The sequence below is a fragment of the Lytechinus variegatus genome, chromosome 2 (genome assembly GCF_018143015.1).
Source record: "Lytechinus variegatus isolate NC3 chromosome 2, Lvar_3.0, whole genome shotgun sequence".
Taxonomy (NCBI): domain Eukaryota; kingdom Metazoa; phylum Echinodermata; class Echinoidea; order Temnopleuroida; family Toxopneustidae; genus Lytechinus; species Lytechinus variegatus.
The window spans coordinates 46142913-46215001 of NC_054741.1; the positions used below are offsets into that span (position 1 = coordinate 46142913).

Sequence of the window (72089 nt, forward strand, 5' to 3'; positions counted from 1 at the left end):
AGGCACAATTAAAATTTGTAACGTACAAATGTCCTTAAAACAGAAGTGTGCCCCCCTCCCCTTATTGAAAGTGAAGACCCTTTTTTGTATATTTTTTTCGCTTGTCAAATTTTTCCTCGGGAAAATGTGCCCCCCCTTGGAATATCCTGGATCCGCCCCTGCTGGGAGTGTTCTAATAACAAACGCTCAAGACATTCTAATTCTACGTTACACGTTTCCATGGATATAATGTCTTACGTAAGAAACGACGGTGTGGGAGTAGAGTTTTTAGCTATTTATAATCATGGAGAAAAAAAGGTTTCCATTATGAAATAAGTATGTTGAATATATCGCCCTCATTTTTCTCTATTATTCAAGTCAGCATTTTCCTGGGGTGGACTTGACCTTTAACTAAAGATATATATTTTCATATTACATATATTTTACTTGTTACCAAAATATCACGTTGTAGATCGAAACTTTAACACAACATAATTGTGTTTAATGATAAATTATCTTATAGCTTATCTGATATAGAATCCAATCGAAATGGAAAAGAAAAATCTTTGGATTTGCCAAAGGCAATACATGCATTTAATAGAACTAAATTTATTGTTGATCCGATACCGTATCCATTAAAATTTGACTATTGTGTTTGTGAAATGTGTAATGGGTTGAAGCTGCACATCTTACATCCTTATGGTTTGGTAAGTATTTATAGTTGAAAAATCGGTTTAAAAAATATCAGGAATTGAACAATGCATTCTATAGTCAGTGGTCACAGTATGATCGCTGGTCACCGTTCAACGTCGGAAAATGTTCCCTGGTTGAATTCATAATGAAGGGGGTAGCCACTCTACAAAATGTCAAGCGGTCTGCTTTAGGGGACAGCCATTAAAGTATAGACCCAGAGATTGCTAATTAACTATGAAACGTTTTTTTTTACTACTATCGGGGACCGGGAATGGGGGAGGGTGGCGCACTGTAAAACATGAAGCTTCAGTCAAACCAATGAAACTGATTTTAAACCGACCTTTGTTATGCCTTTTAAAATGACGTGATAGCTTTGATCGGTCTGGAGTCTGTTTTGTTGGTGCATTAGCTTGCACGTCACCACGTTATTGATATAACTTAATTAAATGATATTTCAATAATTGTATTGATGCAAAATTACTTCTAGACAGTAACCTGGTAATAACATTCATGATTATGAGGGTGTATTGTTATTTAAAGGAAAATGAAACCTTTGGAACAAGTAGGCTTGTGTCGAAACAGAAAAATCAAAGAATAAGTACAAAGAAAGTTTGATAAAATCGGACAAATAATGAGAAAGTTATGAGCATTTGAATATTGCAATCACTAATGCTATGGAGATCCTCCCATTGGCAACGCGACAAGGATGTTGTGATGTCGCATGTGAACAACTTTCCCTTTGATGGACTATAAAATACCCTCAAAAAGTCTCTTTTTGCTTTTTCTTATGGTGATACAAACTCTTTATCCATGATGTATTCTTTAAATATTTGTATTACATGCCCTCTTTTAGAAAGAACACACGATCTACTGATAGATGTGATAGAAGAGGCAATTAATTGAAATATATACTAAGGTAAAGGGGAGAGTTGTTCACAAGTGACATCACACATCTTTGTCGCATTGCCAATTTGAGGACCTTTATAGCATTAGTGATCGCAATATTCAAATGATCATAACTTTCTCATTATTTGTCTGATTTTTCTCAAACTCTTGTTGATCTGTTTCTTTGATTTTTCTGTTTTCACACAAGCTATCTTGTTCCAAAGGTTTCATTCTCCTTTAATGATTAATAATTTATGGGAGCGTATTGGAATATAAAAATCCAAAGATGATTTCGCGATCATCCCAGATTATATTATTATCGTTCCTATAAACAGGGAGAAGGGAGCCATCAGGGAGTGAAAGAGGGAGAGAAACAGGGGGGGGGTGACTAGAGAGAGGGAAATTACCCCCACCCCCTCAAAAAAGGGGGAAAGAAGTGGTGATATCTCTCAGCAAGACTGAGCTACCACGACAGTTTTCCGTGCGATCGGAACTAAAATGAGTAAACTCGTTGCGCACAGTATATTATCTACAAAAGTTAACAACTCCGAACAACTCGTAACTAATGGTTGAAATGTAAGCATGCAATCGAAAGTTTTCTCCAATATTTGTCTCTAAAAAAGAAAAAAAGCCCCTTTAATTCCTTTTTTTGTACAGACATTTCTGGGATTATGATGAAATGTACTGAAAATGTCGGTATCAATTGGGTTAAGAAAAAAAAGCTTTAAATGCCGTTCTTTGTCTTTGTTATTTTTTCATAAGGAAACCGGTGACAAAACTATTCCAATCATTACCAATGAAATGAAATTTATTGCTTTAATCATACAGTAAAAGTAATTACAACATGTTTATGAATTTTTGCTTGAGAAGCAATTTCGGAATGAAATCTGCAAGTTTTTATATATACAAAAATTATTTCTAGCACGGACATGGCTGGATAGTTCAGGATTTGTCTGTAGTTTTCTTTTATATGCAAACAGTGCTCAAATGACACTTAAAAGAAATTTGAAAACATTAGCTAGAGAGGGCGCTATGGTGAAAAAAATAAATTTAGAAATTTTAACACAAAGAATAAATAAATGTAAAAAATAATCAAATGACCATTTTATTTTGAAAAATTGGAATGCAAGGTGCTACATAAGGATAGTTAACATCATTTACCTTTATCGAGTCTTTTAGACGGGCTTTAAGTTATCGCTTTGAGTCTGCCATCTTTCTCTTTTTTCTATCCCCAATCGATCTCCTGAAAACTCGGGGAAGTTAAGACCGGAGCGGAAGCTCCAGTAACTATCACAAGTAAAGAGCTACGAAGAAGTAGAATACCAAAATGCAAGTTGATGCATTTTCACTGCCTTTCAGCGGAATATTTTTTAATAAACACTTTCAATCTTGAGCCGCGAAAATGGGCTTTGTTACGCATCTCAACGGCCACAACTCCATGATGTCATCGTATGTAAAAGGAGCTTAGTGGCCCGATTCATAAAGAGTTACAACTGTTGTAACTTCGCCATTGTGACAAGTACCATGGTAACCTTGATCATGTTGATTGTGATTGACTGCTCAGCCCTGTTGCCACGGTACTTGCCATAATGGCAAAGTTACATCATTATTTTGTAACTCTTTATGAAACGGGCCCCAGATTACATGCGTGTGGATGTAAAAGAGTTTTCCTGCTTTGGTTAAATAGCAGTCATGTTTATAAGATGAAAGCCCCAAATATCACAAAGATATGTCTAATCTGTACGATTCCGTCTATTCAACTACTTAGTATTTGTAACAAATTTTTGTTTCAGTGCAAGTCATTAATACCTTGGTCACATATGCTCTATGGCGGCCGTAGATACATGAATTCGAGAGATTTCTGCGGCGGCCACAGAAAATCTACGGTGGCCGCAGGGTCGACGTACAGCGGATTCCTACTTTTTACAGGCCGTAGGGGTGGCCGTAGAATTTTAACTCGGAGTTATAACATTTTTTCTTTTCTACGCTCGCCGTAGAAATTAGACTAGCCGTAGGCATGGCGTAGAACGGTCTACGGCGGCCGTACGTTGAGCGTACGGTGGCCGTGCGGCTGCCCTCGTGTTTTTCTTCCCTCCTTTCCCCTTCTCCTATTGTGTTATCTGCTCGGAAGCCACCAGGCGCGTATTCAGAATTTTGCACCTCGGGGGCCCGCCCTATAATTTTGGCCCATATCGTCGGCCTTATGCCAAAAGGGCCTTAACTGCTTTTGGCCATTCCGAGATAATGGCGTTTAAAGGTTTTGGCCTCTCTAATAATCAAAAGTTTGTGGTCGTTTTTTTGCTTTTGAAGCCAATTTCGATAAACGTGTTAAGTTATTAAGTTTTACATGATATGTGTTAAATTTATTATAAATATTCAGAACCCCTAAAATCGGGTTAAGGCCCTTTTGGCATAAGGCCGACGATATGCATGTGTACTTTTCGGAAAAAAAAATGATGACCCCTCCTCGTCAGGCAAACAGGTGCCTTAAATGCATGTTGAATTATCTTATTTCATAATCACATGAAAAGGACAACTGCAGACAACTTTTTTAATTATGACTTAATAAAAAGCAAACTATCCCTGAATATGATATACTGTACCACTTAAAAAAAAAAAGGTGACCAGGAAGCACAGATATTGCCCTTTCACTAGCGGCTAACTTGGGTAAAATATGATGTTATTATCATTATTATTATTACTATCATGGGGAGTTAAATGCTGATTTTTGTTGTTGTTTCCTAGGGTGTAGTTCTTACTTAAGACTAACGTGTTTATTAACATCTTAACTTTATTCATACAAACAAGTGAACATGGTTAAGGGAGATTTATTTCATAAGTCGAAATAAATAATGCGAACGCGATTTTAGATAGCTTGTGTATAGACCTGAAATAGAATATTCTGAGAAGTTTTGTAAGCATGAGCAGATGGCTATCTATCTATCTGTCAGGGCGAGCTGATGATTGTCTATATTCCAAAATGACCCAAAGTTTGGAAATTCTAAGCATTATTGGTAATCATGATCAGGATGGGCACTTCAAAATTATTCGATTATATTCCGTTCCAAAACTAGACATTCTACGCAATTGAGGTAATCATTAGGTAATCATTAACAGGATGCATCTAACTAATCATTCGATGCGAGCGCGAATCACCACAAAGGTCGAATTTGCCCCCCCCCCCTTCCTAGGTCGAACATTACTGATCGTATGATATTCAGATCAGTATCAAACATTAATTTGGCGACCCCCCTTCCTAAGTCGAACATCAATTTGGCGCACCAGCACTTTTATTACTCCTTCCCCTTTTCTCTTCTCTCCTTTTCCCTTCTTCTTGTTTCCTTCTCTCTTTCTTTTCTCTTTCTTTTCTTTCCCCCTCCTTTTTATCTCCCTTTTCTTTCCCTTTCTTTCCTCCCTCTTTATGGCGCCCCCTTTTCGCCTACCCGGGGGCCCGGGCCCCGAACCCCCCTCCCTCCCGCCCAGAATACGCGCATGGGCATGGTGCGACACTTTGAAAACTTTCTGAAATGAAATGTCTAATGTAAAATATCATGATGGTATTTCTCCCTGTATAGTCCCCCCTGCGGCCGTCTTGAGGGCGCCTTGCGGCCACCTTGCGTCTGCCGTAGTATTTGTCAAAAACCTACGGCCAGCGCAGGGTCGCCCTAGGGCGACCGTACGTCATGATTTCAAGGACATACGTCAGCCGCAGATTTCTTTTCTCCATAAATTAAAAAATACGCCGTGCGGCGACCGTAACATATGTGACCGCTAGAGTAAGTGGCCGTGGAAATTCTGAGGCGACCGTAGAATTGCTACTCGCCGTAGAATTGCTACTCGCCGTAGAAATTTTAGAATCTACGGCGGCCGTAGCAAATGTGACCATGGTATAAATAACATATCTGGGAAACATGAAAATAATCGATCTTTGTCATGCAAACGCATGTTATCACGAATCATTCCACATAAAATGGCGTCATAGAATCCTATCCGCTGAGTAGCCCAATGAAGCCAATTTTCAATTCTCAATTTTGCTTTTCTAACGCAAATACTCAGCTATATAAAGCTAATAAAATACATGAATGTGGCACAGTTATATTTTGTTTCCATCAGCAAAATTATGTTTGATTAGTTATTCTTTCGCCTACAATAACGTATTAGAGAGTTCAAAGTAACAGATTGATGTAAATAGTGAGTGATTGCCTTGTGGGGTAACATGTAACCGGTAGAAAATCGGGGACTTTGGTGTCGATTACCGTCATTAGATTGAGGAACAAATTCATCAGGTGATCGCTGGTCTTGTTTCAAGACGTAAAACATACCAGGCTAAGGTTTATCGTTAGCGAATTGATTGTGAGGGTACTGAAGTGCCTGTCATTTGTCGTCCTTTCCGGGATGCCTACAAAAATCGTCTAAATATTTTACTACAATATCCTGTGACACTGGGTTAGTAAATTATTTATTGATACATATAAACTGATTTTCTTTTCTAAGATATTCAGTACACCACTGGATTATACCAGTTTGATCATGATTTACGTACAGGCGCAAAGTAATTTCAACCACAAGTTTTGAGTCATTTGGACTCTGTTTATGATATTTAAGAAACTGATACCAATATTGTAATCTGGTGAGCGTTTCATCATAATTTTCATCCAACAAGTTGTCAGCTCTGACATCTTTCCATGATTTTGATTGGCTGAGAGGCCCTGTTCCTATGGTAACTGTCGGATAAAACGTCCGACAAGTCCTTTCATGAAACGCCCCCAGGGCGGGGGACTGATGGCTCTCTTTTCTATCGACTACGCAACCGCGTTCAGAAAAGGCGACGATAAATTTTCATTTTTCTATCACATGACGTCAACGATGTGTTTTTCGACGAGGTGTCTTTTCAGCACCATTTTCCGGCAAACGCCACTTGGGGTAATCCCTTTCTCCCGGGTCTCCATATTTAAGAGAGCAAAGTATTGTTGTACAGATTACGTCATTTAGAAGTGCAAATTTGCTGTAAAATCTTTTCGTTGGTCAGGTGGTTGTTATTGAAGTGTTCCAGTTTGTGCACTATTCAGGTTTCGATGAAGAGGAATATTATGTATCAAAGAGGGCATTTTACTTTATTATGTAACAAATATAATGATTGGAATGCCGTTGGGATTAACTGTTTAAGAGTACAATGGCTCAGTTTGTAGAGTGGTCTAGCAATCCGAGTTCGAAACCTAGTCCGTGTGATGATGCCATTTGGTTAGGCCTTTATCCGCATTTCTAGCCGCGTGCAAAGAGGAAATGACACTACCAAATTTCTCACATCAATCCCATATTTATTTATATTTCACGATGATGGCGAAAGTAACTACACAGATAGCCTAAACAAAACATGAGATGCGATCATACTTTTCTTATTTTTTTTGTAAAAAGTAGCACACTTTTTTGAATTAACAATAAGACGTCGATTATCTTTTTTGATATCTAGAATCGGATGCTAAAGATGGCTTCCTCGAAACAACTATCAGAGAGTCTAGAATGTCCCATCTGTCATGACCTACTCTGCAATCCTAAACTTCTACCATGTTCACATTCTTTTTGCACAAGTTGTTTGACCGAACTTCACTCTTTTCAGCAAGCTGATTCCGGGTTAACTTGTCCAGTGTGTCGCCAAGATGCAAATGTTCCTGGAAATGATGTGTGTAACTTTCCGACAAACCTAATAGTCAAGTCCCTTATCGAAGATTTCAAAAGAAGATCAGATGCTAAGGCTGAACGTATCAAAGAGAGTGGAGCAACCACCATTCAAACTTGCACGGTTTGCGATGGTGATAATCAAGACATTGCAACATACTATTGCCAGAACTGTTCGGAGTTTCTTTGCGAAGACTGCTTGCAACACCACAATAGATACAAGCGGAATGCATGCCACGAGACTGTGAAAGCAAAGGACATCGAAATGGGAGTTGTCAAAAGGAAATCAACGTGCCCTGAACACCCACAGGAGCTACAGCAATTCGTGTGTACTACGTGTCTGGTTCGGATCTGTTGCAGATGTCGGGAGGTCGAACACAGGGAAGATGGACATGAAGTCATCGAGATGAATGGGTATGAAGAAAGACAACAAAAGAAAATGGAATGTCTTTTACTGAAAATAGAACAAACATCTGTTGATGTTCAGAATGGCTTATCTACTGTGAATGAGATGCTTCGAACAGTGAAAAAAGTTGCGTCTCAACGACGAACAGAAATTAGAGATGCTTACGACATTGTAGTAGAAATGTTCCGAAAGAAGAGAAATGAATTATTCGAAAAATGCAATAAGCATGACAACGCATTACGTCTGGAGTTGGAAGATATCATTGAGCGATATTATGACTTCCTAGAGACTCTAACTAACAAGTTCACGCTTGTAAACGAGGGGGCAAGAAGTCTACACCGACCAGATCAATCACTGGCTGAGCATACAACACGAGTCAATGAGCTTGAAAAGGGTCTCAAAGCAGATACACTCTCCCCACTTCTTGCTCAGGCATCAAAGGTAGTCCTCCGGGCAGAGTCGCTGGTTTTTCGTCCGGCTGATCATACCGTTGATCTTGGTACTGTTCAGGTCATGGATCAGCAACAAGGAATTGGAGGATCCTGTTTGTGAAGCGACCTGCGTTGCTCCAACAATTCAGGACACTCCCGAAAAGAAAGACCTGGAAGATCTTCTTTCATCACATTCTTCTACAGCTCAATTCATGATACCCGACAGAGATGATGACATTGGCATGATTGGTGACTTGTTTATTCGTGATTGTTATACCCGCATATATAACTGAACAACTGAAACGAGAAAACGTGTTTTCAGTTGACACGTCTGACCTTTCTGATACCATATCTGACACATCAGATATATCGTCGTGTCCGGAGAGTAACAGAAGTTCACAGCGTTCTTTTTTTGCAAATCTGAAGGCTCGATTACCACGATCTAGAAAAAAGACCAATCTTAAGTCCACAGTTCTCAGTAATTGATTTTTTTAATATTTTCGCTAAATTCCGAGGCGTTGTACAACACAAATAGCGAATATTCTTATTCGTGCGATGGTGCAAGATTTCGCATTCGGTGAAAGAAAGAGACACTCTATTCAACGAGGCGATAGCCGAGTTGAATAGAGTGTCTCTTTCTTCCACCTCATGCAAAATCTTGCACCATCGCACTCATGCCTATTCGCTATTTGTAGTATTATAAGTGTTGGTGTTAAAAAGGCATCATCTAGACTGCTGCCACTGGCCAATGGCGAGATGCTATATGCATGGATGTGAATGGATAGTCTTTGCGTATGGCCGCGGAATGAGAGTGCTTACATGTGTTCTTATTGCATATGTGTTGCCAATTTGAGCATATCTGCATTTGGAAAACTAGACATGGCTATGACACTTGGTTCCAATTTGGTTTCAACTGTCGAACTTGTTTACCTCGGATATCAGTTGAGACATTGTTTTCGCAAACTTAGTAAATAAAATAAAAATATATTAAGAAAAACGTTAATAATTGCTTCGGAGTAAAATATACATTTTTATAAAGATTAAATGAATGAATAAAGGTGAAAGTAGTCGACAGCATTATTTCTCGGATATGCATGTACCACAACGGTTATAAACATTACATATAAATGCATAAAATCAACGAATTCTCTTATTAACATCTGTTTTTGGTAAATTAACAATTTGTTTTCCGTTTATCTGTATAAATTCATATCATCTTGATATCAGTAGGTATTTTATTTTTCGAGACGTCATCATGGTCACTGCTGCTGTTTCATGAAGGATGTATCGGATCTTTGTTTAATCATCATGTATACTGTATAGGTAATTATAAAGTTCATAAAAATATGTATGATAACAGCTTAACATTCGGTATTCTTTTTTTATATCATAATTCATGTGAAATTTAAAAATGGAATGCATTTAAAGTCGTATCCATCGAACAGTAGGCCTGTATGTGTGTATGTTGCGAGAGGGATGCTCATAAGTTTATGAGTGTTGTGTGTTCGTGCATATCAGGTCCGAAGCCATGATGTTCTATGAGGGAGGTTCCGAATAAAAAAAAAGAGTTAACCCTTTGTAGTTCACGATTAGTTCCTTTACCTCCCGGGGCTGATCCAGCTTTCCCCAATGCGGGGGGTGGGGGATTTTCCTTACATTTTCCCCGATAAAAAACGAGTCGTGTATCTCAAGAAACAAATCAATGCAAGTGTGAAGATCGAATTGATCATTAACGACTGTTTAACATTATGAAGTGGGCAATTTCTTGTTACTTAAGGCGCTGTCACACCTTGGCGTTTTAGACAGCGTATGCCCGACGTATGAGGAATTTGGCAAATACGCTGGCGTACGTCGAATACGTTACGGGTAAGTTTTGCATACGTTAAGAGTACGCTAAAACATGCTGGTATACGTCGTCATACGGCGAGGTCGTCGAAAATTTTTTTGTGCAAGCACAAAATTTTTCGACGTATGCCAGCGTATGGCTCATACGTCCCGCATACGCGGGCCATAAGTTGTAGGCAAGTTACGCGATCGTTGATACACGTTGACACACGTTACTCGTAAGTTACTCATAAGTCGATGTACGTCGAGATAATGTCCAGCGTACCCTAAAACTTACTTCTAACCTATGAGTAACGTGCTTTGAACGTATGTGTAACTTAACTCCAACGTATATTGACGTATGAAGACGTGCTCCGGACGACCACAAAACTTACTGAACGTGTTTATAACTTACAGCTACCGTATAATGGCGTATTGACAACGTTTATCATGTTTATAGGAATTGGTATATAAAGGTGGGGTTCACAGGAGTTTTCTTCGGCATGGCGGTGGTGTTGATAGGTGATGTATCGTGCAGTTATGATTTGAATAGTCGAGCGGCAGCCTTTTTATATGCTACGACACGTGTTCGTCAGCAATACGCTGCCGCGCGCTATGCGTAAGTTAGGCTATCGTAGGGCATAAGTTGTGTACGCCAGCAATACGCTAAGCATTCGTTGGAATACGTTACTTATAAGTTAACGAAGCGTTCGATATAAGTTACTAATACGTTATGTATACGTCCAACTCGTCATGAATACGCTAAGTATACTATGAGAATAGCCAGAAAATAATCTCGACGTTGGTCAATAGTTTGCCAGGAGAGTTGATTTATCAATGCATTCCTGCTCGCAATTTGATAGTCATAAATTCCAGATACACTATCTAGCAGCTCTGTTTTGCTATCTATTTAGGGGCAATTTGTAGGCTGCTGGACAGTTGCCCCAAACAAATTGCACAGGGTTGAATTATGCATTTATACATGATATTTAGTACATGTGAACTCAGGAATTTACTCAACTTGCCTAAAGAGTAGATATTATAGGCAATCAATTTACATAATTCTCTTAGATATACCTTCCACTTCAGGTTTTCATCTATCACAATGCCTAAATACCTTATAGACTTTACCTGTTCAATCAGATCATTAGGCCCTATTAATGAAATGTATCGAATGATCTTAATTTAATTAGTAAAGGTGACTCGGGCTTGCAATGACCTAATAACGTCTTCGTCATATTGCAGTTTTAATTTCTCTGGCAGTCTTGTATATGAAATGTAAATAAACGTTACCTTACATTTTCTGGCAAACTAGACAAATCATTTTGAGACATGAAACATCTTACGTGGCTTAAAGCTGCCAATCCTTTATACATGCCCAAAATGAACCCCCCCCTAAAAAAATCACTCATGCCAAGGTCACATAATACATCATGAATATTATAAGACTACAACATGCGGAGATATACAGCCTTCACAGGAGTATTGAAAATAAATAATGGAAAAACAAATATAAAGAGAAAAGGGATAACGGCCTGGAATCATTTGCGGGAAGCCCATTAGCGTACCTACGGGGGGGGGGGGGCAGATTGCCCCCCTGACGAGTCACAACCCATGCAAGGGATGTATCCCCCCTGACGAGCCACAAGTGGCCCGCTCCTTTGAACTTGAAGACCCCTTTTTTTTGCTTGTTAATTTTTTTTGCAGACGAATTTGCCCCCCCCCCTTGGAAAATTCTATAGGTACGCCATTGGGAAGCCTCTTCAATTTCAAGGTTGGCTTGTCCTATCGTCTTCAATTGTAAATAATCCTACGATTTATAACACGTTCTGATCAGTCTTAATTTGAATCTTTGATATTCCAAACCATGTTCATTTTGTACAATATGTTATTTACCAAAATGCAGGACATGATCACTAGTGTCATGTTTCAGGCCCTACGCTATTTTAGTTACAAGCGACTTTAATTAAACGACCCTTGGTCTTGTCTAAATGATTTTCTAAAATAATTATGTATGACAGAGGTACCTCACACAATGAACGAAAATTGGGAAACTCTATCAGATTATCATGATTTTGTAATTGAAAGGATTTAAGTAAGCAATACTATTTTGTGAGATTCTAACACGCATTTTAACACAAGCATTTCAATCGGCGCTTACCAATGTTAAAGAAAAGGTCATGAAATCCTGTTATTTTCTTTATAATTATGATTGTTTGTTATACGATGCTTTTTAGTTAGGTTTTATTTAACTTTTTATAATTCACCGTATTCCAAAATTCAATTTCGCATCTATACTTATCTACGTTTTAATTGAGAAGAAAAAATAAATCATGTATCAACCAAACGTGATTACTGCATTCTAAAACTGGTAGCATAAGCTCCCGATTCCACATTAGAAAAGAAAACGTTAGTGCACAAAATAATGCTGTGTGACGGTCAAAAACATCATTCACTCATACAGTCCCCTAAAATATATAGACAGACATTTCATTGTTATCACTGATAGATAGTAATCGCGTCTTCGAAGTAACAAAATTTTGAAATATATAAGATATGAGTAACATGCAACGAAGTGACAAATACGCAAGTATACATGCATTTTCATATATTTGCATGTAGGATAAAAGAGCACTGTCGATTAAACGCCTTGCTCACGGGCGTAGGTGAAGTGGGGATCGAACCCCAGCCATTCAAATGTGTATTCAGGCGCCTTAAATCGCTCATCCACGGTGCCACCTCCACAATAAAGCAGACATGGCCGTGAATGATGGAAGCAAAGATATTACTAAATATGGTCTAAATCAATATGTTTCTCTTTATCTAACTACTAAGCTTTTTCTAATGACATTTTCTGCGCAAATCATTAACAAATATCTGGAATTCCCCCCCCCCCCCGATAATCAAACTTTTCTGGGTGCAAAGGTACGTAATCACCGAGTCCTCCACAAGAAAATGGCGTCATGCAGAAATCTTTAAGGTGAGCAGTCCGATAAAGCAAATTTGCAATGTTCTCAATTTAGTTGTTCTAACGGAAATACACAGCTAGTAAGCTGTTAAAATGAATGAAACTGGTATAGTTGTATTTTGAACATGACTAATTATTATATTCGTACACTTACAATAAGATATTAGAGAGTTCAAAGTAACAGATTAATGTAAATAGTGAGTGATTGCCACGTGAGGAAACATGTAGCCGGTAGAATTCGGGGATTTTTGTGTCGACTACAGTCAATAGATTTAGGAACACTAGGGCAATTACTGTTCCTGTTCTTTCAAATGGTTAAAATATTACAGGACAAGGGGAACTGAATGTTCGGGTGGTATCGTCGTCCTTTCCGGGATGCCTACAAATTCGTCTTCAATATCCTCTACAATATTCTCTAACACTGTGTGAGTAAAATTAACATTTATTTGATTCATATAAACTGATTTTCTATGCTAAGATATTAAGATTCAACCGGGGATGTGTGTAATTCTTTCAGTGCACGACTATATATGCCTAAATTAGTCTGGACATGATGCATATGCATGTGCATAACAATTATACAGGCATATAACCGCAAGTCTCGAGTCGTTTGGGCCCTGATGTTAAAAAAAATTCTACCAATAATGTAATTGGGGAAGGGGATATGGGTCGCTCTCTTTTCTATCGACGTACAGTATACTCAACCGCATTCAGAAAAGGCGATAGGATTTTTCATTTTCCAGCACATGGAGTCATCGATGTCTTTTTGGACAACGAAATTTTTTTTTTTAATGCCGTTGATCGGCAAACATCCCTTAATATGGTAGGTTAGGCCTTCTATACTACTTCATAAAAAGTGGATTTTGTTTTATTCTGTCTTGGTTAGGTATCGTTAATTGGGGGGAAAAATAAGATGAAACGTTTTACTTCATTTTCTCGAGGTTGTGTATTTCTAAAGTTTCAATGAAAAAGATACCAAGGGATATTGTATATCAAAGAGCAAATGTTACTTTATTATGTAACAAATAATGTACCGAAATTGGAATGCAAGTAGATTATTTTTATCTGGGAGGTTTAGTTGGTAGAGAGGTGGTCTAATAATAATCCGGGTTCGAAAGCCAGTCCGTGTGCTGAGGCCCTTGGGTAAGTCATTTGTCCGCATTACTAGCAGCATGCACAGAGAAATGACACTGCCAAAGTTCTCACATCTATCCCATATTTATTTTAATTTCATGATGTTAGCTACATGCATAGCCAACACAAACATGTGGTATAGATGCGATCATAATTTCAATAAAAATTTTCTGAAAGTAGCACATTTTTAGTTTTATTTTTAATTAACAATGAGACGTCGATTATCTCTTTTGATATCTAGAATCGGATGAAAAAGATGGCTTCCTCGAAACAACTATCAGAGAGTCTAGAATGCCCCATCTGCCATGATCTACTTTCCAATCCTAAACTTCTGCCATGTTCACATTCTTTTTGCACAAGTTGTTTGACCGAACTTCACTCTTTTCAGCCAGCTGATTCCGCGTTAACTTGTCCAGTGTGTCGCCAAGATGCAAATGTTCCTGGAAATGATGTGAGTAACTTTCCAACAAATCTTATTGTCAAGTCCCTCGTCGAAGATTTCAAAAGAAGGTCTGATGCTAAGGCCGAGCGCATAAAAGGGGATGGAGAAATCGCCATTCAAACTTGTACGGTTTGTGACGGTGATGATCAAGACATTGCAACATACTATTGCCAGAACTGTTCAGAGTTCATTTGCGAAGACTGCTTGCAACACCACAATAGATACAAGCGGAATGCATGCCATGAGACTGTGAAAGTAATAGATATTATGGCGGGAGTTGTCAAAAAGAAATTCACATGCCCTGAACATCCACAGGAACTGCAGCAGTTCGTGTGTACCACATGTCTGGTTCGAATCTGCTGCAGGTGCCGGGAGGTCGAACACAAGGAAGATCGACATGAAGTCATCGCGATTGCCATGTACGAAGAGAATCAACATGAGAAAATGGCAATTATGTTGGCGAAAATTGATGAAAGAGGTGTTGATATCAATAATTACTTGTCTGTATTGCAGGAGACGGGTCAAAATGTAAAAAGTATGATTTCTCTACGACAGCACGAAATTGAAATTGCTTACGACACTGCAGAAGAACAATTGCGAAGGAGAAGAGATGAATTGCTCAATGAATGCAGTAACGATGGCAACAAATTCTATCAGGAATTGCAAGAAAAAGAAGAATGCATTAATACATTTCTAGTAGCTGTATCTGATAGGGCCTCGCTTGTGAACGATGGCCTGGGAAAACTTTATCAACCAGATCTATCACTCACTGATCATGCAGCACGATGGGGTGATCTTGAAAGTTTTCTCACGAATGAAGGCGTTTCCTCACTTCTCGCTCAGTCATCAAACATACGACAGCGTGCAGAATCTTTGACCTCCCGTATGGCGGCTCCTGCCATTGATCTTAACATTGGTACTGTTCTCGTCAAGGACTATCGGCTGGAAGGAGAACCAAAGAGTAATAATGCGATGGCAATAGCTCCGAGGAAAGGGGATACTATCTTTAAGAAGGAAGCCTTTGATGACCTTGTTTCACATCCTTCTACGTCGACCAACATAACCTCCCAAGCAAAGCCCCCTTCCGACAGTCAAGCTCCTTATGAAAGTCCATTCGATCGTCTTGATCTTGAACTGGCTGAGCAAACAACACGACTCAATGAGCTTGAAAGGAGTCTCAAAGCAGAAACACTCTCCCCACTTCTTGCTCAGGCATCAAACGTAGTCCGCCGAGCAGAGTCGCTGGTTTTTCGTCCGACTCGTCCGGCTGATCATACCGTTGATCTTGGTACTGTTCAGGTCATGGATCAGCAACGAATTGAAGGATCCTGTTTGTGAAGCGACCTGCGTTGCTCCAAAAATTCAGGACACTCCCGAAAAGAAAGACCTTTCATCACATTCTTCTATAGCTCAATTCATGATACCCGACAGAGATGATGACATTGGCATGATTGGTGACTTGTTTATTCGTGATTGTTATACCCGCATATATAACTGAACAACTGAAACGAGAAAACGTGTTTTCAGTTGACACGTCTGACCTTTCTGATACCATATCTGACACATCAGATATATCGTCGTGTCCGGAGAGTAACAGAAGTTCACAGCGTTCTTTTTTTGCAAATCTGAAGGCTCGATTACCACGATCTAGAAAAAAGACCAATCTTAAGTCCACAGTTCTCAGTAATTGATTTTTTTTAATATTTTCGCTAAATTCCGAGGCGTTGTACAACACAAATAGCGAATATTCTTATTCGTGCGATGGTGCAAGATTTCGCATTCGGTGAAAGAAAGAGACACTCTATTCAACGAGGCGATAGCCGAGTTGAATAGAGTGTCTCTTTCTTCCACCTCATGCAAAATCTTGCACCATCGCACTCATGCCTATTCGCTATTTGTAGTATTATAAGTGTTGGTGTTAAAAAGGCATCATCTAGACTGCTGCCACTGGCCAATGGCGAGATGCTATATGCATGGATGTGAATGGATAGTCTTTGCGTATGGCCGCGGAATGAGAGTGCTTACATGTGTTCTTATTGCATATGTGTTGCCAATTTGAGCATATCTGCATTTGGAAAACTAGACATGGCTATGACACTTGGTTCCAATTTGGTTTCAACTGTCGAACTTGTTTACCTCGGATATCAGTTGAGACATTGTTTTCGCAAACTTAGTAAATAAAATAAAAATATATTAAGAAAAACGTTAATAATTGCTTCGGAGTAAAATATACATTTTTATAAAGATTAAATGAATGAATAAAGGTGAAAGTAGTCGACAGCATTATTTCTCGGATATGCATGTACCACAACGGTTATAAACATTACATATAAATGCATAAAATCAACGAATTCTCTTATTAACATCTGTTTTTGGTAAATTAACAATTTGTTTTCCGTTTATCTGTATAAATTCATATCATCTTGATATCAGTAGGTATTTTATTTTTCGAGACGTCATCATGGTCACTGCTGCTGTTTCATGAAGGATGTATCGGATCTTTGTTTAATCATCATGTATACTGTATAGGTAATTATAAAGTTCATAAAAATATGTATGATAACAGCTTAACATTCGGTATTCTTTTTTTATATCATAATTCATGTGAAATTTAAAAATGGAATGCATTTAAAGTCGTATCCATCGAACAGTAGGCCTGTATGTGTGTATGTTGCGAGAGGGATGCTCATAAGTTTATGAGTGTTGTGTGTTCGTGCATATCAGGTCCGAAGCCATGATGTTCTATGAGGGAGGTTCCGAATAAAAAAAAAGAGTTAACCCTTTGTAGTTCACGATTAGTTCCTTTACCTCCCGGGGCTGATCCAGCTTTCCCCAATGCGGGGGGTGGGGGATTTTCCTTACATTTTCCCCGATAAAAAACGAGTCGTGTATCTCAAGAAACAAATCAATGCAAGTGTGAAGATCGAATTGATCATTAACGACTGTTTAACATTATGAAGTGGGCAATTTCTTGTTACTTAAGGCGCTGTCACACCTTGGCGTTTTAGACAGCGTATGCCCGACGTATGAGGAATTTGGCAAATACGCTGGCGTACGTCGAATACGTTACGGGTAAGTTTTGCATACGTTAAGAGTACGCTAAAACATGCTGGTATACGTCGTCATACGGCGAGGTCGTCGAAAATTTTTTTGTGCAAGCACAAAATTTTTCGACGTATGCCAGCGTATGGCTCATACGTCCCGCATACGCGGGCCATAAGTTGTAGGCAAGTTACGCGATCGTTGATACACGTTGACACACGTTACTCGTAAGTTACTCATAAGTCGATGTACGTCGAGATAATGTCCAGCGTACCCTAAAACTTACTTCTAACCTATGAGTAACGTGCTTTGAACGTATGTGTAACTTAACTCCAACGTATATTGACGTATGAAGACGTGCTCCGGACGACCACAAAACTTACTGAACGTGTTTATAACTTACAGCTACCGTATAATGGCGTATTGACAACGTTTATCATGTTTATAGGAATTGGTATATAAAGGTGGGGTTCACAGGAGTTTTCTTCGGCATGGCGGTGGTGTTGATAGGTGATGTATCGTGCAGTTATGATTTGAATAGTCGAGCGGCAGCCTTTTTATATGCTACGACACGTGTTCGTCAGCAATACGCTGCCGTGCGCTATGCGTAAGTTAGGCTATCGTAGGGCATAAGTTGTGTACGCCAGCAATACGCTAAGCATTCGTTGGAATACGTTACTTATAAGTTAACGAAGCGTTCGATATAAGTTACTAATACGTTATGTATACGTCCAACTCGTCATGAATACGCTAAGTATACTATGAGAATAGCCAGAAAATAATCTCGACGTTGGTCAATAGTTTGCCAGGAGAGTTGATTTATCAATGCATTCCTGCTCGCAATTTGATAGTCATAAATTCCAGATACACTATCTAGCAGCTCTGTTTTGCTATCTATTTAGGGGCAATTTGTAGGCTGCTGGACAGTTGCCCCAAACAAATTGCACAGGGTTGAATTATGCATTTATACATGATATTTAGTACATGTGAACTCAGGAATTTACTCAACTTGCCTAAAGAGTAGATATTATAGGCAATCAATTTACATAATTCTCTTAGATATACCTTCCACTTCAGGTTTTCATCTATCACAATGCCTAAATACCTTATAGACTTTACCTGTTCAATCAGATCATTAGGCCCTATTAATGAAATGTATCGAATGATCTTAATTTAATTAGTAAAGGTGACTCGGGCTTGCAATGACCTAATAACGTCTTCGTCATATTGCAGTTTTAATTTCTCTGGCAGTCTTGTATATGAAATGTAAATAAACGTTACCTTACATTTTCTGGCAAACTAGACAAATCATTTTGAGACATGAAACATCTTACGTGGCTTAAAGCTGCCAATCCTTTATACATGCCCAAAATGAACCCCCCCCCTAAAAAAAATCACTCATGCCAAGGTCACATAATACATCATGAATATTATAAGACTACAACATGCGGAGATATACAGCCTTCACAGGAGTATTGAAAATAAATAATGGAAAAACAAATATAAAGAGAAAAGGGATAACGGCCTGGAATCATTTGCGGGAAGCCCATTAGCGTACCTACGGGGGGGGGGCAGATTGCCCCCCCTGACGAGTCACAACCCATGCAAGGGATGTATCCCCCCTGACGAGCCACAAGTGGCCCGCTCCTTTGAACTTGAAGACCCCTGTTTTTTGCTTGTTAATTTTTTTTGCAGACGAATTTGCCCCCCCCCCTTGGAAAATTCTATAGGTACGCCATTGGGAAGCCTCTTCAATTTCAAGGTTGGCTTGTCCTATCGTCTTCAATTGTAAATAATCCTACGATTTATAACACGTTCTGATCAGTCTTAATTTGAATCTTTGATATTCCAAACCATGTTCATTTTGTACAATATGTTATTTACCAAAATGCAGGACATGATCACTAGTGTCATGTTTCAGGCCCTACGCTATTTTAGTTACAAGCGACTTTAATTAAACGACCCTTGGTCTTGTCTAAATGATTTTCTAAAATAATTATGTATGACAGAGGTACCTCACACAATGAACGAAAATTGGGTAACTCTATCAGATTATCATGATTTTGTAATTGAAAGGATTAAGTAAGCAATACTATTTTGTTAGATTCTAACACGCATTTTAACACAAGCATTTCAATCGGCGCTTACCCAATGGTAAAGAAAAGGTCATGAAATCCTGTTATTTTCTTTATAATTATGATTGTTTGTTATACGATGTTGTTTAGTTAGGTTTTATTCAACTTTTTATAATTCACTGTATTCCAAAATTCAATTTCGCATCTATTCTTATTTTAGTGTTAATTGAGAAGAAAAAATAAATCATGTATCAACCAAACGTGACTGCATTCTAAAACTGGTAGCATAAGCTCCCGATTCCACATTAGAAAAGAAAACGTTAGTGCACAAAATAATGCTGTGTGACGGTCAAAAACATCATTCACTCATACAGTCCCCTAAAATATATAGACAGACATTTCATTGTTATCACTGATAGATAGTAATCGCGTCTTCGAAGTAACAAAATTTTGAAATATATAAGATATGAGTAACATGCAACGAAGTGACAACGAAAGTATACATGCATTTTCATATATTTGCATGTAGGATAAAAGAGCACTGTCGATTAAACGCCTTGCTCACGGGCGTAGGTGAAGTGGGGATCGAACCCCAGCCATTCAAATGTGTATTCAGGCGCCTTAAATCGCTCATCCACGGTGCCACCTCCACAATAAAGCAGACATGGCCGTGAATGATGGAAGCAAAGATATTACTAAATATGGTCTAAATCAATATGTTTCTCTTTATCTAACTACTAAGCTTTTTCTAATGACATTTTCTGCGCAAATCATTAACAAATATCTGGAATTCCCCCCCCCCCCCGATAATCAAACTTTTCTGGGTGCAAAGGTACGTAATCACCGAGTCGTCCACAAGAAAATGGCGTCATGCAGAAACCTTTAAGGTGAGCAGTCCGATAAAGCAAATTTGCAATGTTCTCAATTTAGTTGTTCTAACGGAAATACACAGCTAGTAAGCTGTTAAAATGAATGAAACTGGTATAGTTGTATTTTGCAAATGACTAATTATTATATTCGTACACTTACAATAAGATATTAGAGAGTTCAAAGTAACAGATTAATGTAAATAGTGAGTGATTGCCACGTGAGGAAACATGTAGCCGGTAGAATTCGGGGATTTTTGTGTCGAGTACAGTCAATAGATATAGGAACACTGGGGCAATAAATTCATTATATTACTGTTCCTGTTCTTTCAAATGGTTAAACTATTACAGGACAAGGGGAACTGAATGTTCGGGTGGTATCGTCGTCCTTTCCGGGATGCCTACAAATTCGTCTTCAATATCCTCTACAATATTCTCTAACACTGTGTGAGTAAAATTAACATTTATTTGATTCATATAAACTGATTTTCTATGCTAAGTTATTAAGATTCAGCCGGGGATGTGTGCAATTCTTTCAGTGCACGACTATATATGCCCACATTAGTCTGGACATGATGCATATGCATAACAATTATACAGGCATATAACCGCAAGTCTCGAGTCGTTTGGGCCCTGATGTTAAAAAAAATTCTACCAATAATGTAATTGGGGAAGGGGATATGGGTCGCTCTCTTTTCTATCGACGTACAGTATACTCAACCGCATTCAGAAAAGGCGATAGGATTTTTCATTTTCCAGCACATGGAGTCATCGATGTCTTTTTGGACAACGAAATTTTTTTTTAATGCCGTTGATCGGCAAACATCCCTTAATATGGTAGGGTAGGCCTTCTATACTACTTCATAAAAAAGTGGATTTTTTTTATTCTGTCTTGGTTAGGTATCGTTAATTGGGGGGAAAAATAAGATGAAACGTTTTACTTCATTTTCTCGAGGTTGTGTATTTCTAAAGTTTCAATGAAAAAGATACCAAGGGATATTGTATATCAAAGAGTAAATTTTACTTTATTATGTAACAAATAATGTACCGAAATTGGAATGGCAAGTAGATTATTTTTATCTGGGAGGTTTAGTTGGTAGAGAGGTGGTCTAATAATCCGGGTTCGAAAGCCAGTCCGTGTGCTGAGGCCCTTGGGTAAGTCATTTGTCCGCATTACTAGCAGCATGCACAGAGAAATGACACTGCCAAAGTTCTCACATCTATCCCATATTTATTTTAATTTCATGATGTTAGCTACATGCATAGCCAACACAAACATGAGGTATAGATGCGATCATAATTTCAATAAAAATTTTCTGAAAGTAGCACATTTTTAGTTTTATTTTTAATTAACAATGAGACGTCGATTATCTCTTTTGATATCTAGAATCGGATGAAAAAGATGGCTTCCTCGAAACAACTATCAGAGAGTCTAGAATGCCCCATCTGCCATGATCTACTTTCCAATCCTAAACTTCTGCCATGTTCACATTCTTTTTGCACAAGTTGTTTGACCGAACTTCACTCTTTTCAGCCAGCTGATTCCGCGTTAACTTGTCCAGTGTGTCGCCAAGATGCAAATGTTCCTGGAAATGATGTGAGTAACTTTCCAACAAATCTTATTGTCAAGTCCCTCGTCGAAGATTTCAAAAGAAGGTCTGATGCTAAGGCCGAGCGCATAAAAGGGGATGGAGAAATCGCCATTCAAACTTGTACGGTTTGTGACGGTGATGATCAAGACATTGCAACATACTATTGCCAAAACTGTTCAGAGTTCATTTGCGAAGACTGCTTGCAACACCACAATAGATACAAGCGGAATGCATGCCATGAGACTGTGAAAGTAATAGATATTATGGCGGGAGTTGTCAAAAAGAAATTCACATGCCCTGAACATCCACAGGAACTGCAGCAGTTCGTGTGTACCACATGTCTGGTTCGAATCTGCTGCAGGTGCCGGGAGGTCGAACACAAGGAAGATCGACATGAAGTCATCGCGATTGCCATGTACGAAGAGAATCAACATGAGAAAATGGCAATTATGTTGGCGAAAATTGATGAAAGAGGTGTTGATATCAATAATTACTTGTCTGTATTGCAGGAGACGGGTCAAAATGTAAAAAGTATGATTTCTCAACGACAGCACGAAATTGAAATTGCTTACGACACTGCAGAAGAACAATTGCGAAGGAGAAGAGATGAATTGCTCAATGAATGCAGTAACGATGGCAACAAATTCTATCAGGAATTGCAAGAAAAAGAAGAATGCATTAATACATTTCTAGTAGCTGTATCTGATAGGGCCTCGCTTGTGAACGATGGCCTGGGAAAACTTTATCAACCAGATCTATCACTCACTGATCATGCAGCACGATGGGGTGATCTTGAAAGTTTTCTCACGAATGAAGGCGTTTCCTCACTTCTCGCTCAGTCATCAAACATACGACAGCGTGCAGAATCTTTGACCTCCCGTATGGCGGCTCCTGCCATTGATCTTAACATTGGTACTGTTCTCGTCAAGGACTATCGGCTGGAAGGAGAACCAAAGAGTAATAATGCGATGGCAATAGCTCCGAGGAAAGGGGATACTATCTTTAAGAAGGAAGCCTTTGATGACCTTGTTTCACATCCTTCTACGTCGACCAACATAACCTCCCAAGCAAAGCCCCCTTCCGACAGTCAAGCTCCTTATGAAAGTCCATACGATCGTCTTGATCTTGAAACTCTAGAAAGGAAACTAGATGATTTACAGGCCAGCTTGAGTACCAATACGACTCCGACAAACAAAAGCCATTCTTTAAATGAAGAACTCGGACGGACATCCGAGTGTCCGGATATTAACAGGGCAGGTGCTCGTTCTCGCTTTTCAAATCTCGTCGGACAATATAAGCGGAAGGCTCGTATCCCTACTTTTAAGTTCTGACTTGAACTCGACCATTGAGTAGATTCCCAGTTTTGAACTTGGATATCTTTTTGAAATCTTATAATAGTGTGTTGGACAACAGAGCCTTTTAGATATTTATGATGTTTTATATCCACGGAGGTCTACTACTCAATTAAAATATGTTGGGAAAAAAAACAGAAACTCCTGAATAATTGGAGGAGCAGATCTCTAACTCTTTTTTCGGAAGAATTACCGTTGTAAAATCACTTTCTTTGAGTCGAGTAATTCATCTTATGACAGAATGTGATCCCGCATATATATATCAAGAAACTAAATAGATCAATTTTTAATTTCATTTTGAATTCTAAGGTTGAAAAGATGTACACTCACACAATAGCCAAGTAAAGGAGGATTACGAATGATTGATATCACCAAACAAATACTCCGTTTACGTTTAAGATGGCTTGGAAGACTGTTAGATGATAGTGAAGGTCCATGGAAAGATATGTCTCATTACTTTAATAATTGTATCGGTGGCTTAAATCTTCTGTTGACTGTAATTATGACTACAATTTATTAGATTTCTGAAGTGTTCAACTACCTGATTTTTATCTGGAAATCTTAAAAGCATGGAGCCGGCATGGAGTTATGTAAAAAGTAATACCACATGTGAAACCGATTATGTTAAAAATATGTATGTTCACAAACAGGTGTCATGACATAATAAGAACACTGTTTGGAATAATAAGTCTTTGTTTTATGAAGATTGATTCAATAGTGGGATTATTTATGTACATGATCTTTTTAGGAAGGAGAGTTTGTTTCTATGGAAAAAAATTCTAGTTCGCCTTACAACAAAGAAAGGCAAGCACAATATGTTATTTGATTATGCAAAGTTAAAGAAAGCTATTCCAATAGTGTGGTTAAAAGAGTTTTTTTTTTACAAATATACAGACAGCGAATGATTTTAATTACTCTCTTTAAAACGCCTGCTTTTTCTATTGGGGAAATGCTCGTTGCAGTGAGTGACATAAGTATTAACCGTTTTACAATCTGGTTTGTTTAAGACCGAATTATACGAATATATGTTGTAGCTTTTTGGAAAATATATTGCAGACTGGTTTTTATTGGTTTTCCGTGTCTAAATGGAACTTGACATGTATAGCTGAGCTTCGTTTACGAGAATTTAATTCTAAACTTTTATTCAATTTATTACTTGTTAAAAAGTAATCTTTTTTAAATGGGGGCTTTGCTGACGATAAATATTGTCCGCATTGTCATGTTAAAGAAGACCTAATACACGAATGTGATTTGAACAAACAGATCTTTTCTTATGTTTGGAGTGTTGTTACGTGTACTTTTAACGTCGAAATTTATGTGAATACTTTTTGTTTAATACTAAAAATCAATACCGATAAAAACACAGATATAACAATGACAGTCGCCTTTTGGTGTATACATAAAATGTTGCATATTAGAAATAGATATGGTATAGACAGAAGAGATTCAATTAAGTTTGAAATACCTTTCTGTAAGAGAAATGGATAATAGAATAATTACAAACAAGGAATTGAAGAAGCCAGATGAAGAGATTGCCGGAGAAAATGTTAAATGTATTGTGATGTTCAGTTTATTATGACATGTGTGATGAATTATGAATAAATTTCTCGTTTAGAGGTCCAAAAAATAGGTGTGTGTGTTCAGGTAGTTATCCTAGAACACGAGTGGCATCCCAATATGTTACTGTTGTTAATAAACGCAACTCAAGTCAACTTTTATGATCAGTAAACATACAATTAAAGGTGTCTACTAATACCGTCTTCGTCATATTGCAGTTTTGATTTCTTTTGCAGTCTTGTATATGAAATGTAAATAAACTACCCTAAATGAAAAAAAAATCACTCATGCCAGGGTCGTATATTAACATCATGAATATAATAAAAGTACAATATTCGAAGCTATACAGTCTTCACATGCAAGGGCGCCGGAAGCGGGGGGGGGGCAAAATAAAATTTTGGGGGGGCAAAACAAGATTTTGCCCCCCCATGTGCCCCCCTGAAAGTAGAAAAATGATAAATTATTTAAGGACAATAGTAAACGAAGGCAGTTTTCTGCCTGAAAATTGTCATTTCCATTGTCAAAAAAAAAAAAATCGCCCCTGACGGGGCAAATACATTATCATAGTAAGCCTCGCGTCTTTTGACGAACAGTTCCTCTGTGAAACATACCTTCCATAAGCCCCTTTTCCATCTTATTACAGTGTGATAGCGTTTAACCTTTTAATGAATACATTTCAGACTAAAAGCGAATGGCCAATTGATAGTGGTCCACCAATTATAAGGTTTATAACTTTAGATAAAGTGTTATTACATTTGTGGGCGTTATTACATTTGTGGGTGCAACAACCCCCCCCCCCCCCCTATAACCAAACTTTCTACGTGCAAAGGTGAGTAATGACCGAGTCGTCCACAAGAAAATGGCGTCATGCAGAAACCTTTAAGGTGAGCAGTCCGATAAAGCAAATTTTCAATGTTCTCAATTAAGTTGTTCTTACAAAAATACACAGATAGTTAAAATGAATGAAACTAGCATAGTTGTATTTTGCATATGACTGATAATTATCTTCGTACAATAAGATGTTATTGAGTTCAAAGTCACAGATTAATGTAAATAGTGAGTGTAACCGGTAGAACTCGGGGATTTTTGTGTGGAGTAACGTCAATATAGATTGAGGAACACTAGCGCAATAAATTTACTATATTACTGCTCGTGTTCTTTCAAAATATGGTAAAAAATATTACAGGACAAGGGGAACTGAATGTTCGGGTGGTATCGTCGTCCTTTCCGGCATGCCTACAAATCGTCTTCGATATTTACTACAATATTCTCTAACACTGTGTGAGTAAATTTGATATTTATTTGGTTTAGACTTCTATGCTAAAATATTAAGATTCAGCCAGGGATATATGTAATTTGTATCAGTGTAAGTGTAGATCATATAGATAGAACTGCATCAGTCTGGCCATGATGCATATACATGTGCATACTAATTATACAGGCATATAACCGCAAGTGTCGAGTCGTTTAGGCCCTGATGTTTATAAAACTTCTACCAATAATGTAATCGGGGAAGGGGATATGGGTCGCTCTCTTTTCTATTGACGTACAGTATACTCAACCGCATTCAGAAAAGGCGATAGGATTTGTCATTTTCCAGCACTTTTTGTCATCGATGTCTTTTTGGACAACGAATTTTAATTTTTCAACGCCGTTGATCGGCAAACATCCCTTAATATGGTATGGTAGCCCCTTTATACTACTTTATTTATAAGTAATTTTTTAATATAAATCTGTCTTGGTTAGGTACGTGATTGTTAATTTGGAAAAAAAAATAATGGTAAAACGTTTTACTTCATTTTCTCGAGGTTGTGTATTTCTCAAGTTTCAATGAAAAAGATACCAAGGGATATTACGTATCAAAAGTGAATTTTACCTTATTACGTAACAAATATGTACCAAATAATTGGAATGGCAAATGGATTATTTTGTTCAATGTTCAATGGTTTAGTTGGTAGAGAGGTGGTTTCGCAATCCGGGTTCGAAAGCCAGTCCGTGCGCTGAGGCCCTTTGGTAAGTTATTTTACCCGCATTACTAGCAGCATGCACAGAGAAATGACACTGCCAAAGTTCTCACATCTATCCCATATTTATGTTAGCTACATACATGTACATACATAGCCTACACAAACCTGAGGTATACAGTGCGTCCTCCAAAAAAACTATACATTTTGCACTGGCTGCCAAATAAAAAAAATATATCACTTTTGGGGAAAATACTTACATATGTGAAAGCCAATAAAGTCAACTTTCAAATGACACCAAAAGTTGGAAAGTTTTTCATGCCTGAGCGAGCACTGCCCACTGAAACAAAGGGTATGAAAATTAGGATGGGCCGGAATTAGCCTTCCAATTTATATCAGTTTCTGAGAGGTAAATCCTTTGGAACTTGAAAAGTGAAGGGCGTTGTGATAAATTAATGATCAATTGTGACTAGTCTTGGTAGTTTAAGTAAATTTCATAAATTATTAAATTGAACTTTAATGCATGAGTGAACACAAATTACACTTTTTGTGCAGCATATCAACTTTATCACGTGGATCTCAGCAATGTGTTCATGGGAGTCGGGAGAATAATAGGTGAGATATGACTTGAGTGGGAGAAGTAGGTTGATGGAATAAGGGGTCAACAAAACTTTTAGTCCCCCTCCCCCTCTCTCGTCCTCCCCTCTTGTTGAGAGACTGATTGATATTGTCATGTACGCGTGAAGTCCAGAGCAGAATGTGATTTAATGATAAATTCTTAATTGGGGCATCAACTTTTTCCTATCAAATATTTAATCAACAATTTATAAATAAATCAACTCATTCAATGTGCAATATTATCAATCAAACATTCAGTTTTTCAATAAATTATTTCATAAATCATCATAATCAGTCAATTTCATGGTAATTATTCAATGAAATTGAATAGGCTACAATCCAGGAAGTGACATAGAGGGACCCTGGGAAATGGAAGTGGAGGGGGGGGGTTATAATTTGTAAAAGGACCAAAGAAAGGAATGCCCTTTTAACCAAGTCTTACCATATCTTACCCTCTTGCTTGTTACAGGTACTATCACTTTACTCTGACTCTCACGAACACACTGCTGAGGTCCACAAGATATATATTATTTGGAGACGCACTGTAGATGCCATCATAAATTTCTCAACAATTTTCTGAAAGTAACACACTTATTATTAATTTTTTATTAACAATGAGACGTCGATTATCTAATTTTTTTTATATCTAGAATTGGATGCAAAAGATGGCTTTCTCGAAACAACTATCAGATAGTCTGGAATGTCCCATCTGCCATGATCTACTTTGCAATCCTAAACTTCTGCCATGTTCACATTCTTTTTGCACAAGTTGTTTGACCGAACTTCACTCTTTTCAGCAAGCTGATTCCGGGTTAACTTGTCCAGTGTGTCGCCAAGATGCAAATGTTCCTGGAAATGATGTGTGTAACTTTCCGACAAATCTAATTGTTAAGTCCCTCGTCGAAGATTTCAAAAGAAGATCAGATGCCAGGGCCGAGCGTACAAAAGGGGATGGAGGAATCGCCGTTCAAATTTGTACGGTTTGTGATGGTGATGATCAAGACATTGCAACCTACTACTGCCAGAACTGTACGGAGTTCCTTTGTGAAGATTGCTTTCAACACCACAATAGATACAAGAGGAATGCATACCATGAGACGGTGAAAGTAAGTGATATTGAGGCGGGAGTTGTCAAAAAGAAATTCACATGCCCTGAACACCCACAGGAGCTGCAGCAGTTCGTGTGTACTACGTGTCTGGTTCGGATCTGCTGCAGATGTCGGGAGGTCGAACACAAGGAAGATGGACATGAAGTCATCGAGATGACTGGGTATGAAAAAAGTCAGCAAGAGAAGATAGAATGTCTTTTACTGAAAATAGAGCAAACATTTGTTGACATTCCAAATGAATTGTCATCTGTGAATGAGAAGCTTCGCACAGTGAAAAATGTTATGTCTCAACGACGACAAGAAATTATAAATGCTTACGACAGCGCAGAAGAAATGTTGCAAAGGAAGAGAAATGCATTATTCGAAGAATGTAGTACGCATGAAAAGAAATTCTGTCAGAAGTTGGAAGATATCATTAGGTGCTATTATGACTTCATAGAGACTCTTTCTGAAAATGTCACGCTTGTAAACGAGGGGGCAAGAAGTCTACACCTACCAGACCAATCACTGGCTGAGCATACAACACGAGTCAATGAGCTTGAGAGAAGTCTCAGAGCTGAAGCCCTCTCACCACTTATTGCTCAGGCATCAAACGTAGTACTCCGAGCAGAGTCGATTTTTTTTAGTTCGGCTTATCACAACATTGACCTTGGTACTGTACAGGTCAAGGATCATCAGCTTGATAAGGATTTGGAGGATTCTGTTTGTGAAGCAACCTGCATGGCTCCAACAATAGAGGATACTCCCGAAAAGAAAGACATGAAAGATCTTCATTCAACCCATTCTTCTGTATCTAATTTCATGGAGCCCGAATCAAAGTCCCTTCCAGACAGTGATGATGACACTAGTGACTTTGATTATTATCTTCGTGATCTTCATGATGTAACCCGCATAACTGAACAGTTGGAACGAGACAAATTGTCCGTTGGCACGTCTGACCTTTCTGATACCAGTATATCTGACACATCAGATGTGTCCGCGCGTCCGGAAAGTAATAGAAGTTCAACGCGTTCCTTTTTTGCAAATCTGAAGGCTCGATTACGGTCCAGCACTGGAGACCAATCTTGAGTTCCTAATTTTCAATAATTAATAGGTGTCAGTATCATATTGTTGGTGTTAACGAGACATCATGTAGACTGCTGCCACTGGCCAGTGGCGGGATCAAGATAGACCAATGTCACGATTGTTGATAATCTATTATTTGCATGTGGTCGCGGAATGAGAGTGCTAGCGTTGTTATTGCTTATGTGTTGCCACAGTGGCGTACCGTGGGTCACGGCATGGGGGGGGGGGGACACCAGCAGAAAATTTTAGTCGCTCAGTGAGCGTGCAAAGCGCGCTCAATTACCAGGTATAGGCCTATTGACCTTATATAGAGACATTTTAAGGACTGTGCCATTAAACGGATATGTAATGTATCTCACTGATCAAATGATGCGAGCGCGAAGCGCGAGCTGAAAATTTTTGATATTCATACCTAAAAAGGGTCATAATAAGCAATTTAGAAAAATAAAAATACGTATCTGTCTCGCTAAACAAAGAATGGGAGCGCGAAGCGCGAGCTGAAATTTTTCTATTTATTGACCCCAAACAGAGACAGTTTAAGGACTATTTTTTAAAATCAAATAAGAGAATACATATCTCACCATACTCATCTAATTTGAGTGCCAAGCGCTTGCTGATTTTGTTAGAAAACATGAAATAAAATCATATTAAAATACGCATCTCACTAATTAAATATTGCGAGCGCGAAGCGCGAGCTAAAAATTTAGGAAATTCAGACTTGAAGAGAAGCATTTTAAGGCTTGTTTGAAGGAATTTACGAAGACCATACGTATTTCACGTACAAAATGATGCGAGCGCGAAGCGCGAGCTGAAAATTTTGTATATATTGACCCCAAACAGGGCTATTTTAAGGACTATTTCTTTTTTTGAATCCATTAAAAGTATACATATCTCACCATAGTCATCCAATGCGAGTGCCAAGCGATTGCTGATTTTGTTAGAATCACATTCAAACACATGAAGAGCTTTTTGTAGTCATAGTAATCATGATTATCATACGCATCTCAGTAGCGCAAAGTGCGAGCTGAAAATATAGGAAATTCAGATCTGAAGAGGGGCATTCTAAGGCTTGTTTGTAGGAATCTACTATGACCATACGTTTTTCACTAAACAAATGATGCGGGCGCGAAGCGCGAGCTGAAAATTTTTGATATTTACATTAGAAAAAGATACATTTTAAGGACCGATTTCAGGAATTCATGAAGAGCAGACATATCTCATCAATCCACTAATTCGAACGTAAGCACGATCAGGAATTTTTATATGCAGACCTTAAAATGGGGCTATCACTTTAAGTAGTCATGAAAAGAAGCATATGTCACTACATAAAACAATAATAACTCGAAAAGCGATGATATATATTTGGTGCATATTGACTTGAAAACAGGACGTTTTGGTACAACATGATTGTACATGTATATCTCGTTAAACAGACAATGCTAGTACCAGGAATAATGAACAAATAGGTCCTGAGCACATTATGTTTCATGAAGTTATGAAAAAAATAATTCTAATGTAATATAACACAACATATATAATATAACATTACATGTATAATGTACAATAAATTCTTCTTTCCCACTACGTTTCTTTCTTCTCCCTCTTTTTCTCCCTTTTCTCCCGTTTTTTTTTTGCCAGCCGATTGAGGGGGCACGTGCCCCCCATGCCCCCCGTAGTTACGCCACTGTGTTGCCAATGGCTAAAACACTTGATTCCAACCAGGCGCGCCGGAACACTTTCAGTTTTAGGGGGGCAAAATCCCGAAGGGGGCACAATATTTTTGACAGCGTGAGATATCTAAGCGATCAAGCGGGAGAGGGTGTCGGACCCCCACGGAAAGGACTTTGTGTAAAAATGGAGTATAAACGTTGTGTTTCTAAGAGCATTCAAAAATAAATATCTTGAGAATTAAACAGTCTTGGAGTTCTTTTTGCTCCTTCTGTTTCCTCCCTTCTGACCCAGACTGGTGTTTCTTCATGATCAGGGTCGCAGTTCCAGCAAATGACAAGCCTGGCAAACGAAAGTTGTTTCAAACCCATGTAATATAGGCATTTTAAAGATGACAAACATGACCATGCGCAGCCGAGGACCGCCGATCGAGAGGGCAAAATTAACAAAATTCACCAAAGGTGTGCACGAAATCCTTCAATTTTATTTTAGAAAATGGAAATGCTTCCCAATCACAACCCCCTCGCTCTTAAGTTTCTTCGAAAATTTAGGTCTTGCAGCCCCACCCACGCCCGGATTTTTTTATTTTTTTCGCAAACGTCCATGAATAACAAAAGCTGGGATGAACCAGAGAACATAGCTGCCTCTCGATCTGATTAGTAACAGATAGTGGGAAGGAGTTTTGGAATCTAAAATACAAAAGTGCTATATCATATGAGCTGAAATAGTATCAGACAAAACGCCTGCCAATCATGCCAATGAAAAGGAATCGATGCAAATACGGGGCTATGAAAATATCTTTAGATTTTTATAGTAGAGTAGAACTGTAACGCTTATTTTTCTTTATATTCTTTATTTACATTTTCATTCATATCTCGGATAATGTGAGTCGGTCCAAGTAGACACTTTCACAGATGATTTATTTTTTCATGTATAAACATTATCTCTAAGTTGCTTTCGAGTCCCGGTTTCGTTTTGCCCCCCCCCCCAAAAAAAAATCATGGGGGGGGGCAAGTGCTCCTCCTGCCCCCCACTTCCGACGCCCTTGATTCCAACTGTCGAACTAATTTACCCTTGATATATATTGACGTTATCAGTTGAGACCGTTGGTTTCGCAAACTTAATTAATATGAAATATGTCTGATGGATAATCTTGGAATATAATAAACACGCACCCCTCGGTAATAAATGTTCAATCCTTCTCCATTCGTGTCTGGATACTATTCCGAAAACAGACATTTTGCTACTTTGCCGTAGGGGAAGGCGGGATAAGTTGAGCATAGGGGCAAGTTGAGCCACCAGCACCAGGTCAATAATGAATGATTCACTCATTGTGGTGGTGTCATATATTGATGACCCAATGCATAACCCCTAACCCCACCATATTGTTTTCAACTTTGAAACAAAAAAAGTTCATTTGTAGAGGGAAAAATACAAATTTCAGCAAAAAAAAAAGGGTGTAAAATAGATAAGTGCTTTTTACACGCACATGTCTTGACATAAGAACAACATTGTTAGTCAAGGTATGGATCTTCATCCTTGTCGAAGTTTTTTACATGATGGATGCATAAGAAATGTGTGGATGCGAAATTATTGCATTAAGTTAGGATAAGTTGAGCAAACGAACATGGGGCAAGTTGAGCCATGGTAATTGTTATGGTAATGTATATAAAAACAAACTATAAAAGGCAATCGATATGTAGGCAGAAAGGAGCAAATTTACATCACTGTTCTTTTCCTTTAAAAGGATATTGCTATTTATAGAGAATTAGCGGGTTAAAAAGACTTAATAAAAAAGACATGCTTGTTCTTCCCCATACATTTCGTACATAGTTTTTTTGTAACTCAACTTACCCCAGAAGGTGGCTAAATTTACCCCACAGATGGGGCAAGTTGAGCCATTTGACTTTTTTTTCAAAGGTGACAGTATTTCAGAAGAATTTGATTTTAAGGTCAGGTACTTATTTCTATAATCATATCAATTCTAACATGCAAAAAACAAAAAGTGTCACAACTTACCCCGCCTTCCCCCATGCTATGTAAATTCTTAGCATTCAAACGAGTGCATGTAATGACCTTCGAAAGTGAGTAAATTTACCATCTTTCGGAAAGTTGAATAAAGGACAACGCCTTTCTTTCAACTCAGCGAATCGATACATTCAGTCCAAAAAAGATGGAGTATATTTGATATGGTAGAAAGGGAACAAGCATGTTTGCTCTGTAATTCCCCCCATATTGGGCAAATTGCGAGTTTATAGGGTAATTTTCAACGCAACATTGCGTAAAATTTACCAGGTATCTGGTATCATTTTACCCAGCAAGCATACATATTCCTACTTTACCCAATATCGGGTAAACTTTTTCAGAGAGCGTATAACAATGGGAATTAATGTCGATCTATTATTGTTTTTGTAAAGTTACCTTATAATTACTAGAATATTAAATACTTAGGAATAACATTCCCTTTTCCCGCAAGTTGATGAAGACTAAGTGAAAGAATAAAGGTTAGAGCATCGGTTATTAGCCCCATGGTTTGAGTAGTCGATAATTTCTGTTGACAGCATTTGTTCTCGCATTTGCATGTACTACCAAGGTTACAAATATTACGGATAAATGCATAAAATACAAAATAAAAAGAAAATGTTGTTTACATCAGGTTTTGGTAAATTAACAATTTGCTTGTCCATGTATGTGTATCAATTCAAATCAGCATGATAGTCGTAGGTATTTTCTTTATCCGAGACGTCATCAGTGTCATTGCTGCTGTTACATAAATGGTGTATCGAATTCATGTTTTTACTATCATGTCTAGGTATAGGTAATGATGAAAATCATAGTCAGGTCCACAAGATCATTTGATACGTTATGTTATCTACCACGTTATTGATATTACTTAATCAACATATTAAATGCGATAATGAAATTGTACTGATGCAAAATCGCTTCTATATTGAAGGTTATTTTATCCAGTAAAATGATAAGCAATATCGTGTTTATAAATGAGGGTGTATTTATATAAATAATGCTCATTGATGTTGAGGATCAAGTTGCAAAATTAAAAAAAGCCCTAATGTTCTGCTGAAAATGATGAGTGATTGCAAACTCTTGTAAAACGAAAAACAATATTCATTTATTATTCATTATCATCATCACGATTATGATGATAATGATATTCCGACAGACACTTATGTACCGAATGGATGCTTAAAGGGAAATAACAGGCAAGGGACCCTGGTGGAAAATAAAAATAAGGATATAAAAGCCAAGTTTATACCCCTCTGAGAATTTTTGTCAACCATGGAATGAGCTGAATATTTTAGGATTTGTCGTAAAGATATCATATATCAAATTACGGAAATATGTAGAGGATCCCCCTTTAAAGAAAAAAAACAACAAAAAATAACGAAGAAAGGGCGCTAGATATCGGAAAGAAAGAATGGAAATACGCTTTTGTAAGATTGGAATGATAGCTCAAGAACAATTCACATTTATTTACGAAATTTTGATGCTACGGTGTCTTTGCAAGAAGGTGCATCGTAGACTACAACCGAATATGAGCAAAATGGTAAAATAGTCCATGCAAGTAATACCGACTTGTCCGACGCTTTATCGAGCGAAGCCGTCGTCATGAAAATGCTGAAGTCAGTATTTCATGCAGGTCTTAAAGATTATGATTATCATTAGACATGATATGCTTTGCCTTGGCCTGGTTAAGAATTCGTCTTTTTATATTCTTCTGACAGGTGTTGTTTGCTTCCTATGATTTTTACTGGCTATCTTTTACAACACGTTATACTCTCTGAATGTTCTCCTTCCTGCATGCCCCAAACCGAATATCACAGTTGAAGAGAAAAAAGTTCTCTCCAATAGATTTATAACAAAAAGAATGCAGGAAAAAAAAACATGAAAAAATCAATGTTCATTGTTCAAAATAGGTCTCTGAAAGAGATATACTCTGAAAATTCGTTTTGCCCAATTGATTGTGAGCCCGGCAGCCTCTATGGATGGGTTTATCATCATGTGTTTCCTGATATAAAGCATTTTTGTATGGGTTTTCGCCACTATGGACCGACATTCCATCACGCCGGGTGAATTTATTATTTATTGTACCTAAGTATTTGAATTTTGGAAAACATATCAATGTTTTGTTGCTTGATCATCCCTGGCTGTTAATTTCGTGTCGTGCTAGACCGATTTTAAGCCTGCCAAGTCCCCCTTTCTTTGCCTTTAACCATTTCTCTCTCTCCCTCTCCCTCTCTTTCTCTCTCTCTCTTTCTTTCTTCCTTTCTTTCTTTTTCTTTCTTTCTTTCTTTCTTTCTCTCTTTCTTTCTTTCTTTCTACCCCAATCCATTTCCAAAGAACCTGGATAAGTTCAGAGTTCGAAGTTAAATACAATTATACAATGAATGGGTATTTGCCTTATAATGTTAGATTATAACCGGTGTGACATCGGGAAATTTTGTGTGAAGTACTGACAACAGATTGAGGAACTCAATCGTTGCAAGCTGTGCCTAGTATTAAAACACAACAGACTAGTGTAATATGGTGAAGGGAACTGCCTTCCGGGTACTGAATTTCCAGTTGTCCACCCAGGGTTACCTAGAGAAGAACGGAATCTCCAAAGTCTTTGCTGAAATCAAATAACATAGTGTAAGTAAAATCTCTACCTTTATTTCATTCAAATAGACTCATTTTCTAAGGTAGGTCTACTGCAATTCATGGAAGAATCTGATTTCTTTAATATATGAATATAATAGGCTTACTGGCATCACAATGCGATTCACAGATGCATATTGACGGCCACAAAGTTTTCATTCATTTGATTCTTGATTATGAAATGTATCATGAAACTCATGCCAATATTCATTCCGTGGGTAAGGTCGAGCAGATGGGATGGGGGTGTAGCTGACCATTCAAGAGAAAAAAAATAGTCAGATGTTCATTTTTACGTTTTGTAAACGTTTAATGGAAAAAGTGCCCCTCCTCCATTTCGCCGACTCTGTTCAGAAAACAAGCATCGAGAATACTCCATTTTCACCCCATGGCTTGATACAATGGATAGCAAACACCACTTGTATCTATATGAAGTGAATTAAAAGAAATAATATCATAACAATAATGATTTGTGTTTTAAGTGTTTTGTTTCAGGATCTCCTTTGCTCCGTAAAAGAAAGTTTAGTGGTCATGAAAATGGTTGTATTCACATTCAATAGTATAGTAGAGGTTTCAGGGGCGTAACAGGAGTCGGTTGCCTGATGGGGGGGGGGGGGGGGGCAAGAGCCAAAAATTTCCCGGTCATATCATGAAACAGGCAATGGCGTCATGAGACAAAAAATTGAGAGGGCGATGTGGTGTATAAGGCAAGAAATAAAAATGCGAGCAAAATTTTGACATTTTTATTACAAAATTCCAATTTTGTGATAGATTTTGACATAATTTTTTAAAAATATCATATTTCAACCTTCTCTCTTTTTTGTACTCCACGGTGAATAGGATTTTTGTTATGATTGTGCGCATCAGGGCGATGCTCTATATGCTCGAGGGCAATTAGAAGTAGCTTAATATAAGTCCCGAAATGGATCATTTTATCTTTCACCTCATGAATTATTTTGTCCATTGCACTCATGAACATAATTTATATACTATTTCATGATGATGTCATTGTGGTGAACATTATGTCTGGACAGGTAGGATTCAAATTTTATGATTGATAGATTTTGAAATTACACACTTCTAAAATTAGCAATGACAATATTATGTCTTTAATTTGTTATCTAGGATCAGATGGCTTCAGCCAAGCAACTATCAGATAGTCTAGAATGTCCCATCTGCCATGATCTACTCTGCAATCCTAAACTTCTGCCCTGTTCACATTCTTTTTGCTTAAGTTGTTTGACCGAATATCACTCTTCTCAGCAAGCTGATCCCTGGTTAACTTGTCCAGTGTGTCGCCAAGTTGCAAGGGTTCCGGGAAATGATGTGAGTAACTTTCCAACAAATCTTATTGTCAAGTCCCTTGTCGAAGATTTCAAAAGAAGAGCAGATGCTAAGGCCGAGCGTATAAAAGGGGCCCTTCAAGCTTGCACGGTTTGCGATGATGAAGACGCTGCAGAGTACTACTGCCAGAACTGTTCAGAGTTCCTTTGCGAAGACTGTATGCAACACCACAATAAATATAGGCGGAATGCATACCATGAGACTGTGAAAGCAAATGACATCGAGATGGGAGTTGTCAAAAAGAAATTCCCGTGCCCTGAACATCCACAGGAGCTGCAGCAGTTCGTGTGTACTACATGTCTCGTTCGGATCTGCTGCAGATGTCGGGAGGTCGAACACAAAGAAGATGGCCATGAAGTCATCGAGATGACTAGGTATGAAGAAAAACAAAAAAAGAAAATAGAACGCCTGTTACCAAAAACAGAAGAAATATCCGTCGATATTGAAAATCGTTTATCTTCTGTGAATGAGAAGATTCGAACAGTGGAAACTGTTTTGGCTCAACTACGACAGCAAATAAGAAATGCTCACGACATTGCAGTAGAAAAAATGCAAAGGAAGAGAAATGAACTATTAGAAGAATGCAATACTTATGACAACATGTTCCGTTGGGAGTTTGAAGATATCATTGGGCGCTTTTGTGACTTTCTAGAAACTCTACCTGTCATGGCCGCACTTGTAAAGGAGGGGGCAAGATGTCTACATTTACCAGACCAATCAGTGGCGGAGCATACAACACAAGTCAATGAGCTTGAAAGCTGTCTCAAAGCTGAATCCCTCTCACCACTTCTTACTCAAGCATCGAACGTAGTACTTCATGCAGAGTCCCTTGTTTTTCGTCCTGCTGATCGTACCTTCGATCTCGGTACAATTCAGGTCACGGATCGTCAACCTGAAGAGGAATTGGAAGATTCTATTTGTGAAGCAACCTGCATGGCTCTTACGATAGAGGATACTCCCGAAAAGAAAGACGTGGAAGATCTTCATTCATCCCATTCTTCTGTCTCTAATTTCACGGAGGCTGAAGCAAAGTCCCTTCCCGACAGTGATGATGACATAAGAGAACAATTTAATCGAGACAAATTGTCCGCTGACACACCTGACCTTTCTGATATACCTAGCACAACAGATACGTCCGCGTGCCCGAAAAGGAACTCAGGTCCAGTGCGATCTTTCTTTTCAAATCTGAAGCGTAAGGCTCGAGTACGGATCAGCATTCGAGACCGATCTCGAGTTCCTAATTCTCAGTAATTAATTGATGTCAGAATTATAAGTAATGGTGTTTACGAGGCATCATCTAGACTGCTGCCACTGGACAGTGGCGTGATAAATAAAGACTAACGTCGCGAACGTGGATTTGCATTTGACCGAGGAATGAGAGTACTTGTGTTGTTATAACATATTGGGTTGCATGTGTATTGAACAAAAAATAAAATCCATGGTTGAACATACATAATCTCAATCTTGTTGATAGGAGTTGAGCATCATATACACTGTGAAAAATATTAGGTAGAATTTTAACCAGCACGAGGGTAATTATGTGTCTAACCAATTCGGGGCAATATTTCCCAATGCGGGAAGCGTATATAGTCTAGTAAAGTTGAAAATAAGCAGCAATTACTTTAGAATGTGCAAAATTTCCATCACACTGAAAATGCCCAATGTTGGTTGGACACATAATTACCCTCATGGAACATTTTTACCCAATAATTTTGTAGAGTGTATGCATTTCGAAAAATTAACATGACGATAGCACTTGGTTTCAACTGTCGAACTAGTTTATTTCGGATATCTGTTGTCAGTGTAATCAGTTAAGACCATTAGTTTCACAAACTTAACAAATATGTCGCTTGAATAATATTAGAAAATAATGCAACCATTTACTATCGACGATATGTCCAATCTTACTTCTTTCGTATATGGATACTATTCCGAAAAAGGCACTTTGTCGTATGCTACGTATATAAAGTCTTAACATTCAAACGAGTGAAAAGACGTTCTAAAGTGAGTGAATTGACCAGCTTTCGGAAAGTTGAATAGGGAACGATGCATTTTCAAGTAAGAAAAGGCATGATTTTATTTCAGCAAATGGATTAAAGATGGGAATAATACTGGTCTCTCATTATAAAAAGCTGTCTTATTTTAACAAGAACATTTATTGCTTAGTAATAAGTTGTACATTTTCTCAAAATCGATAAAGATCAACCGAAAGAAGAAAACAAATATATATATATATACATGTATAAACTTACTTGGATTATAGGGGAATAAATAAAAGTGAAAAGGAAATGATAAAAGGTATAGCTTAACTCTGGTTGGTGTTTTTAATAAAGCTGTTCATATGTACATTACGAGCTACTTTACGAATGACTGATGACCCTTTCTTGGGAGCTAAACTAACGCCAATAGAAATCCACCTATCACAAGAAAGGTTCACCATTCGCTTTCAAATTCGCTGTGAACACACGTTTCTTGGTGTGACTGTATAGCGTAAGTGTACAGAAGAAGAAGAAGTGTGTGGTCGGGATAGGTACATGTAGAGTATGATACGCGTAATAGCAGAAACAATACAGAAAAGAACATGAGCAGTAGACATTGGTGATTATTGTATTTAGCAGTTACTGTTTGGTAAAAAAGAATTGTAACCTTTTAACGATATGTGGATGGATTTGTTTAAAAAAATGATAAGAATTTCTTTCTAAGAGAGGACACAAAAGATTTGACAATATATCAAAGACAAATAACTCATTTGGATGCAAACTTTCATTTTACGAATAGAAGAGTTAAAGTGTTTAAATTCTAGGATATGCTTTCAGTTATTTTCAGGTATATTCAAGAGGAATGAAATCAAAGTAAGAATTGAAGTTTTGATGATTTCTTAAGATTTTAAGATGTCAAAAGTTATATTAAAATATTAATTACAATTATGATACATAATATTAATAGTCTTACGCTATTAAAAGTCAGAAATCGATTTTTACTTCCTTCAATGAAAAAAAAAAGATTTACTTGCAAAGTTGGACTGAATGGAAGAGCCGCGGTATAGTAGTTCTGACCCACAGAGGGTCGTGTATTCCCACCGCCGTCTGGCGTCCTTTCGCAAGGCCTCAATCCATCACACTTTGCCACTCTCGACTCAGGTGCTAAATGGGTACCCGGTAGGATGTGAAATCATTGTAGCTTGTTCAGTACTGTGTGCGCCTCACCGGCGACTGACTGGAATATCCCCAGGGAGTGGGGGATGTGCACACACTGTGTGCGGGAATGACTGATTAAATCCGATAACTGGTGTGATAATATATCTGTAAAGAGCTTAGACAAGTTGTTCCGACAGTGGCGTAACTACGGGGGGGGGGGGCACGTGCCCCCCCCATCGGCTGGCCAAAAAAAAACGGGGAAAAGGAGAAAAAGAGGGAAAAAGGAAGAGAAACGTAGTGGGGGAAAGAAGAAATTGCTGTTTATCATAGTGTTATATTATATTATGTTATATAACATAAGAAGCATTTTTCACAACTTTATGAAACATTATTTGCTTAATTGTGTCTTCATTGTTCCTGGTGCTCGCATAGACTTTTTAACGAGATATATAGACCTGCTGTACGAAAGCCTCCCGTTTTCAAATCTATATACAAAAAAAAAATTATATATTTCCTCGCAATTAGAGTTATTATTGTTTTAAGTAGTGATATATTCTTCTTTTTCATGACTACTGAAAGTTATTGCCCTATTTTTAAGGTCTTAATGTCAAACATTTCCTGTCCGTGCTTACGTTCGCATTAGTTGATTGGTGAGATTTCTGCTCTTCATGAACTCCTAAAATCAGTCCTTAAAATGTCAATTTTTCTGATCTGAATATCAAAAAATTTTAGCTCGCGCTTCGCGCTCGCATCATTTAGTTAGTGAAATACGTGAGGTCTTAGTGAATTCCTACAAACAAGCCTTGGAATGCCCCTCTTCATGTCTGAATTTCCTAGATTTTCAGCTCGCGCTTCGCGCTCGCAGTATTTCATTAGTGAGATGCGTATAATAATCATGATTATAATGACTTCAAAAAGTGCTCCATGTGTTTAGATGTAATTCTAACAAAATCAGCAAGCGCTTGGCACTCGCATTAGATGACTATGGTGAGATATGTATACTCTGACGTAATGGATTCGTAACTATAGTCCTTAAAATGTCCATGTTTGTGGTCAATATATACAAAAATTTCAGCTCGCGCTTCGCACTCGCATCATTTGGTTAGTCAAATACGTAGGGTCTTAGAGAATTCCTACAAACAACCCTTAGAATGCCCCTCTTCAGGTCTATATTTCCTAAATTTTCAGCTCGCGCTTTTGCGCTTGCAGTATTTGATTAGTAAGCTGCGTATGATATTCATGATTACATGACTACAAAAGGTGCTTCATGGCTGTGTTTAGATGTACTTCTAACAAAATCAGCAAAGGATGGCAATAGCATTAGATGACTATGGTGAGATATTTATACTCTTAATGGATTCTAAAATATAATCCTTAAAATTTCCTTGTTTAGGGTCAGTATGTACAAAAAAATTGTATAAATCACGCTCGCATTGTTTGTTTAGCGAGACAGTTAAGTATCATGATTACAAAACAATTCGCTTATAATGTCAATTTTTAGCCCTCAATATCAAAATATTTTAGCTAGCGCTTCGCGCTCGCATTATTTAATCAGTGAGATACATATCCGTTTGATGGCACTGCATGTCCTTAAAACATCTCCATTAGGTCAGTATACCTGACAACTTAGCGCGCTTCGCGCGCACCCTAAGTGACCCGAAATTTTTGCTGGTGCCCCCCCCCCCAATGCCGTGACCCACGGTACGCCACTGTGTTCCGATGTATATATCTAAAGCGCTGTATAAAAGCGGATTATTATCATTATTATTAATGGGCGCCTTAAAAAAAAGTGAATTGGAATGATAGCAAAAATTACTTTCTTTCATTTTAATGATTTTAAAGTTTTTATGTATGTACGATACAACTTTTCTGATCAGTAAACACAATTAAAGGTATTAAAGGTGACTAACATTGACCTAATAGCGTCTTTTGTTAGATTGCAGTTTTATTTTTGCAGTCTTGTTAATAACATTACTTCACATAATTGTTCCATCTGGAAATAAGCCCAAGTGTGCATAGACCAGACCCCTCAGATGAAGTATAGAACTGTCACTCCTATAGTATATACGCCATGTGGTTGGTCATATTAAAGGAAACCAAAATCACTACTTTTAAGATCATATAACATGAATATGATAAAAAGTACAAAATACGAAAATATACAGCCTTCGCAGAAGTATTGAAGAAAAAAATAATAACGGAAGAGAAAGAGAGAGAGAGATAACGACCTGTAATAATTTGCGGGAAGCCTCTTCAATTTCAAGGTTTGGATGTTCTACGTCATCGCCTCATGCTTGACGAAAACCACGACATTCCCAAGTCTTGTCGTCTTCAATCGTAAATAATCCCACGATTCAAATATGTTCTGATCAGTCTTAATTTGAATTTTCCAAACCAGTTTGATATGCCAAAACATATTCTTTTGTCGATGTTGAATCACCTGCCAAATTCGCGCATGACAGAAAATGTCTAGTTTTTAGACCCTATGTTATTTTAGTAACAAAGAGAGATTACCGTTGATCCTATTGATTGCATCTTTTTGAATGTCCCGTGGTCTGCATCAAGAATTTTCTAAAAACAACCAATTATGACAGAGGTCCAACATAAAATGAAAGCAAACTTCACCTGAATTGGACAGCTTTTATATTGCCACAATCATGTCATCTCAGTCATCTCATAGGATTTGTATATCAATTCTATTTTTGTAAGAATCTGACGCACATTTTATTACATTCAAATGCTTTATGCCAGAGTGGCCTTTATTTTGTAAAGGACATTTCAAATCCCTTTGAGCATTTAACTGCTTACGAATTATCAAACACGAACAAAAACGAGAAACTTCTTGTGTAGGGCCTACTCTTTATTCATACACACTAATCACAATGAAAATACTGGTTTATGATTTCAGGCAACTGCATCCCGCCTGCGCTGCCAATTATGAATTGGCTACTTTATCCGATTGTGATTATTTTTATATGATTTTATTCATGAGTTATTAGGGGCGGCGGAACGGTTACGAAAGTGGGGGGGGGGAGCGCTGACAATGCATAAAAATTACAATCGTATGGCAATTTTTACGTTTTTGTACACGGCTTTGGAAAAAAAAGTGGGTGGGGAGGGCTGAAGCCCCCCCCTCTCCACCAGTCCCCCTGGTTCCCCTGCCCCTGTATATCATTTTATTTCTTAATGCACAATAAATGTTGCCGTCTAATTTTAAACAGGGAATAGAGTAACGACCGATGGTGACACCGTGACTGCAATACTTATTGCCATCAGAGGACAAAATGTTCGGGTGACAATGGCGCAAATTAAACAAGCGAGAACAAAACTTTATATTCCCTTGAATTAAAGGGGAATTCCAAATTAAATAAAAATAACAAAATATATAAACTTGATCAAAATCTGACAAGGATTGATAAAGATACAACATGTTTAAGTGGTTATTTTGTTCTTTTGTATTTTATTTATGTTTATTTTTTTCTCCCAAGAACTAAATAATATTTTATTGAGGATTGATTCATCGCATTAGATATTCATTGCTGCAAGCTATATATTATTATCATACGGGAGACACTGTCTATCACACATGAAAAAATGAAATAATAATGATTTCTCAAAAGAGAAAGGAGAATGGGGATGTGACATCATCAGCCTCCTAATGAATTTTTATGACAACGTGCATATAACTGTCTTTATGAAAATGCTGCTAAACTTTGAATCAAATTTTGATGAAATTTTCAGTATTGTGCTCGATAAAGTTTACTTTTTTATTGAAATGATTATTATTTTCAGCCCAGATTATCAATTTAAAGCAAGGAACCAAAGTAGGAGGATACCTGTTCAAACTCCTTAAATGACGTGGTTTCTGCGATGAAATTTTTTTAAAACTTGTTTTTCTGCAATGGATATTTTTTTTAATCTAAATATTTTTATTTCTTTTATTTGCGATCAGGTTACTTATTATCCTGAGACCACAGAATGAAGGGAAAAAGTCAATGCACAAAATAATGTTGTTTAATGGTCCAACAATTCACCAAAAAGCATTTTTTTAGTCACCTAAAATAGACAAGCATTTCATTGTCTTGACTGAGGGATAGTGATTGCGTCTTCGAAGTAAAAACAAAGTTTGAAATATAAGAGATGTGTAACATGCAACGAAGTGACATGGGAATTTGTACGCATGTGCGCAAAATAGAAACACATTATTCAACCTATTTTTCAGCTATGAGATGAGCTGTGACATTAACCAACATATTATTCTTGTATAGTCTTCATGTCGACATAGTTTGGATAATGGTAAAGCAACCAGGCTGAGTGTGGCTTAGCCTAAACCCGTTTCAGTGGGAGTCGTTTACACTGAAAAATATCAACATAACGTTTCAAGGTATTGTATAAGTTATTTAATCTAATTTGATTTTATTTCTTTATTTATTTATTTGTTAAATCATAAAATATTTTATTAATTCATTTTTATCCATCCAATCACTTTCATAGGGGAAAATAGATATGAAACTAGGGATCCACACTCAACAAGATGTGCTTATTAGTTGATCTCTTCTCTTCCTCAGCTCACATTAGAAACGTAATTGACTGAAAACTTTGTATATTTGCAAAAACCCTTGCTGTAAATCAGTTGTAATGAATAGTTAACAAACTAATCATGATAATTGACTCAAAATCAACATACGAAATCACACACTTTTTGTTATTTCTTCGATCGGATATCAGTCAAATAAAATACGTTGTTCTTCTTACTGCGATTCATTTTTCACACTCTGTAAATGTGCAAATGTGTGCTTTAATTTGACATTTTCATGTTGTGAAAATCCAAAGCTTTCATATATCGCCTATTAATTTCAAACTGAAATATAAAAGCATTCTAATTTGTCCAAATACTGACGAGCCCCTTCCAGAGGTAAGGAAGATACATGAAAAGTCTTAATACACGTACAATTATAATTGATTCATAGATGTTGGAAACCAAACAGGCGGGCGGGGCGGAGTATCGATGCAATGTGTCTGGCTCAAAGAAAAAGAGAAAAGAATTTTAATAATCGCTGGGTCATTAGATGGAATTTTAGAAATGTAACGGTCCATTCCCCAGAGAAATATACCTCGAAACATTTCCTCCATGAAATGTGTCTCGCTCAAAACCGTACTCTTTTCCCAAGTGGAAGGCAATACTCTGTGACATATTTTGCAAAGCAGTATTTTCGGTTGGTATGTGTCGAGTATGTGACGGTGGGTTTCTCAGCACTTTGAAGTTTTACCAACATTATTATATCTGAGAAATAGTACAGTTGCCTCTATAATTAATACATTGAAAAGCGTAGTGTTTGTTGTCGTTCCTGATTGATATGTGATCAGGAAAATATACTATTCTTTTGATAAGACCTAAGAATTGATTGATTACATCCATTATTCAAACACTAATTACTTTTGTTAAAAAGAAATTTGAATAGAACTATAATTCATTAATTTGCTTATGCTTTGCATATTCATACTCTGTAGACGACTTGGTGTGTTCTGTCATCTAAAAAATACTAAGAGAATAAAATGAAAAAAAAAAAAATAAACATAGAGGGTCAGATAGATTACGAGAGAGGGAGAGAATGAGAGGGAAAGAGAGAGAAATTGGGAATAGGATTAATAGAGAGGGAGGGATATTGATAGATAAACAGATAAATAATTAAATATATCGATATAAAGGCAGATAGATAGACAAAGAGAGAGAGAACGGGACCTGGGGCAGGGGGGGGGGAGTAGGTTGGGATATATATTCAGACAAACTTTGTGACCCCGAATCCTTCTGAACCATTTCTGGTTTATTCCTCTAACGATTTGATGAGGACTCTACCATTCAGGTTCATTCAACATGTAGCCAAAGGCATATTCACTCACGCATCAAAACGAGTGTTTTCAGGTGCTAAACCTGTATTTCCCCTCCTCCCTCGTCGTACATAATATTCATTTGATACCTATTAAGATAGAATTTCATCGCCGATCGAATTTCTAAATATTTCTGATTAGAACGGAAGAGAGTAAAATTACCAGTGGTCGCCATTTTTTTTGCCTCGAGTTAAAGAACACAAAAAGTAAAGGCAAACGAAAATATATATAGGCCTATTACAAAGTGTTTCAAAAAAGGTAATATGGAACCTACATTAACGTTTAGGCATATATCACAGTTATTTTCATTTAATTACATTGAAACAGAAAATGAATAAAGTATATGTCTTAAAGGTACGCTCTGATAATTTTTGAGTAAAAATGGATGTGCATGTTTATAGGTAGATAATACGTTAAATACATAGGTCATTGGTCCGGGTTTTTTACGACATTACTTATAATTAAGAACAGGTGCTATTTTTCCTTGTTTGATATAATTGTTTTAAATAGTGATGCGCATCGTATTTTGAATTTTGCTCATGAGTGTCCACGGTGGGCATTATCGTCCCTTTAAGCCCACAATGATTCATATCATTTTTGTAATTGAAGTAAAAATATATAACGATCTAAGGAAGATATTAAGCTATCACTTAGTGGCGACGCCATACACTCTAAATTGGCAGGAATTTAGAGAAAAAAAATCAGATGGATTGTATTTTGGGACCAATCGAATTCTGGCTTTGGTTTAATCCTATTGTTAGAGCTCTAGGGAATTGAATTTAAATCCTTTGAGATTTGAAAATGAGTTTTACAAATGAAAACAAATCCAAAATCCACCGAGATTAATTCTAAATCCTTGTAATCTAGACTGTATAAGCGAGTGGGTTGAGAAAGTGAAAATCTCCTATTTTTCTAGTGATCGAAAGTTGAATGAGAAAAGAAATATGATAAAGGAGGTTGTTGCATTAAAAGGATCGGTATTATGTCATTAAAAAGACTCATGTAATGCCGTCATCGTTCTATGTTGAAAATATAATGATCTCATCTTGACCTCTATTCAATTACCCTCTATTTTTTATTACAAATGTTATAGGGTCAGCATAAAGGGGTTCATAATTACGATAAAGTCATCATTATTTCCTCAAAGCAGGCTAGCCGTGGCAAAATTATTGAAAGCCAAACCAAGTATTCGATAAAGAGGCTTAAGAATACAAGTGCATCTGCGTCAGACTCTTTAAAAACATAACCATGATAATGGATTTCAAGTATATAATAGAGATGGGATGAAGTTGTTCATGTGCGTAATGATGGATAAAACGGAGCACGCATAAGACTTACTTTGCAACAAGCACTCGGATGTTTTATTATTAATGTCCAATCATGTTCTTCCGCGTGAAATCCCATTTTACATTCAATCAATTCTCTTGAGAACTGCTACTCTGCAATAACTTAAATAATGTAGTATTTTCCTCAAAGTACGGATTTCAATACCATTTTCCGTTTCTCAACATCCGTACAAAATGCAGTAATTGTATATTCGAAAATCTATTTGAAGTGTAAGATTTCATTTTCAATTGTCGTCGTATCCATGAATGTATTCCCAAATCGGTGATAATAATATAAAGTTCTTTGTAACTTCATCTGTACAATTATCACGTAGTAAACAAGTGTTGTCAGTAGGGTAGTTTGATAAGGGCGAAGGAGACCTTTGAAATATGCCTTCATATTTTCCATTACTAAAAGATTAGGGTGGTAACGCGACCTAGCACACAATCGTCAAAACTCATCCTTTGTCTTTATTTGTCTTCTTTTTCCTATGCCACTTTCATTTGTCAAACCCTATAAATCGTGACAGTGACACACCTCGTGTTAAAAAAAAAGAAATTGAAACATTTAAGAATGCTTTCATTTTGCAGAGGGGTAAAAAATGTATTAACAATATGATATAGCCTTATCCGTTTTCCCTACAAAGATGGATAGTAGCCAAACGATGTTATCCCCCTTTATCTCCCCCTCTCTCTCTCTCTCTCTCTCTCTCTCCCTCCCTCTTTCCCTTTCTCTCTCTGCCCTAACACCAAAAGGGAAATATCAGTGATAGGGTAAATATGTCCTATTTTAATGCAACGAGATATAAAATCCAATTTACAAAGTTAATGTTAAATTGGTCCAAGTACAGTGCTATAATATTTTGATAAGATGGATGGGCAAGGCAAGGTAATATGACGTTTTAGTTTCTGAATACTAGAGGTATTTTAGGCATATACAGTTATAATGCCCAAACTTGTTCTTTTTATACTTCTTTTTCCTTTTCCCGTTTTCCCTTGATTTCTTTTTTTTTCTCCAGTTACATTAATTTGTCAAATAGGCCTACCAATTCCCTGATGAATCCTAATCTTTCTTGTTCATGTTGTTGGAAATGTTAAAGAACTCAAATCTACTTCCGTATGCAAATATCGGAAGTGTTCAGCCATTACTTTCTTTTGACCTACCTATCCGGAAAATTAAATCACTTCATTGATAATATGGTGATTCCTTGTTTGAACAATAACCTACTGTATTTTGTTAAAAATTTTAACTGATGTATACATTTAGACGGAAATGAAGACACCCGTTCAACTCTGATTGAAACATGAATCAAGATGATAGTGTAAATCGTCATGGCCCGGCAACTGCACAATATTGTTCAGGATTTTCATAGAGCATTCTGGCGGACTCAATTCTCTTAAAGAGTCGCCAGAGACAGCTCGCATTTTACTTCGGAATTTGCACAATTCCATCTGGAATTCTTTCCAATGGAATGGAACATATAGTGGTGGATGACGGAGAGTGGTTTCACGAAATATTCTGAGGTTACTCTGCAATTAACTTGCAATCTTTTTAGCTCTCCAATATTGTCTGCTTCTTGCAACAAATGATATATGAGGAAAAATACATAACATCTTTCTTACTACACCTGCCCTATTACACCTCTAAAACGGACGCCAAAACTCAGAGAGCTGTTATTTATAAATCATGAGATTTCATATATTTAATAAGAATCCCCACGTTTCATCGATACATTACTTGTACGTCGGATGCCATGCATCATTCAATTGCTTCATGTTAAAAAAATAGATATAGTTTATGTATGTCTTAACAAAACTGACTTGAAACTTGCAATGTTCATGCTATAATGCAGCGGTATGAGGAGTAAAAAGAAAACACAGCACACATCGTTCTGACTTCTGACACCGTGCGTTGGAATTACAGGTTTTTGAAGCTGATAGTTTTCTTGGATTTCATGATATTCAGTTTTTAATGATTTGTCTTCTTTTCAGTTCGCATTTTCTAGTTTTTTGACAATTAATGTTTCCAGAGAGTATATAGCGCCTAATGCACGAGCTCGATCCCTTTGCTCCATATAATAGACCCTGCGTGCACTGAGGCCAAAGTTAAGCGATTTCTTGGCCATTGAACATGGAGACCTTTGATAGCCCCGGGTGTAGGCTTCTTCAGTGAATTCAAGACTGAAAAGGATTAGTTTTCATGACTGACTGCGAGGAAACAGTTTTCATTCATGACGCAGTCACATTTCCCCTCTGTCGGCCGTACGGCGAATCAACAACAGCCGTTTTAATATTTGTTGGTATACCAGCTACATATTTAGTGGTTTTGGATGCAAATGAATAAAACGGCTGTTTTCGACTCGCCTCACGGCCGCCGTAGGGGAAATGTAACTGCAGCATAAATACTTCAACATTCTTCCAAAAAAAACCAGGAACTGGAATCTGTACTTGAGGTCCTCTAGATTCAATCACATTGTAATTGGTATGATTGAAAACTGATCATTTATTTCCGTAATCTCAATAAATTCAAATCAATTTTATCATTAGCCGTCTGATCTTTAATTGGTATCGCTGAAAACATGTTCCACAAACATGATAACCTCAAAATCTTGTTTCGTGAAACGGCTCTTGCAAAGTTTTTGAAGTTTCTCTTTCCACACTTGGCTCTTTTCGCATCATTCAGAGGCACCAAAATATTTCTATCACACCCGGGGGTTTAATCGATTCCCTTTGATAGCCGTAACAATCGCATCTTTCAACACTGTTGACAAATGTTCACACAAGTGACTGTTCCCAGTATCCTCCTAAATTCTTCACTGTCTTTAAAGACAATATGCAACTTCCAATTTGAACTGTATGATCTCGAGTCATAATCTGGATGAATGTTTTCTGTTTACTTACACAGCAAGAAAGATGAATAATTTTTTCGGCTGTCTTCACAATATTTTGTACGACAAATATTTGCTGAAGCATGATATGATTACAAACAATATGTGTTTCCAAGTATTTCTACTCTGCAATGAAAAATATGGATCTATGATGATAGGTCACCGACCTCAGTACCCCTTCACAGTTCAGTACCCCTTGACGGTGCTTTCAAGGCTATACACAATGCATGAAAGTTAATACAATTATTGTACACTGATATTTTAGCCTGTCATGGTGGATATACAGAACTTGTTTCCATTCGACCATGCAAACTAACAATATTTACCCAATATTGATTAAATAAAGGAACATAGATTCTCGTTGATTAAGATTTACGCCAGTTGCTGCATTAAATTTGATGAGAGAAAATTTGTCGGTTGAACATGCGTTCACCCTAATATTTTACCGAACAAACACTCATTTGTTTTTAACCAAATAAAAGTAGAGCTAGTATTTATATTTTTACACAACCTATTGACGGTGCATTCCTATGTATCTATTGTGAGGGATGCTTGATCCACCTTGTGCTAAACAGTACCATAGCTACTGTATCAAAATCATACATGCGCCATCATCACCCATCCGAAAAATAATGAAATAAGTAGAAATAATATGAAGATTGCAATAAGTAATAAAAAGGTATGTCCTGCGTAGTAGCATGTCGTGTGTTTATAGATCCTCCGTGTTCTATGAAATACGTGTAAGTGAGGGAGGATGGGAGAGAGAGAATGAGAGAGAGGAAATCAATCAATGAATCCTTTAATTGATTAAAATATTGGCATTGTTCATTTTCCAAGAAAGTGTCATCTCATGAAGATGTGAACGTGTCAACAGAACATCCAAGCAGGAGTACTTTGTGGGGAAAAAATGCGGGAAATATCTTACATAAGCATGAAATTGTTTTCATACCAAAAACATAGATCCAATCAGATTTTCTTGGAAGACTTTAAGAATGGGAGAAATGCATGTAGGTGCACGTCGCCAATCGAATCTTCCATGGTGACCTCGCCAATAGAATAATTGTCAAGTCAATGTCACACCAACAACCATACATAGTATTATTAAAACGATTGTGTTATTTTTAATTATGCAGTATTGGCCATGCATGTGGAGTCGGGGTGGTAGGTGCGATTGGGGCAAAAATTGATGTCATTTAAAATGGCGGCATTCACCGCTAATCGATACATCCATGTCTGGAACATTTTGACAAATAACTGTCTGCAAATAAAGCCATCTTTGATGATGAAACAAGGTAAGTAGCGACAGGAAATGGTAGCCATTAGTGCAATGTTACGAGACACAATTTTTTTGCAGCCGCGTTTCTTTCTTCGGTTAGCAATTAAATTCCAAGCTATTGCATTTCTCCCTATCATTTGAAAGTACCACAGAAAGATGAAAACTTGGCCTCTTTCGGATTAGAAGCAGATGATACGTTATCATGTCCAGACTTTGAAAGAAAATACCTCTGATAAAATTGAAAAGCTAATATTCGACATGTTAATAATGTGCTCATGTTATCTTATGCGAACGTTTATACATATACGTATTTCCGAGTGTCCTTCGGATCCAGTAAATCATATTGATGTAATGCAATACATGTGAGATGCAGATATGTCGGCTCATTGGTAGGGAGAGAACTCACCTAACGCGCCTATATAGTGAACAATGTAAGTAGATCATGGATTCGGTTTGTCGCCGAGTCATGCTTTATTTTGCCAGGCGCTCGGTTTATTAGAACGGAAAAGGTATAACATATCTTGTTAAACACAAAGATCGTTGATGAATATTATTATCGATACCTTATATTTTCTCAGAATGACTTATAGTAACACAAAATTATTCAGCAACATAGTTTCGTTTACAAATTATGTGGTCAAACAATGGAAAAAATGTATATCATGTTTATTGATTTAAAGACTATACTTTGACATATTTGAGGTTTCAAGTTGATCCATTTATCGGTACTTTCTCCCCTTTCTCTCTCCATTCCATCCTCTCTCTCTCTCTCTCTCTCTTATCTTTCCTTCTCCCTTTCTCCGTATCTCTTTCATTTCTCTCTTTTCTGGCCCCTTTAAATAAATGATATACAAAACTCGATTGCAAACAAATGATTTCTCATGAAACCAATGCTGAAAAGAATGTCGTTGCCCTGTCTTCCGATTTTCTCCTCTCTAGAAGCTGTTGTATGTCATGGCTACGTTAAAAAGACAATCCGGATTGGAAATAAAAATTTGCTATAAATAAACGATCCTTTTAAAGTATATGCTGAGTCCCTTCTACAAAGTTACCACGTCTCAACTGCCTTAAGAAATAACCCTCAAGTGCAGATTTCTTCCACGTAGTAACTTATTCAAGTTTTTCTTTTAAAAATCTTAACTTAGTGCTTCCTTGCTACAAGCGCACCCAATGGCAGAATCTCTAAGTAGCATGAACTATCTCAGGAAATCCTCATTGTATCCTTCAATTAGATCAAATTTAGTTATTGAGGAAGACGGAAATAAGCAAAAGATCAATTCTAGCTCTGCCCTCAGCATGCAATTACCAATGCAAAGAACCATTATCACTCCAGAACCACTCCAGGATAAATCCGGATAAGAAGTACCTTTTCATGATTTATGCAACAGTTTCTTCATCAATGTAATGATTGCAGTTGAATAGGCTTTACGTCAGTCCTCTTTAAATGCGTATTGGGTATTACCATCAACAAGTAGAATGCAGGTGGGGAGGGGGTGATTTGACGATACCTATTGATATCTATTCATTAATTTATTTTTGTAGGGGAGTGTGTTGTCCTAAAATCTCCAAATAATAATTAAAAAATTATTTTACTGCACTTTTCAACATGATGCCAACTTCATAGAAATTCTTTGAATAACAGCATATTAAGTTACTTCACATACTAAGTCATTTTTTCTTCAAATATTCTTATTAAATTCATTTGGCTCATTAGCCACTCTGTTTATTTTTTATTAATGAAATTTTTCCCTTTTTATGTCATGTAAAAAACTATTAGATATAAGAATTACTATAACATGTATTGGTTTGTTTATTTACTCATTTATGAAGTCATTTTTCTCAGCTAATATTATAAATGCATTACAATGCTTTCATCCATTTATTTAAGTGCTTGTTTCTTTTCATAATCGCAGTATTAATTATATTTATGTAGTTTATAGTGTTTAAAACTATGCAATGACGATTTGATATATTGCAATCATGACAGTATTGTTCTTCATGCTGGATTGATATCATCAAAATGACATCTTATGATCTTTAAATATGTAGCTATATTATTTTCCTTTTACTGCCATTAGCGAGGCCATATAGACAGGATTTATTTTCGGCGCGGGGGGGGGGTGTTTAACGTAAATATGGAGACATTTTGGATGTTTTAATTGAAAAGGCAAGGGAGCAGAAGCGTTTCGGGGGTATCATCTTCTCTCACCTCTGTTTGTTCGGCCATAATTATGACATAGCAACAAACAGGTGTCATCATACTTTGATATCGATTTCCCTTTCATTATCGCTTGATATCGAAAACAAACTCCCGACGGCATTACTATATCAATATCCAATCACTTTCCATTTAGCAAAAGCTACAATCCTTCTTTTTTCAATTAATGAGGGTTGGACTTTGACGCGTATGAGAGTGGATGAAAACAATGTCGACGTCATCTGAAACAAATATTTATTTTTCGGACCGATCCAATCACATGGGAAATGCGTTTTTAATTCAGCACCACCATGATCATATTTACATTTAGGGCCGCCTGCACTTGAAATCTCTATGGTCTTCCTGGGAAAGAAATTTTGGTATCAGGCCTAAACTGCAGTAATAATTTTGCAAATTTCAATACATAATCATTTGTATAAGTCATGATATCATGATATCTGATGGTATAATCAGATACATGTAGGCATTTAAACATTTAAACACACAGAAGAATTGACAAATGAAATAAAGTGGACACGTTCATAATACTGGAATGATTTCACCTATCTATCTGCCCACCGGTATCTATATATTTTTTTCTATCTCTCTTTCTTTCTTTCTTCCTTCCTTCCTTTTTTCTTTCTTTCTTTTTTATTCTTTCTTTCTTTCTTCCCTCCTTCCTTCCTTTCTTTCTTTTTTTTTTATTCTTTCTTTCTTTCTCTCTTTTTCTTTCTTTCTTTCTTTCTTTCTTTCTTCCTTCCTTCCTTCCTTCCTTCCTTTCTTTCTTTCTTTCTTTTTATTCTTTTTTTCTCTCTCTCTCTTTTTTTCTTTCTCTCTCTCTTTCTTTCTTTCTTTCAATATTGTTCTTTCTTGTCATGCACCCTGTAAGTCATATTCCCTTTCTTTCCACCTGTACCCTTCTCTCTCCATCATCTTTACCGCACAGACTTCCTATATCATTTCCCAGTGTCATGTTCGATATAGGGTATACATGTATACTCTTGAATAATGCCCAATAAATATAATTTAAAATAAACAAAGATTGACATGGATTTGATGAAAAAAGGCACGAATAAAGAAAAGAGGGGAGAGGAAATTGCTAGAAAGTAGTGAAAGAGAAAGGGAAAGGGAGGGGACAGAGATAAGGAAAAAGAAGAAGAGCGGGGGGGGGGGCGAGGGATGGTCCTAAGCCCCTAACCATGATTTCATCTGAAATAACTCAAGCCGGACCAGGGGCCAATCTTTGCCAATATATCCAACTGTTTTCCACAGCATTTCCACCCCAATCCTGGGCGGAAAACAAATGGAATAATATATGACTCTCCATGGTACGTCTAAGATCGCAAGCGAGAGGAAAATTATTCATAATAAGTCGTAAATTCTCCCCAAGAAAGAAAAGAAGAGGCAAAAAGGACATCACGAATGTTGTCTGATAAACATTCACGCTGCTAACGGCTGCTACCTCATAGGGACACTGCCCGCTGGTTTATCTCAACACACATCGGTTCATGTTACATACCTAAAATAAATAACGTTCCACTGTTTTTTCGGCTTCTTTGTTTATATATGGCAATGACTCTCGCGTCCAAGTTCAGTTTCTTCAGATTGATTGAAAATTTAAAGGGAATTAAAGTAAAGATGATAAATCTGTCTTTATTGGTGTCGCTGTTGTCATTCACAATTGTCATAATCGTTGTCAAATTTTATCTACAATTTTCCTTTGTTAAGATCTACAACTAGAGAATGTCCACATTTTGTTTGTTGTATGTGGATATAAAAGTACTTCTCATGCATGGAGATGGAGGAAGATTCCAGATACAATCATCGTATACAGCTTTCTAAAATATTATATACTTTAGTTAAATCTATCAAATTAAAGTGTTTGAAGGTCATGATACCGGTAATAAAATCACAGAGAAGGGGTAGAATCATTGGCAGCGGAACCCAAAAAATTAGGGGGGGTTTACTTGAAATTTTGTGATGGACATATGTACAAAAATTTGAAAAAAAAAGGTCATCAACCTAAATTTTAGGGGGGGACATAAGACATTTTAAGGAGGGTCCACCAGAATTTAGGGGGGACGCAGGAAACAAAATTGACAAGCAAAAAAAAAAGGTTACCAACCCCCAAATTTGAGGTGGGGGGGCGATCCCCCCACCTCAATTTTTTTTTGGGAACCCGTCCCCCCGTCCCCGCTTCCGCCGCCTATGGGTAGAATTTAATATCAACAACTACGGTATCTATACTTCTGTGAGATTTAGTGTCCTAATTTTAACAAAATTTATCTTTGCTACGACGTTTGACATACTTGACTAACATTTTCCAGAAATAAAGGTATGAGAATTTTACATCAAACGTAGACAAAGGAGTCGCCCAATAGAGATGGTGGTGATGTCGGATTTAACTTTCTTTAACGAGGTAAACGTGAAAATAGTTTATACTTAAAGTAATTTTAGGGTATAATCAATTTTAAGGCGAAAACTACATTGCTGCTAGTCTTCAGTGTGTTACGATACTGTAAAAAACAATTAAACAAATGATCAAAAGAATTTTAGTGATTGAGGTATCTTCTCCTTTATTTTTTTACATAAAACAAATGACAAAATGGTAAAACAAAATACTAAGTTATATTGCATATCTTGAAGAATAAGGTCTGATTATTCCACAAATGTATATTCCAGTATTGAATCCAAATAATGTCCAGGTTGGCTGGCAAAGATTCCTAAATTAAAGTTCAAAATGCTGGCGATGATGAAATTGATGTTGAAACACGATGAATAATAATAGTCACTGTAACGAGTTCAAATGTCCGTGAAGACGAAGTTGATGATGATGATGATGAACAGTCAATTTCAGCAATCCATGGGATGACAAATGGTCTTTAGAACAGGTTGATGATCTCGATGAGAACTGATAATTCCTCTCTCAAAATAGCTGCAAACAGTTCATTGATGGTGTGCAAATAATTCCACAGAAGATAAATGTTGTATTCCAGTTGGAAATAAACTATGCTCTGACATAAAATCTGGTGTGAGTTCTGATCTGATATGATAAGTCATTGAAGAAACTGGAAGCTTCTAGTATTGTCTTCAAAAGAACATTCTCTTTCTTTCTAGAGCAGTTTAATTCTAGCAGACCCTTGAATGACCTCAGTGAAATTAACAATGTAAACAACATAGCTAATCCCTAATCCTTTTGTTCTTTTCACCGCAGGGTCTCTATTGTCCGATACAAAAATACCCAAATACCAATCATTGCTCTATCTTATTGATTATGCTAACCTTGCAAAGCTTACTAAGACATTCAGGAATATTCTTAAACATAGGTTATGAATATTCCTAGAGAAAAAAACAACTAAATAAATGAATACAATTTCTCTCACAATTCTTGTTTGAATATATAACAAGTGTAATATATGACAGTGAGACTTTGTTTAAGAAAATATAATTAATTCTAAGTAATTGTCAGCTGTTTTCTCATAAAGATACTGTAATTTTTATGTACAGGGTTGGTTGCCATTTCAGAGCTCCTTTGTCTGCTTTTTTTATTTTTAAAGATAAGCTGTACTGATATCATTTTATTTGCGAAATGATAATAATATCCATAAAAATATTGTCATTTTAAGTTGGACACGTTACAAGTTTTAAGGACTGAAATCGCAGTTTAATTTAGAAATGACCCTTGAAAGGGGATTAATATACTCATGTTAAATTTAAGTATGAACGAATTTTCAATTTAACGATTACCAATATTAAAAAAAAATAAGTGCGCAATCAAAACATTGCAAAATCTAAATCAGTGCACGAAAACAATATAAAGTGATACATGAAATATATCTATGGACTCCCTCTAAGCTACCAGACATCGATTTTTTTTTTGTAAGGAAAATCTTTGGAGAGCCAAGCACGTATAATTAAATGAAATAGTTTAGTAGACGGAGGTGGGCCTTATCGTTTACCCGGTCATGTTCGAATGGTAATCTTCCTCTACGAGTCTGATTTGATATTGGAGAAAGAAGAGAATACCGGGACTGACATTTTCGGCAGTCATGACTTTGAGTAGAAACATGAATTTGTAATTCTATCACCCCAAGGTGAATGTGTTTTTTGACAGGACCTGTTTTGTTTCCAGGGCATTTCAGGGCATTCCAGAGGACTGTTCCATGTAGCTGATCGCAAAGTTATGCCTGAACTTGCCAGTGAATGGAATATGATGTGCCAACGTTTGAGCCCGAAGTCCTAGTGACCTTGGGCCCAGGTTTGGCCGCATAGTTACACAAATTACACACACACAGCCACACACCCACTCTCATCCCTATACACCCCACACTTATACAGTTCCTATTTCTATAAATGATTTACATCATCAACTTCTTTTCCTTCTTCACACGATCTCCACCACACTTTAATATAGTCCCTATTCATCCATCTGCTCTCTGCTTTTCCATTTCTTTCTCCCGTTCACCCTTAGCTCCCCGTACGTCCTGACATGTCTTGAAGTAAAGAAACCTTCATAAAATAGGTGTTTTTTTTTCTTTTGCTTTTCTTGGTGTTTTTTAACCGAATTAGGCGACTGTTCTTCAATGCATAACAAGGAATAATCAATTGTGGCTTGTGGTAAAATTGACGACTTGAAAACATGGTCAGTCCACGACTTGACCACCAGGTTCATTACGTCAATAAAGCAAATCATTTGTGGGATATTATCACACCGCTTGAAATTTGCATGGGAAATGAAATTGAAGTTTAAAATAGGAACAGTTACGATTCAATGGACTTTTTTTTAATGATTGTAAGATAATCATGTAAATAAATTTTACTTTTTAAATGAATGCAAGATAAATAAATTTACTTTGCTTCATTGATACATCTCTTTATACCCAAATAACACGGCACGATACATCTATGGATTTATTCAGTGAATAAAAAGGAAAAAAAGACTGAGAATAATGATAAGAAGAAGAAAAGAAAAAGGGAATAGGACAGAAGGGGGTGCGGGGAAGGGTTAAAAAAGGACAAGGAAGCAACAGAGTATGTCATTTCTACAAAAAACTTCTGTAAAACCTTATATTGATTTCCTCCATAAAAATATAGTGATTAGGCAAAGAGAGCATGCAGGTGAATCGAATTGTAAACCCTGTTTGAGTTACGCACAAAGGATTATTTCAGAATAATATCAATCTGCATCATTCCAGCCATATCACATCATAACAAATCAGTGCGTATCTTTAATAGCCAATTTTATAAAGCGCTTTTCCCAGAATGGCTCAAAGCGCGTTACAGCATATTATTACCCCGGTCATTGGATTCATTTCAATCCCGCACGAAAAGTGCACAATTTCCACTCCCTGGGGAGCATTCCTTGCATTCATCGCAGCCTCATTATGACGCTGGCAAAATCAAACATACAATATCTTTCGCATCCTACCGGGTACCCATTTAGCACCTGGGTCGAGAGTGGCAAAGTGTGGATTAACGCCTTGCCAAAGGACGCTAGACCGCGGCGGGATTCGAACACACGACCCTCTGTTTACAAGGCGAGAGTCAGAACCACTACACCACGGCTCTTCCACGGCTCTTGCAAACCAAATGAGCAGCTTAACATAATATATGCTGAAACACGTTGAAGTTGATAATGAATGGATTCCTTGAGATTTACTTCTATGTTAGCAGGGAGTTTGGAATAATAAGTTCCAAGTGACTTTCTCATGACAGGTGAAAGTTTCTTCCATTTCTTCTGCGTGCACAGAGTCACTCGTATCTTGCAAACAACTTAATGAAACATCCACCAGGTTGACATATGTATATTGACATAGATTTTTATTTGGTTTGTTTTCTAATAATTTAATATGACTCAAAGGCAATCGACAAAAGTGCAATCACACTTCGAAAACTTGGTGAAGAAGTTGATTTACAAATATCTATACTTGTACTATTGTTGTATTCAATGGAAAACTATTTGGATATAAGAACTTTTAATATATATTAAAAAGCATTTTGATATATGACCCCCCCAAAAAAATAAAAATAAAAATCTCAGTAACTCGTGTCAAATCAACAGGATTGCAATCAGTGGAGTTCAGTAAACAATCAAGATATATTTCAAATTGCTTGTTATCTGTTGCGTGCGTTTTGAGAAGTCCTGGTCAAGTGGCTCTATTTCGTTACAAACTTGTTCTTCAATCTTGGATTTTTTAAAACGCAGGTGCGTAAAGTGATCTAGAATGACGGGATTGGGTCTTTTAAGGGATCAAGGGGTCTCAGACGCATGCCACGCAAGGCAGATTATATATACCTCACAGAATTCCTCCGTGTGGGTTCGAGTTGTTTGGATGAAACTAAGATCATGAATATAGGTCACGGTAAGCTTTAAGTCATACTTAGTGGCTTGTGAAATTGATGAAATTATGGAAATACAAGCATTGTTTCGAGGGAACATAACTTTTTTACTTCTTGACCATTTTTTGTGATTAAGGTTTCAAATAAAAGAGCAGATATTGAACTTTTTAGGCATGTGATTTTCTTTTTGAAATTCAGATACCCCCGCCAAATGAGATTTTGGTAGTTAATATGACTAAATTAGACTCGCAATAGTATATTTAACAAAATAATTATTGCGTGGATATGAAAAAAAGATGGAAGGAGAGGAAAAGAGATGGGGGAATTGGGATAGGGAAGTGGGGAAAGTATAAGACGAAACAATATCTGGATTATAAGACAAATGACTGACTCTACTTTTTTTCTTGAGGGCATTATCCCCGTCAAAGATCAAATATGAAGACAGTTTTCGAGATTCATAAATTTTTAGTAATTTGTTTTGATATATAATAAGGATATCACATTTGATGCGTTATATTGAACTATAAAGATGATAAACCGAACATCGTAACAAGAGCTGTCATCCCATATTCGGTGTGGCATTTTCAAACAAATTACAGCGATCAATCTTTCGCTTCCCTTGAAAATAAATAAAAAGACACGATACAAAAAAATGTTGTTATTGAGTCAAAAATAGAGTCACCCGAAATGGCATGTGTCTGGTATTATCATAATCAAACGATGAAACATCATATATTGCTGCATCAAAGATGTTGGAATGGGAGGGATGCAAGTTGGCACGTATCTTTTTCTCTTTTGTGTTTTCGACTCCATAACAAGAGCCTGTATCTATAGTTTGATGTTTAAAGTGTATTCAAGAAGTTTACATTATCATTATTTGTCTAAGGTGTAAAGAACCATACAGACATTTATTCGAGTAACCTGAACTTTTAATCTACACAAGAGCTCCTCGTATTGAGCACTCCTCGTATGAATCATAACATGTTTCCATGTGGGATTCCACTTAACGATGTGTTACTATCTACTTAAGATACCAAGTCTTTTCATGTCAGACAGGACTTTTATTCAGCAAAATTATTCCAGGAATAAGTTTCTGCAGTCTTCAATTTTGCATATATTTCTTTTTAATATTAGGATATGTAAGCCGAACTGCCATAGCATTGTTCGCATTATTTGGCCATCTAATTAAAACAAAAACCAAACAAACACACACCTGGGAATTTCAGACAGCATGAAATGAAACAGTTAAGTGGTAAATAAGGAGGGTAGAGAGGTTATCCACTGAAACCACGTAAAAGCGAAACATATTGATCAAAATGATGATCAAGGAATGTGCTACTATGCATGTAATATGAGACGTTTACATCACAGTATTTGTCGATGCAGAAATAGTTTTTATAAATGTGTTAATGAAGTGTTTTAAGTATGTAGCGTCATCTCAATGTTCTTACCTTTCTTTGGACATGTTGGATATCAATTATCAGGGAAAAAATGCAAAAAAACAAGAAAAATATCAAATCAACGAAGCTAACGCGTACGCGTGAGGAATAATTGACATGAAACGAATCTCAAATTTACACTATTAGGAGAAAATCAAAGAGATTTTACGATTTAGCATGTTAAGATGACTGTTTTGCGGCTGGTCATGTTTAGTTTAGTGTCAAAGTTATATTCTGACAGAGTATATATGTATATATATATATATATATATATATATATGTGTGAAGCTATACATGTACAACAGCTTTGGCAACTCTTTTATTTAAATATTGTAAAGAAATGGATGAAGAGAACAATGGTAGACGTAGCTTAAATCAAGGTTCCCCAGAGCTATCTACCCTTTGGAAAATTTGGTAATGCCGAAAAAATGTCTCTGCCGGGAATCGAACCCGGGCCCCCAGCTTTGAACGCCGGTGCCTTAACCACTAGACCACAGAGACAGGCTCGTGGCTAGGCCGACCGAGATCCGATTGACCGTCAGAAAGACAGATTTTCGACACTATACCAATTACCTTTGTCGGGTGAAGGTGGGTTTTGAACAATGACAAGCCGTCATGCCTCAGCTGGATCAAAGCTATTGCTTCGACACAGTACACGTATGTGAGAAAGTATACAAATGTGTGAAGCTATACATGTACAACAGCTTTGGCAACTCTTTTATTTAAATATTGTAAAGAAATGGATGAAGAGAACAATGGTAGACGTAGCTTAAATCAAGGTTCCCCAGAGCTATCTACCCTTTGGAAAATTTGGTAATGCCGAAAAAATGTCTCTGCCGGGAATCGAACCCGGGCCCCCAGCTTTGAACGCCGGTGCCTTAACCACTAGACCAAAGCTGCCAAAGCTGTTGTACATGTATAGCTTCACACATTTGTATACTTTCTCACATACGTGTACTGTGTCGAAGCAATAGCTTTGATCCAGCTGAGGCATGACGGCTTGTCATTGTTCAAAACCCACCTTCACCCGACAAAGGTAATTGGTATAGTGTCGAAAATCTGTCTTTCTGACGGTCAATCGGATCTCGGTCGGCCTAGCCACGAGCCTGTCTCTGTGGTCTAGTGGTTAAGGCACCGGCGTTCAAAGCTGGGGGCCCGGGTTCGATTCCCGGCAGAGACATTTTTTCGGCATTACCAAATTTTCCAAAGGGTAGATAGCTCTGGGGAACCTTGATTTAAGCTACGTCTACCATTGTTCTCTTCATCCATTTCTTTACTATATATATATATATATATATATATATATATATATATATATATATATATATATATGTGTGTGTGTGTGATGGTGTGTGTGTGTGTGTATGTATATATATATGTGTGGGGGTGGGGGTGTATGTGTATTATTTCAAAACATGCCTATTGCCTACTTGGCACTGGTTGGATTATTTGATAGGAAAGCATTTAAGATCAATTACTTAGTACAGGTACCATTTCTTCAAAACAAAATTAATATCTCTTCTGACATAGCAAAACAGTGCGGAAAATTGCCCCTTCCGCTTCAAACCACGAAATTCATTTCATATGACACTGTCTTGCCTTGCTTGATTTCTCAATCACATACTCTTACCAAATACACATCACCGTTACGCACACACACCCATATTACATATATATATATATATATATATAAACTTTTTTTGAGCGGTTTGTTCAGGAGTCAAAAAGTTTGAATATCTGAGTTTGGCCATTAATTTCTCCCAACCCCTCATTTAAAACACTGCATATTTGACATCATTAAAAGGATCATTCAATTTTGTGTAAAATGATACCATGCTTGTTATGATCATGCCATCACGAAAAGAGCAGGATTCAAGAGTGTTAGATGAGGTCTGATTTGAAAAGCTGCAAAACGAGCAGAAACAGTCATAAAGGGTCAATACAGAACATGATTCCTTTGTCTGCAATAGAGATGAAAATCCATTCAAATCAAGCCCCTGCTTCTGAAGTGATGGTTCTGTGAGATCGGTGTTGGCTCAGTCGGTAACGCTTCTGCCCGTCGAACCAAAGATCGTGGGTTCGAGCCCACCCCGGGCAGATGACTGAAGCCAGTGCGTTGTGTGTAAACGTCTCTCCCATGTTTCATAGATGCAGGCTATGTTACAATGGAAAACACTCCGTCCCTCGGATAGGACGTTAAATGGAGGTCCCGTGTAGAGGAGAGTCACCTCCTTTGCACGTTAAGAACCCACTGCACTATCCGTATAAGAGTAGGGGGAAACCCCGGTGTAGTGGTCCACCTGCATTCCCCCCAATCAGTTATATCGGGAGGAGAGACCTGCGGGTCATAGTGATTCAGTTCGTTTTTCGCCTCCCAGGCACAGGTGACGCCAAACAAATAATAATAGCATGGTTTGAGTCGTGGTTTGAAATACCCATGCATATTTGTTTGTTTGCTTGTGCAGAGGTGTGTTTGATTCCATGTTTTAATGTTGATGTTAAGGTGCATGAAAATAATTAAAAGAAACCCACTCATCACCACTGAAAAAACAGTGACTTTCAATATTGTGTCATTTTGCAACTTTTGAATTTTGACTTTGCCCCACATTTTAATGCACTGCATCTCCATGTGTACCATAATTGGGATTGTCATTTTTTTTAAGCAATCTGCTTATGATGACAATCCTCCTGCAAATTGTGAATATCATATAATAATTTGGTAGTTAATCATTTTTGTCTGGAATTATTTTTTCAGTACACTTTATTTATGATTCATGCCAAAAATGCTAACATATTATGTTTATCATGTTATGGAAAATGTATTATACGGATGTTCCATGGATGCAGAAGAAAACGATAAATCAAATCAAATCAAATAATCATATCATATAAGGTATCATTTTAAAGAAATTTGAATGTTCTATTCATTAATATTAATTACACATTGATGTTCACTAAAACCGAGGAGGGATTATCGATCAAAGTCAAAAGAACCCGCTGAGAAACTCACTTATCACCACCTAAAAAAAGAACACTGACTTTCAATATTGTGTAATTTTGCAACTTTTGAATGTTGACTTTGCCCCACATTTCAAGGCACTACACTTCCATGTGTACCATAATCATATCATGTAGCGTATCATGGATGCAGAAGAAAACAATTAATCAAATCAAATCGAATAATCATATCATGTAGGGTATCATTCTAAAGAAAATTTACTGTTCTATTCATTGTTAATTACACATTGATGTTCACTAAAACCGAGGAGGGATAATTGATCAAAGTCATATTTCCAAACTTTTTTTGAGGAGTTTATATAAATAGATGTGTGAAGTTATACATGTACAACATGTAATTGGTACAGTGTCGAAAATATGTCGGTCAATCGGATCGGGGTCGCCCTAGCCACTAACCCGTCTCTGTGGTCTAGTGGTTAAGGCACCGGCGTTCAAAGTGTGGCAAGTGACATCTTATACCTTTTGAGCAAGCTTTAGGTAAGACAATTAAGCATTTTGCTTCCTATCTTCCTTGCACTATGAACTGTTCTTATATCCAATCTCCTGAATCGCATGCTCTCTTTCCACACCGACGTTTAGTTCAGGTTTCAATCCCGCCATTACGTTTTTTTAAAGTAGATCACTCCTCAGCTTCTCATTCATCTATTTTTCTCCTTTCAGAGATTTAAAAAATAAGAATGAATTATTCGACTTCCAAATTGACTCTACAAGGAAGGGAAGTTCCCTGACAAATGACACTTCTCATGGTCAATCATTAAAGAATAGTGACAGAACAAATTGCAATGACCTGGTGGTCACTCCTTTTCACACTTTAGATCTACTAAATCTATTATCCCTAAACTCCGAACCATGGCACGAAAATCCATCTGTTGGAGCTACATTAATGATAAATGTCTCTCGGTTTAAGATTCGCCATTTACTGCTTTTAAACGTAGTTCACAGTATATGTGCTTCGGCGTACTCGGCATCGCTGTAATTCATATTCACCCAATTAAAAGCTCTCATTGGGAATTGTATTTGATTTTTCGGGTTGTCTTTAAAGGATGCCCAACAGTTAATAGTAATATCAATGTCATATCAATTTACTTGATTTTTTTTACTTGCGTTCAAATGCAACCCTTGGGGCCCCAGAAGCCTGTTGCATAAAATATATTTTTTTTTGCAAAATTTTATGCAACAGACCTATTGGTCCGTATTCCGAACGCGGGTTTAAATTAAACCCTGGTTTTAAGTTGTGGTTTAACTATGGATAGCCAATTGGGGTACAAATCTCTGACTGTACAAATCCACTTTATTAATTAATTTTACACTCAAGTTGTTCATAATTGTCTTGGAATGATAATTGAAGCATTTTTATTCATTATGAATGCAAAAGGAAACGAAAGAGTAAACATAAGAAATATACAATATAAATATTTTTTTTTTTATTTTGGCTCCCATGATTTTAGCACAGAGATAGACCGTGGTCTAAGTTAAACCTGACTTCAGAATACGGGCCATTGTGTTTGTCAAAATAGGGATTAACATATGGGAAGAGAAAGAAGGCGGTAGATGCCCAGTCCTAAGGGAATCCATAATTGATGTTAAAAGGTAAAAAGAGACAAAGAAACAAGAAAAAAACAACGAAAATCTTGATTTCCTGAACTTATGGAATAAAATAAATAGGGACAACAAATGGATGTCATGCACTTTCCATTACTTTGTGAAACCACTGAACGAAACTGTGTCAAATATGTACATTTATACATTATAAGTACATCGTGGAAAAAGTCTCCTCCAACCTTTATAACCACGAAAATCTCGCAAAACCTTGGCACTACTTTAAATACGGGAAGCTGTATGCACTCTAAATCTTAAGTACTAAATCAACATAAAGTAGGTTTGGAGAGCATTTTTTCACATTATTGGAATACAATGTGTTTAATCTGTTTACCAGTGGTTCATGGAACTGAATAAAAATATCCTAAGCATATATAAATATTTTATTTCTTTTTTTTATTTATTTTTATTATTATTATATATATATATATATATATATATTTTTTTTTTTTTTGGGGGGGGTCTTTGCGAATACGATGCTGTTGAGCTCTGCATGTGGTGATAAACAGCTCCAAAGGAGTATTGGAAACTAAGTAGCATTAAAATAGGTATACAGGTCGCCCTTTATCAGATTAGTTAAGAATAAATGCTTACTTAAATGGACTGAATGCTCTTAAGCAAAGAAAGAAAATGTACACAGCGTGTGCGCATTTGTCGGTACATCAAATTCCCTATTGATTCAATATTACATTTAGGCTAAGTAATAAGCGGCGCGTGTGAGTTCCATGTAGGCCGTGTCACATTAAAGGATCATGTAAGCTGTCTTGTTAGTTGTAATCTAATTGCCACGTCTCTAAATGAACGGTTGGTATGACCGATTGTTTGACGGCGAGCAGGTGAAACATACCTCCCGGGGAGGCGCCGCAGTCCTCCCCACCTTGTTAGATGCTTGCTGATGGCATTAGGAGAATCCTAATCCTCCATCAAAGGACCGAAGACAATGGTTATTACCACGCTAACGGGACATGACAGCATCTAACAGCTATCATTTTTCATAAATCTGTGCCGTATTGAACAGAGATTCTTGACTCGTAACAACGGTGCATGGGGCACTCACACGTGTTATTTGCTCATTGATGAAAATCAGGTGCTTGTAAAAATAGACTAGTCTCTTCGTCGCACAAGTCGTTATCCTCTAAAAAGCCAGGAAGAGCATCTTAAAGAAGATGCATTGTTTAATGATAATCAGTCGATTGCAGTGCTGATATTTTCTGGATCTCTCTCTCAGATAAAGCATGACTCTCACGATCACCCCAATCGTCCTATCCTTGTTATCTCACTTTCTCTGTCCCTGTCTTTCTTATCAAACCCTTTCCCCTCCTATTCCCTTTCTTCCTTTCACTCTCTTTGCGAGTACTTTTATTCCTGATTAAACATGGTGACGTGTCGTTTTGCAGGTGCTACATGGCGGATTCCTTTTTTTCCGCTGGTTCTATTGATCACATTAAATGCCTATATGCAAGTGATTTGCTGCCTATGAAATGAAGTATGTCAGACCTGGTTAGAGGACATCAAGGCTCGTTCATCAAGAGTTATAAGATTTAGAAGGTATTAAATTACTATCTAGACTATCAGGACAGAATGGGGACAGCTGAAAATCTAGATCGGTTCAAGAACCTTCCTTGCTCGAAGAATGTTGTATTGCTCAAATACCCTATGATTTGACCTGGACAAGCCTAATTGTGAACTTGTGAGATAACAATACTGCTTTTTGTGTAAAGACGTTCCGTTTTACGCATCCACCTATTATGCCAAGAAAGACGAGCTTTTCTATTCACCCGCGTCCTAAAATCAATGAGGTTCGATGTTTGGTATATCAAATTCCGGACCTTACGCATTTCCTAGGAGGAAATTCTCTTCAAAGCACCAATTCCTTTGAAAATGCAAGTCAAATCACAATTGAGAACTGAGAGGCTTTTGTCGAAAGTTGATAGACCGGGACAGCATCAGAATCTCTTGACTCTAGACAACGAATAATTTGCAATTCTTCTTCCGCTGCAAATCTTCGGATGATCGATCCGCTGTCCCAGTCCATCAATTTACGACAAGAGCTTCATTATGATTTTAATTGCATTTTCAAAGGAATCGATGCGTTTTAGAGAGCTTTCGCGTAGTAAACTCGAACACTCACAATTGATTGGTGCTATGTCAGGGAATTATCCTAGCGTTACAAGTCAGTTTGGCAATACCTCCTTAGTAATACCGTACAAATTATCTTTATCTTCAAATGCTCAGAGTGTATACATGTATAGGAACTCGCTTATTGGTGTGTGCGGGTGTGTGTGTATGTATTTGTGTTTGTGTGCAACGCCAGATAGTTTGTGAGTGTGGAATGTGGGTTTAAATGTGTGTGTGAACCGGTGAGCGTACTGGAAGGTGTACATATGGGGTGAGGGTGTGTAAAGACTGTGTGTGAGGTTGATTATGAGTCTCGGAAAATCCTATATCTGTTATTTGTGTCCAATGTTATGATTTTTTGGTAAAATTATTCGAATTTTCATTCGACGTGATAATTATGTTTATTTTCTATTGTATTTATTCATTCATTTTTTTAATGAAGTCCTAAGAGTAAAGAGGGTCAATCCCAAAATATTTTTTGGTAGCATTCTTAAATCACAACTGAAGCCCAATTATTCTTGATCAATGTTTTTTGCTCATATTCGTAGCAAGGTATACCCCCCCCAAAAAAAAAGAAGTAAATAAATAAAAAAAATAGGTGTATGCATACGAAAATTCCAAGAGAAGCTTATACAGAACTGCACTTGGTTGTATATTAATTGTATCACCTTATAGTAGATTCCAAATCGAACTTCTAACATTACTTAAAGTGGATTAAAGTTGGTTTTCCTTAGGACCAGTAACGTGATGTATTACAGGGTTAACATTCATTCCCATGGAAATCGTCAAAAGATTATTGACATCAATCGGCAAATAAAAGTCTTCGCGTGACCGGTAGGATTTTTTTTTAATTTTAATTGCGTGGAATTTTATAATATCCGAAAGAAAAATGATTGCTAATCTTTGGTGAAGAATATGAAACGGGTGCTTTACAATCGCAGAATGGATGTAAAATGGAATCAAGGGAACGCTCAGATCAATTATTCAAGACTCAATTAACGATATCTATCACACCAACGAAATAATAACACATTCGTGTTAAAGATAACTCCCAAAGGGTGAATAAGACGACAATCTGTCAAAAATAGATGTTTTTACGACATTTTTTGTTCAAAGAAAGTGACGAATTTCTGTGAATGATTTTGAAAAATCATTTTCTTACATTCGTCTTCTGATATAATGGCGTCGAATATGAGGTACGAGGGAATAATTAGCCGAGATCTTCACTCTTGTGTGTTATTGCCCAACATCACCTACCCATGGCCCCCATGACCAAGTGTGCTTCTCAGATTTATAAGTACCAACCAACTATGGTACCCACTAAATATTAAAATCCTAAACCTTTTGCAATGCTGCGAGACTGATTTCTTTGAGCAATCTGCTTTTGCGGCTACGGTTAATCAAACTGATATGGATTTCTGGGATCAGTGTAACGATTTAAATCGAATATCTGAAATTAGTATGAACATCCTGGCAAGCTGCCAATAACTTATAAAAAACAATCTTTAAACCACTGACCATTCGAAAATGCTGCAACCATGTAAAAAAATATGTGTGAACAGTAATCAATCCACCTTGAGTTCCAATTTTTCCAGATTGGTGTGATGTGTACCAAAATGTGCCATGAAACTTATAAAAATTTTCTTTTTGCGAAAGTGCGCATTTTTGGGGCTAGGAGAGTCACATAAACAACATCTACAAAACAAATTTATACCTGTTTGACATAAAAAAATAGATCATTTGAATATTTAACAAGGGGTCCACGATTTACAAGCACAGCTTCACAGTGGACCTTTCCATTTCCAGCATATTAATTTCAGCTTCAAATATTTAATGATCCAAATCAAGTTTCAAATATATATATATATATATAAATTATTATAATTATGCTTACTTATATAGCGCTTAACACTTACTTTGTCAGAAGTCTCTAAGCGCTCTACAGTATATGCAGCATAATTACCCTGGCTTTAGCAGTGCAGCTGTTACGCGCGCTGCGTTTCAAGGAATAAATTCCTGCCAGGTTCCCATGTACCTCACCTGGGTTGAGTGCAGCACATTGTGGATCAATATCTTGCTGAAGGAAATTACGCCATGGTTGGAATTCGAACCCACGACCTCTGTTTCAGAGTCCGGAGACTAATCCACTGGGCCACAACGCTCCACATATATTGTGTCACATGTTTCTTTATTACATTTCAATTATTATAACTGTATTTTTTTATGGGTTTTGTCTACTGTTTTGTTGAAAAAAATAAAGCTGAAACTGAAACAATATATGACTTAATAGGCAATCGAGATCTATGAAAATCATTCTCTTAGAAATATTTGTGAGTTTTAATCAGTCGGTTTTTATCTTTAAAAAAAATCTCAATTTCGAGTTCCTACCTCGCCTATATCCCTTACCCTCTACTCCCCCCCCCCCCCGGTGTGTTGTATGGGGTGGTTAGTTTAATGAGGCAATCCTAATGTCCCCTGATAATTTTGTTCTAGTTTTCTGAGCTTCATTGGGGAAACCATGCCCCTGGTTTTGCCGCTAGAGGGCTCACGCAACTGTAATTCAAGCTGCCCAGAATCATGATAGCCAGAAAATGGCGCAATTGATGGAAACTACATATAGCTAATTCAAATCCACGCAAGAATCCCAATCGATCTTTATGAGAAAATGTTGATTGTTTTGGTGGCAAGGGCTTCATTATAAAGTTAGGTCTACAACAAATCAAACATGAGGCAGCACTACTCCTGACCAGTTTTCGGTGTTCTTTTCCTGTCCTGTCTCCGCCAACTGTGTAACATTTACTCCAGGGCTACATAAACAATGTAGTTCCAGTTTCCATAGGCATTCTTAATTATAGTTCTAGTTCTCCAGATCAATTACAAGAGTTGCATATCTGGTCCTCTCCCCTGAGCCACACTAGAGGGGTTAATTTACCGAGAATATTCGCTTCTTCATGGGGAGTTACAAGGGGGCAAGAAGTTACCCCATAGGGTTTTATTTTTCAACACCCAGGAGAGAGAAAAAAAGACGAACCTTTTTTAAGAATGGTCTGGAACACAACCTCCCCCTTTTTGTGTTCATGTGTAAAGAGAATATTTTCATGAACACCTCATCTCGCCAAAGTAAATTACAGTAAATTACAAAATAGAAATGACTCGGTATATTGTAAATTGTACATTAGTTCCAATGTTTACACAGTACCTATTTTCTGTGTATTTACCTGACAGATTTCATCTGTCAACAGTGGCCTTTCTGGAATATCACGCTAAAATGGCAATTACTTTCTGAAAACGAGGTCAGAGTTCACTCACAAAAAATGAATAAATAAAAATAAATGAATAATAAAAATATTAATAATGATAATATTTAAAAAAAGGAAGAAGGACAAGCTCAACAACACTCTATGATCCCATGTTCCCCTTCCCTCATGTATAAAATGTCATTATGTTGAATCGCACTATTCGAGATGGCAAAGACAAGACAAAGCAATTAATATTATCCTGTTATATAAGAGGGCATATTT

At 37.1% G+C, this 72089-nt stretch overlaps 5 protein-coding genes across 5 annotated transcripts; all 5 read left to right on the top strand.

Annotated features, from left to right (window-relative positions):
* The first annotated feature begins 7033 nt into the window (after nucleotides 1–7033).
* Nucleotides 7034–8191, top strand: LOC121406833 (E3 ubiquitin-protein ligase TRIM56-like). The gene has a single exon (XM_041597703.1). The coding sequence runs from the start codon at nucleotides 7034–7036 to the stop codon at nucleotides 8189–8191; it is 1158 nt and encodes a 385-aa protein (XP_041453637.1).
* A 6040-nt stretch (nucleotides 8192–14231) lies between these two features.
* LOC121406834 (E3 ubiquitin-protein ligase Midline-1-like) lies at nucleotides 14232–15776 on the top strand. Its single transcript, XM_041597705.1, has one exon. It carries the CDS (start codon nucleotides 14244–14246, stop codon nucleotides 15774–15776), a length of 1533 nt encoding a protein of 510 aa, XP_041453639.1. The 5' UTR covers nucleotides 14232–14243.
* A 6026-nt stretch (nucleotides 15777–21802) lies between these two features.
* On the top strand, nucleotides 21803–24089 carry LOC121409472 (E3 ubiquitin-protein ligase TRIM33-like). The gene has a single exon (XM_041601395.1). The coding sequence runs from the start codon at nucleotides 21815–21817 to the stop codon at nucleotides 23342–23344; it is 1530 nt and encodes a 509-aa protein (XP_041457329.1). The 5' UTR covers nucleotides 21803–21814; the 3' UTR covers nucleotides 23345–24089.
* A 4071-nt stretch (nucleotides 24090–28160) lies between these two features.
* On the top strand, nucleotides 28161–29822 carry LOC121409474 (tripartite motif-containing protein 45-like). The gene has a single exon (XM_041601396.1). It carries the CDS (start codon nucleotides 28161–28163, stop codon nucleotides 29679–29681), a length of 1521 nt encoding a protein of 506 aa, XP_041457330.1. The 3' UTR covers nucleotides 29682–29822.
* A 6926-nt stretch (nucleotides 29823–36748) lies between these two features.
* LOC121409475 (E3 ubiquitin-protein ligase TRIM56-like) lies at nucleotides 36749–38918 on the top strand. The gene has a single exon (XM_041601397.1). The coding sequence runs from the start codon at nucleotides 37131–37133 to the stop codon at nucleotides 38592–38594; it is 1464 nt and encodes a 487-aa protein (XP_041457331.1). The 5' UTR covers nucleotides 36749–37130; the 3' UTR covers nucleotides 38595–38918.
* Nucleotides 38919–72089: the final 33171 nt, after the last annotated feature.

Coding starts and splice junctions, on each gene's coding strand:
- LOC121406833 (XM_041597703.1), top strand. CDS start 7,034: ATGCTAAAGATGGCTTCCTCGAAACAACTATCAGAGAGTCTAGAATGT.
- LOC121406834 (XM_041597705.1), top strand. CDS start 14,244: ATGAAAAAGATGGCTTCCTCGAAACAACTATCAGAGAGTCTAGAATGC.
- LOC121409472 (XM_041601395.1), top strand. CDS start 21,815: ATGAAAAAGATGGCTTCCTCGAAACAACTATCAGAGAGTCTAGAATGC.
- LOC121409474 (XM_041601396.1), top strand. CDS start 28,161: ATGCAAAAGATGGCTTTCTCGAAACAACTATCAGATAGTCTGGAATGT.
- LOC121409475 (XM_041601397.1), top strand. CDS start 37,131: ATGGCTTCAGCCAAGCAACTATCAGATAGTCTAGAATGTCCCATCTGC.